This window comes from Chionomys nivalis, chromosome 5 (assembly GCF_950005125.1).
Source record: "Chionomys nivalis chromosome 5, mChiNiv1.1, whole genome shotgun sequence".
Classification (NCBI taxonomy): Eukaryota; Metazoa; Chordata; class Mammalia; order Rodentia; family Cricetidae; genus Chionomys; species Chionomys nivalis.
Genome location: NC_080090.1, coordinates 99,077,955 through 99,138,902, shown reverse-complemented (window position 1 = coordinate 99,138,902; position 60,948 = coordinate 99,077,955). Strand labels below are relative to the sequence as shown.

At 48.9% G+C, this 60,948-nt stretch overlaps 1 protein-coding gene across 1 annotated transcript; it reads right to left on the bottom strand.

Moving 5' to 3' along the window:
* Positions 1 to 7,920: 7,920 nt before the first annotated feature.
* Steap3 (STEAP3 metalloreductase) lies at positions 7,921 to 46,773 on the bottom strand. The gene is made up of 5 exons (XM_057770045.1): positions 46,720 to 46,773; positions 25,948 to 26,447; positions 23,117 to 23,644; positions 17,757 to 17,921; positions 7,921 to 9,464 (listed from the first exon to the last, which is right to left on the bottom strand). The coding sequence occupies exons 2-5, from the start codon at positions 26,437 to 26,439 to the stop codon at positions 9,183 to 9,185; spliced, it is 1,467 nt and encodes a 488-aa protein (XP_057626028.1). The 5' UTR covers positions 26,440 to 26,447; positions 46,720 to 46,773; the 3' UTR covers positions 7,921 to 9,182.
* Positions 46,774 to 60,948: the final 14,175 nt, after the last annotated feature.

The window sequence follows — 60,948 nt, the reverse complement described above, 5'->3', positions numbered from 1 at the left end:
TTCATTGATTCTTTGGATTGTTTTCTGTGTTTCTATTTTGTTGATTTCAGCCCTCAATTTGATTATTTCCAGTCTTCTACTTCTCCTAGGTGAGTCTGCTTCTTTTTTTTCTAAAGCTTTCAGGTGGGCTATTAAGTCTCCAATGTGTGCTTTCTCCGTTTTCTTTAAGTGGGCACTTAGTGCTATGAACTTTCCTCTTAGCACTGCTTTCATAGTGTCCCATAGGTTTGAGTATGTTGAGTCTTCGTTTTCATTGAATTCAAGAAAGACTTTAATTTCTTTCTTTATTTCTTCCTTGATCCAGGTGAGGTTCAGTAGTTGACTGTCCAGTTTCCATGAGTTCATAGGCTTTCTGGGGATAGCATTGTTGTTGAATTCTAACTTTAATCCATGGTGATCTGATAAGACACAGGTGGTTACCGATATTTTTTTGTAACTGTGTAAGTTTGCTTTGTTACCGAGTATGTGGTCTATTTTCGAGAAGGTTCCATGAGCTGCAGAGAAGAAGGTATATTCTTTCCTGTTTGGGTGGAATGTTCTATAGATGTCTGTTAAGTCCATTTGATTCATTACCTCCCTTAATCCTCTTATTTCTCTGTTAGGTTTCTGTCTGATTGACCTGTCCATTGGTGAGAGAGGAGTGTTGAAATCTCCTACTATTAGTGTGTGTGGTTTGATGACTGCCTTGAGTTTTAGTAACTTTTCTTTTACATAAGTGGGTGCTTTTATATTAGGGGCATATATATTCAGGATTGAGATTTCATCCTGGTGAATTGTTCCTTTTATGAGTAAAAAATGTCCATCTCCATCTCTTTTGATTGATTTTAGTTTGAAGTCAACTTTCTTAGAAATTAGTATGGCCACACCTGCTTGTTTCTTAGGTCCGTTTGCTTGATAAACCTTTTCCCAGCCCTTTACTCTGAGTAGATGTCTGTCTTTGTGGTTGAGGTGTGTTTCTTGTAAGCAGCAGAATGTTGGATCCTGTTTTCGTATCCAATCTCTTAGCCTGTGCCTCTTTATAGGTGAGTTGAGTCCATTGATATTAAGTGATATTAATGACCAGTGGTTGTTAATTCCGGTCATTTTTCCTTTCTTTCCTTCTTTCCTTTGGTAGTAGAGTTTGTGTGTTTCCCTTCTTCAAGTTGTGCTGGTGAAGGGTCATTAGATGTCTGAGTTATTGTGGGCATTGTTGGACTCCTTGGTTTGTGATTTTCCTTCAATTACTTTCTGAAGGGCTGGATTTGTGGCAACGTATTGTTTAAATTTGTTTTTATCCTGGAAAACTTTGTTTTCTCCATTTATAGTGAACGAAAGCTTGGCTGGGTATAGTAGTCTGGGCTTGCATCCATGGTCTCGTAGTTTCTGCAGTATATCTATCCAGGACCTTCTGGCTTTCATGGTTTCCATAGAGAAATCAGGTGTAAGTCTGATAGGTTTACCTTTATAGGTAACTTGACCTTTTTCCTTTGCAGCTCTTAATATTCTTTCTTTATTCTGTATGTTTTGTGTTTTGATTATTATATGACGAGGAGATGTTTTTTTTTGATCCAGTCGATTTGGTGTTCTGTATGCTTCTTGGACCTTCAAAGGAATATCTTTCTTAAGGTTGGGAAAGTTTTCTTCTATAATTTTATTAAATATATTTTCTGGACCATTGAGCTGTACTTCTTCTCCTTCTTCTATCCCTATTATTCTTAGGTTTGGTCTTTTTATTGTGTCCCAGATTTCCTGAATGTTTTGTGATGAGAATTTGTTGGTTATGCTGTTTTCTTTGATCAGAGAGTTTATTTTCTCTATGGTATCTTCAGTGTCTGAGATTCTTTCTTCTATCTCTTGTAATCTGTTGGTGGTACTTGTCTCTGTAGTTCCTGTTCGTTTATTCAAATTTTCCATCTCCATCCTTCCCTCGGTTTGTGTTTTCTTTATTACTTCCACTTCATTCTTCAAGTCTTGAACCGTTTCCCTTACCTGTTTGATTACTTTTTCTTGTTTCTCTTGGTTTTCTTGGGTATCTTTGAGAGATTTATTCATTTCCTCTACCTTTTTGTTTGTAATCTCTAATTGGTTGTGGCAGTTTTTCACCTCCTGTTTAAGGTCCTCTATTATTTTCATAAAATTCACTTTTGAGTCGAATTCTTCTAATTCTTCTGGATTAGGGTGTAGACTTCTCATTTCGGGATTCCTGGATCCTGGTGATGTCACGTTGCCTTTCAAGTTGTTGGGGGAATTCTTGCATTGGCGCCTGCCCATCTTTTCCTTCAAATGGAGCCAGGAGAGGCCTGACGTCTTGGACCAGTCTTTGCTGTGACTAACTCTCTAGGTGTATCTCCTCAGTGTAGGGGCAGGAACCGTTCCCTTCCAGATGAACTCCTCAACACCAAAACATGGATGCGTGGTATACCAATGACCCGCGTAAGGAAGGCCGAATGCAAGGGGTCGGTCGGGGTCCAGTAGAACACAGGCGGGGTCCAGTAGAACACAGGCGACACTGCAATACAAGCTGGAGGTGCCTGCGCTCCCTTTCGGGGGTTGCTGAGGCCTGCCCGCTAGGCAGGCACTCACCGCTCTGGTTGGGTAGCCTTAGTGTAGGGGTGTTTGTGCTCTCTACCGGGACCATCTGCCCCAGGATAGCACACACTCACCCGTCCCGATTAAACTTCTCGGCACCTACACAGGAACTCCTGGATGCCCCAATGAGCCAGGGACTAAGGGAAGTAGGGCGCAGGCAGAGCAGGTCCAGCAGATCACAGCAGAGACTGCAGCCCCAGCAGCGGGGGCCCGCTTTCCCTGGCGGGGACCTTGAGGCCTGCCCTCTAGTCAGGGACTCACTGCTCTGGGTTGGTAGCCTTAGTGAAATGGCAGGAAACTGTCCAGACAATCTCTTTTAAACTATATTTTTGTTTATTCTTTCAGAATAGCATTTTTATTTTATGCATGCATACAGTATGTTTTGATAAAATCTGCCCCATCCCTTCCCCTTTAATTGCTCTCAGACCTCCCCTGTCTTGTTTCTCTCACAACTTCATGGTATCTTTTGTTGGACCCACTGAGTCGAATTAGTGCTACTAGTATGTGCCTAGGTACGCTACCATCCATCGGAGCATGGGGATTTAGCAGGGGCCGACTCCCTAAAGAAAACAGATGATCCCTCCTGCATCAGCCATCCCCTGATAGTAGCTCCTCAGCCAGGGGTAAGGTCTCGTAGCCACGCCTCACAAGCTCTATCTTTTGAATGAAGAGTGCAGTCTATCTGTGTTCATTGCGGTGACTGCTCATTGGGCCTTGGCTAACACAGCCCCCTCTCTGTCTGTCTGTCTGTATTTCTTTCTCCCTTCTTCTCTCTCTCCCTCCTTCACTCTGTGAGTGTGTATGTGATTTTGCACACATTTTTGTGTGATGTGTGGGCTGGAGGTCAGCCTCAGGTGCTGGTCCTTACTTTCCACCTTGTTTTGATACAATCTTTTGCTCAGTGCTGTGTACTCTAGGTTAACTGGTCCTTGATCTCCTAGGGAGTCTCCTGTGTTCCCATCTCCCCGAGGCATCCCTGGGACTACATACTCTGATTTTTATGTGCAGCAAGTGTTTTCATCCACTGAGCCAGCCCCCCCACTTCTTCCCTAAAGTTCTAGGAAAGAATGTACACACGTGCAGCACCCCGACTTAGGAAGAGTTGTACAGACAGCTGAGCTTTCTTATCCTTGCTCCTCCCAGAACAGGGTGCCCTGCAGTGCCACAGCCCCGTGATCTCAATGACTCCTGGATAGAAAACCTAGCATGGATGCCTCCTGAGCTCCTCAGGTGTAGTGGGAAGGGGGCACACGGAGGCTGGTTTCTGTCCTGGTGGCATCCTTGTGCTGGAAGGCAGGCTCTCAGGGACTCGGGGCTCCTGTTCACTGACTGTGAGCAGGAAACCCTGGAGCCGGACTCCTGGCTCTGCCTCAGTAGACGCTGATGTCTAGGTTTATGCAAAAACTCAGGGCTGTGGATTTGTGTTGGAAAGACCCTGTCAGAACTGGGGATTCAGGGGGTTGAGAGAGTTTAGACATTGGTGAGTTCACCTCAGTGCACAATGACATCCTTATTGTTTTCTAGAAACATACTCATTTTGCCCTCATTTTTTTTTTTAACAAGATTGTTTGCATCCCAGATTGGTCTCAGACTTTCTACAGAGCCAAGGATGATCTGGAACTTCTGATTCTCCTCACAAGTGCTGGAGTTGAAGGTTTGTACCACCATGTCTGGTTTATATGGTGCTGGGGATCAAACCCAAGGGAGGCTTCATGTGTGTGTAAAATCCTAACTTGAGCATGGTGCATGCGTTTTCAATTCTAGCACTTGGGAGACAGAGGCAGGTGGGTCTCTATTAGTTCAAGACCAGCCTGGTCTACATAGTCACGGGCTGGCCAAGGCTACATAATAAGACTCTGTCTCAAAGCATAATACATACTTATATTTGTAAATGTTAAATATGCAAATAAATAAAGACGATCACTTCCTTTCTGTCTTTTAAGAGCTGTGATACTATTTTCTGTTTTCCGCCAACATGTCAGGAAATCTCTTATGGTTCCATGACTGTAGGTGACCCGTCTTTTTGTCTTTCCTGGCTGCTTCTCAGAGTTGCTCGCTGGGTCTGAATGTGGCTTACATTTAATTTGTTTCCCTGCCTGCTGGTGAACACTATGCTCTCTGCTTCAGTGAGATCCCAGTCTTACTGGCTTTAGCAAATCTTGGCTTTCCCCTCTTCACAATTTGCCTTCCCACAGTTCTTTCCGTGTCCAACTCCAGTAATTGGTGGTGTGTGAGTCTCCTTTTCTATCTTAAGTATTTTTATTCACTTTATACGTATGAATATTTGCCTGTGTGTATGGATGTGCCCCATGTGCAAACCTGTTGGAGCCCCTAGAATAGGGTTTGCAGATGTGTGTGAGCCACCATGTGGGTGCTGGGAATCTTATACAAGAGGATCAGGCGTTATTAACCTCTGAACCAGCTCTCCAGCCTCTCCCCCCTTTCACATATTTTTATTTGGAATGTGTGTGCATTTGTGTGTGTGTGCGCGTGCTCACGTGCATGTGTACACACCCAATTGTGAACCATGTGTACTCAGGTGCCTACTGAGACCAGATATGGGATCCCTGGGAGCTGGAATTACAGGTGCTTGTGAGCCACCTACTGTGAGTACTGGGCACTGATCTCCCGTCTTCTGCAAGAGCAGCAAATGCTCTTCACCTGTGCCACATCGCCTGCCCCAGGACCATTAGTATCTCTTTAGTTTTAACTGCTTTTCCTTTTGAAAAAATGTATTATTGTTTTATTTTATGTGTATGGATGTTTCACCTGCACGTTTGTCTCTGCATCACATGAATACCTGGTGCCTGCGGAGGCCAGAAGGTGTTAGGTCCCCTGGGACTGGAGTTGCTGAGGGTTGTGAGCCATCCTGTAGATGCTAGAGACTGAGTCCCAGTCTTCTGGAAGAGCAGCAAGTGCTCTTAACCAAAAACTCATCTCTCCATCTCTTTTAAAAATACTTTAATCAATTTCTTGAGAATTTCATACATGCACAACATGGATTTTGATCATATTTACCTTCAATTCATCCCCCTGCGTCTCCCAAATCCTCTCTTACTTGCTAACAACCTCATGACTTTGTTGTTGATGATTTAACATCCCACTGAGTTCAGTTTGTGCTGCCCATATATTCATGGGGCAGGGACCATCCACTGGAACGTGGTCAGTCTACCAGGACCACACCCTTGAAAAAGGGTCTCCCTACTCCAGAAGCCATCAACTGTCAGTAGCGCTCAGCTGGAGGCAGAATACCCTTGAGTGACTCCATCTTGTTCAGGCAGCCATGGCTGCCGGGGGTTCCGGGATGCAGTGGTTCGGTAATGTCTGGAAGACACCAGTTCTGCTCTCTGAGGTCCCTGGGGATGCTGCTATGCTCTCACCTGTGGTTTGTTGAAGGTGAGCTGGTGTGAGCAAAGTTGTTTTTCACCGGGAAGCACCCAATAGGCAGTAGCCCTTTGTTCGCCCCATTTATTTTCGGCCCCACTAATTTTTTTGCTTCCTGAGAGTTCAGTGGAACCTTAAAAAGAGTGTTTTCAAGGCCAGTGAGAAAAGCCATGTGCTCCTGAGACCTGAGCTCCGTCCCAGAGTCTACATGGTGGAAGCAGAAGACTGACTCATGTTTTCAGTCCAGAGACTGGATGTAGCAGGATGGATCTTGGAAGCGGAAGCCTGATGGGTAGGGAAACTTTTCGCTAATGACTAAGGCGGTGTTTTGAAAACTAGGTTCATCCTACATGGAGAACTTACAGAAACAAGCCAGGTTTCTGGTCCAATAAATGAAATCAGCTCTTGGTAAACAGGGCCACGTTACTCACCTCGTGGGCGGGGAGGTAGGGCTCACATGGCCAGCACATCCAAGTTTCTACTGTGTATGAAGCAGTGGGGTTTCTGAATGCTATCAGAGAGCTAATTCAGCAGAGATCAACTATGTTTGATTATAGAATTATAGAAATTTGTGAGGCAAAAAAAAAGTACTTTATATGCTTCCAGGAAATATACAGTTTTGTGTGTGTGTGTGTGTGTGTGTGTGTGTGTGTGCGCGTGTTCATGTGTGTGTAGGCTAGAGGACAACCCTGCCTTTCACTTCTCTGGCACTGTGGTTTTTACAGCCCCGATTGCGCCGTGGGGACCTTGCCTGCTCCATCACTGGCCTGTCACTCCTCAGTCGCCACGTCCAGCACAGATTAATGCTCAGCCTGGCGACCCCTCCACCTACCTGGCCGAGTGAGCACAGGCTCTGGAACTGGATGAATCCACAAAGGAGCCAATGCTCATGTGATCCAATTGCCAGAGAGGAAAGTCTGAAGTTTAAAAGGCAGCTGTGCCCTGTCACCGCTTCTGAGACAGCTCTGTACGATGAGACAGGGTGGCTGCGCCCACCACAGACTGCATGCCCACTTCAGGCTGTGCCGTTTAGTTCCTAGAGCACCGGGCTGGGGCACTCTGGAACCCAAACAATAAAGACATTACCAGGCTTAGGGAGTGGCCAGCCTCCTATAAGCTGCTGACTGCCAGGGATGTGAGAAGCAGGGACAGATGCAAGTTTGGGACCAAGTACACGGTCCACCTGCCATCCATGAGCTGATTGACAAGTACCCACTTCCCATCTGTAAGCAGTTGCAGCAGACGTAGGGCAAGGAAAGGGGGGAAGTTCCACTGCTCCCTTGGGAACATTTCTCCAGAGAGACGGAGAAGGCAGTATATCCCTACCAGATGGGACCACTCATGGCTTCCACTTTTGCTATTTCCATTGTTCCTCTTGCTTTTGGTCAGCAGGGAAGTCATCGGCCCCTGTTATGTTGAAATCTCTGCTTTGCCTCCAGTGGTCTTCTCTGTGGGCCATGTTCGGGTCCTAGGCCCTGTTCCTGGAACAGGATACCTGCTGCCCATACCTACAAGAAGCAGCCTGACTCTCCAGTGTGACACTTCTGCCCATCATGGGCCTAGTGAGAGGTTCTTGCACTGGACTTCTGTCCCTTTCTCACTTAAGGACCCTCATGATGCCTGCCTGGTGGGAAGAGGAGCATCTCATCCTGTGTACATTGGCGGGTCCTTCTTCCTTCCCTGCATCAAAAGATGCTTCCTGGCCCAGGGGAGCCCCATGGGATCACTGTTCTGTAATGGTGGCAGATCACTCCATCTCTGCAGGATTTGGGGGGACTGTGCTGAGTGTGGATGCCACAGGGCTGGGAGGATAGATGCCCTCTGCCCTGGGTATGTTCTGGCCTCCTGCCCCTCCCAGCTGTTTTGAATTATAATGTATGGTCTATTCAGGACTTCCGGGACTGCAGACAGACTGAAGCACACATGCACACACTCACACACATAAGTTACATTTCCCCTTATGGACCCATGGTTAGGACTAATTAATAAACCAAGCACAGGAAGACAGTAATACAAGCAATGACAACGAAGGAAATTGTAGCTATAATAAAATGAGAGTATGATCTCTTTAAGAATTCAAAAAACAATATCTGCAGACTTTTGTGGTTGAACATATCTGAGAGGCAAAAGCATGGACAATGGGGGCCGTGGAACCCCCATAGGAGGAGCATGGAGCCAATGTGGTTTCTGGGTGCTCAGAAGGTAGGCTGTCTGCACAAAAGCAACAGGGGTGCCTGTTACTCTCCTTGGGGACCAATTTTAATGAAGGTAGTCTCCCCCCAACCCCAGGGCGTATCCAAGAGGTTTGGCTGGTTATTTTCTGCAGGCTCTGATGCCCCCTACCCCACCCCCCACCTTGGGCTGCTCCGACAGGCGTCTGTTCCATCCAGGGAGATGTCCAAGTTAATGACGGGAAAGGCGAGAAGGCACAGCGGTTTAAAGGAGGGTCACCACCGACTTAATGGAGGAGAACAATTAGACTTCTGAAGACCACGTTCATTAATGGCTCCAGCGAGGAGGCGACTTCACACCTTCAGAGAAGGAGCAATTTGCAGGTTCCACGGTGACTCTGGACCTTCAGGGAGGAGGGACAGTCTCCTCAGCTCAGCTAGGATCAGATGCGGCAGCTTCAGATCCTTCCCTGGAGAAAGGACAGGCCTGCAAAAGCTCCTGCATGAATTCCAGGGCGCCTTGGTGAGCCCCACCCCCACATGCTCAGGACAGCAGGAGGGTCCGCACCTAGTCCCTCTGTACCCTCAGGCCTCCTTCTTAGCCCTGGGGGTGGGGTGGGGCAGGCTGCATCAGGGGCAGCTCTTGGCCCAGCTCTGCACCAACTTTAGGCTGTAGCTAACAGGGGATACAGAGAATAAGGACTAAAGACCCAACAAAATACAAATCTCTCCTATACCAAGTGTGCGTCTGCCTCTGCCAATGTTACAAGGGTGGGATCTGCTACTCAATGTGTGGCACTTGTTTTGAAATACATAAGTTGAAATATAGGGACCCAGCTTCTTAGTTAAGTAAGAATAATAGCAAATCCTATTATATATGTATTATATATGAATACATATCACACGCGTGGTGTGTCACTCTGAATACCATGGCGTAACCTGCATCCCAGGAATCCAGATCTCAATCACCTATCCGTATATCATCACTCCATCTGCAGCATCCAGAAAAGACTCAGCTCAGGGCCCCCACAAGCTGTGCCTGTCTCCATTTCCAGGGCCTCACACGTGGCTTGTTTTCTCCCCCCGCATGTGGTCGGCAGGCAGCATGAACTTGACAGCACCATCTTTCTCCCAGCCTCTGCGGATCTTGGTGAGTCTGCGGCTGAGGCAGGGAAGGAGGAAGAGGCCCTTGGCCAGGATGATCACACAGGGCAGGAGCAGCGTGAGTGTGAACGTAGGCGGCAGGTAGAACTTGTAGTGGTTTTCTTCAAAGGCACGGGTCCAGCCATAGGTGAGTGTGTGCAGCGTGCTCAGCATCAGGGCCACGAAGCCCAGCGTGGACTGTGGGAAGAAAGGAGGCGGAAATGAGAGAGGAGGACCACGGATGCGAGAGCTCTGCTGAATTCCAATCCCAGCCCCACTTCTTTCTCCTATATTTTTTTCTACTTTTTATTTGGTGTGTGGAGGTCAGAGGCCAGCTTGAGGAAGTGACTTTTCTCCCTCCCCATATGAGTCTCAGAGATGAAGCTTAGCTTGGCAGCCTTGGCAACCGCAACTACCTCAACTACCGAGCTATGTTGCTGGCCCTGGCCCTCCGCCCTCCTCTCTCTCCTTCACTTCTTCTGAACTGGGCTTCTCATCCAGTCTAGCCTCAAACTCAGTATCTAGCTGAGGATGGCCTTGACCTCCTGATCTCCCCTGTGGAGGAGAGAATCCAGGGCTTTTTTTTGCCCGCCACCTAAGCTACAACCCAAGCCCTCTGCTCTTCCTACGGGTGGCACAATGATTATTTCCTAAACCATCTGGGCGGACTCCAGTGTCCCTGGATGAAAACAGGAGCCATACTTCCAGACTAACGGCATTTAAGGATTGACAGACAACCATGCCTTTCGTCCTCTTTTGCATCTTCTTCCAACTATGACATTTGGACTTCTGATGATTCCCAGGAAACTTTTAGATAGAATTATACCGAAGGCGCTTTTAAAAAACATTCTATTGATTTCATATGTATTAGAATAGAAACAAAAGCCTGCTAGCATGTAATGCCTGGCTGAGGTAAGGCTGAATCAAGAAGGGAATTCATTATAAATTGTCTTAAAGAGAAACAGGTAGCTGGACATGGTGGAACGCTCCTTTAATGCCGTCACTCGAGAGGCAGAGGTTGGCAGATCTCTGTGAGTTCGAGGCCAGCCTGGTCTACACAGTGGCTAGGACAGCCAGAGCTTCATAGTGAGACCCCATCCCAGACAGACATTTAGATGATAGAGAAACACAAGGTAAAGAGTTTGCTGGTTTGCGTACAGGACTCAGCACCAGCAGTGACGGTGGCTCCAGGGGCCTGTAGTCTGGTGACCTGGCACTGTACAGAAAACCTCACATGACCACCAGGACGCACTGTGTTTGTTGACTTCATCTCCTACCCAGCACTAACTTAGAACCTCATCAGCCATATCTCTCACTTGGAAAAACTGAATGGTGTTGTAGTCTTATGAGCATTGCTGCCCCAGACGGAACTGTCTGAACATTCTTACAATAGTTTCCCACCCTTGCAGGTATAAGTGGCTTTTGCAAGTTATTTCCAGGCAAGAACAGCCAATGGACACTGGACTCTCACTTTCCCTTTCCTCCTCTACTTCCTTCTTTGTTTTTGTTTTTTATTTTTTTGAGACAGGGTTTTTCTGTGTAGTTCTGACTGTCCTGAAACTTTCTCTGTAGTTCAAGCTGGCCTCAAACTCAGAGACCCACCTGCTTCTGCCTCCCGAGTGCTGGGATTAAAGGTGCGCAACCTCCTGGCCCAGGCTGCATTCTCATGGATCACAGACAGGAGATGCTGATCTTGTCATGCCCTGCTGGGATTGACTGGCAGTGGTCCTGAGCACAGTGTGTCATCAACTTCAGTAACAAGCAGGAGATTACAGCAACAAGCCTAAGCAAGGTGTGGGTGTGAGTATCGTGAGCTTTGTGGGGCAAAAGGAGAGGTCTAGACAACTCTGGATGAATTCTGTGACCACTAGAACCACTGAGGATTTAGGCTGGAGGATTATGTGGTGGTCATCATCAAGCAAAAAGCACTGCTTTCTTCAAGAAGCTGTCACACTGGTATGACCTAAAGAGGCTGCACATTCATGGGGCTGAGCTCCATAGACATTGGTTTGGGGCTTTCTAGAAAAGCAACAACAACTGGCCTCCTAGATTTCTTCCTAGCCAGGCCTGTCAACATAGCGTTGGGGGCTTGTCTGTGATGCCTCCTTGTTTGAGCTCACCTCAGATTCCATTCTAAAAGGGACTGGGGTCTGGTGGGGCTGGGGGCTGGCTCAGTGGGAAAGCCTCTGCCTAGCCTAGCATGTAGAAAATCCCGGGGTCCATCCACAGCACAGCAAAACTGAAATAGTACAGATGAATAGATGGGGCTATCATGCGTTGCGCTTTATCCTTGCCACTTGCACCTGCTCTTGTATTAAACCAGGATGGTGAGTTCCAGCCAGAGAAAGAGCATCACTCAGAAGGATTTGCTTGTGATGTTCCAGTGAAGCATCACAACAAACATTTCCCAGTGGCTGCACACTGTATTCATGGGTAGCTGCCTGGATATATTTTTTTCCATTTTCCATTTGTGTGTGGGGAACACACATGTATGTGAATACACATGTGTGCATGCATATGTGTGTGTGTACGCACATAAGTGCATACATGTCATGTGGAGGTCTGAGATTAATGTTGGAATCATCTGTGATCGCTCTTCTACCTTATTAATTGAGGCAGGGTCTCTCAGTCAAACCCAGGGCTTGCTGATGAGCCTCGTTTCACTAGCTAGCTTGCTTAGGGTTCCCATCTCTATCTTCTGAGGTTGGAATTACAGGTGGGCCACCATGCCTACCCAGAATTCATGTGGGTTCTAGAAACTAAAACTCTGGTCCTCAAGTTGTGTGGCAAGCATTTTAACCACTGAGCCATCTTCCTCGCTCTGTTCCCGCTCTAAATAAGATACCCAAATGAAGTAAGAGCTCCCCTCCCCGTTCTCTCTCCACTGGATTTTATTTCTAAGTGTTGGTCAATTGGAGGCTGGCTCCAAACGGAAGCTGGATGTTAAAATCACCTGGGAAGCGCGTGGGGAAGCAGGAGTTGCACCACCCCAGCCCTGGGAAATTCAAATTCAACTAGTTTAGGGTGGAGCTCAGTCATCTGGTGTTTTTCAGAGTTCAGCAGATGATACAAATGTGTCACCAGGACTAAGCCACTAATTTTAGAAACCCTCTCACCCACACCCTTCTAGAACCCACGCAGGGCCCAGCACCCAGGCTGCTCTATTGGTGAGGGCCCAGCTCTAGTTCTTTAGAGAACCACGGACCCCATGTGTGCCACAGGCTTCCTGATACGCAAGCAGCAGTAAGACCCCACAGAGGCCAAGGACGGTGAGGGCCCAGCATCTCTTCTGTGATACGCCAGTGTTTGACCCATGTGGGCTCCTGTCTTCAGCACTCCATCTGAAGACTGAGAAGACCAGCATGCTGGTCCTATGGAGACCTTCCCGGGGTCCACCTGCCACCAGCCACAGGCAGCACCTCATAGCCCCTCTTTTCTTTGTTTTCTGCATCCCGTGATACACGTGCCAGGAATCCCAATTCTGGGCTAGTAGTTTCTAGCAGGGCTGATAGCCAGAAAGCCTTTAGATTTTCCAGGCCTGCTGGGAAGCCTCGATGTTTTCAGAGTTTGTTTTTCCTAAAATTCTCTCTGTCGTTGGGAACAATTTTTTTTTTAAAAAAAAAAAATTCTAGAATAACCAAAGGAAATGAGAAGAAAAAGAGCTGCCATGAAGCCATTAATAACCCCTCAAGACATACACACCAAGTCAGTGCCACTTCTGTTACACAGAAGCTGGTTAGCTGTGGCTACTGCTGGCACCCAAGTACCACAGCATGAAGGGTCTCGGCCATCTCTCATCAAGTGTGGGTCAGGCTAGTCCTTGTCATTATTTCAGACAGCGGCTGCATCAGGCAAGGTCAGAGGAAGTGCCTGTAACTCGGGGTCAGAACTAGGCTTTCAGGGCTGCACCAGGGTCATCTACGCAGGGGCTCTGCAGACCCCTGGACACCATAATGCTATGGAGTTTGACTGAATAGGGAAGGTTCAATACAGACTATGCTAAACAAAAACACCCAAACAAACACTAACCCAAACTGAAAACTTCTAACTCTATTGTGGGGGGGCTGGGGATACAGCTCAGGAGTGCACTGTTTGTCCAGCATGTTGAAGTCCCTGGGACCTACCCCCTGCCCCGCCCCCCCGCCATAAACAAGAACTGGTGTACACACACATAATCTCAGCATTTGGGAGGCAGAGGCAGGAGGGTCTATTCAAGGTCATCCTCAACTATGTAGCCAGTTTGAGGCTAGCCTGGGCTTCATGGGATCCTGTCTCCCAAAGGAAACAAATGAGTTAAGGGTATAAGTCAGCCCTGGATTTCATCACAGTCCCACAGAAACGGGTGTGATGGTACATGCCTGAGACCCCAGCACTTGGGAGGTTGAGGCAGAAGGATCAGGCAGGCATTCGATGTTTTCCGTGACTACACAGATTAAGTTTGAGGCCAGCCTGAACTAAATGGGACCCTGCCCCCAAAACTAAACAAAACAATACCCAAATCGCCTTGGAAACAAAAGGTTAAATGCAGGCATATGCAGTCTTTTAATGAGATCAGTATTTCGATGGCTCTCAGCTCAGCTAAATAGAGCATTCTAGGCCAAGGGTTGGCCCGGGCTCTTCGAAACACTAATAGGTTTCTAAATCCAATGGCTCTTCCCTGCTCCAGAAGGCCAGAGCTTCCCTCAAAACCCCCAGCTGAGCAGGGACTGTCTCTTTCGCTGACTTTGGGACCCTGCTTCTCATACTGGGTCGTCTTGCCCAGTCATAATACATGGGAGGTGCCCAGCCTAACTGCAGCTTGTTCGATGTGCCATGCTTTGTAGACACTTGCGGGAGACCTGCCCTTTCCTGGATGGAGAGGGAAGAGGAGGGGATTGGGGAAGTGGGAAGGAGCAATGAGGGAGAGGGACTGGGAGGGGAGGATGGTGGGGGAGGCTGTGGCCAGGATGTGAAATAAATAGATGAATTATAAAGAAAAAACCCAGCTGTTACTGGGCACAGAAAGCCTGCGCTTCCCATGGATCCTGCTCACATTCTTCCTTGTGGTCCTAGGTGGCTACAGGGAGGTGCTGAGTGGGAAGCTCCAAACCAAGGCGACAGGCGGCTGATGGAGCAGGAAGGCTCTGTTTCTGCCACTGGAGGGCAGCATGCACATTTAGGGTCACCCCGACTTCCAGGCTGTCCCTGAGCCCTTTGGTAGCAAGGCCCTATCTCTCTAGAAATGCTTTGTGCTTTAAAACCTGCTATGGACCTTTTTGATGGTGGCTGACAATAAGAAGTGCACTATGCATTACAAATGCCCAGAGCACAGCCAGGTATAACCCAGCATCGAGAAGGAGACACACAGAGATAGTAATAGTTGGGAGTTAGTCAACGCACATCCTCCCAGCTAGGCCAGCCTACGTAACACAGTCAGACACCGTTCCCCAAACCAAAACAAGCAGATAGTTGGTGCTTATCAGAGAGAGTAGGGCTGTGACCAGACACCCCAAGAAGAGTAGCCATGTGCTGTTTTCCTTTCACCCATAATTTTTCACGTTGTCTCACAAACATTTCTCTTATAGCATTAATTTCATTTTTCAGGAGTGCAAATTGAGAGTTGGGGGCAGGGGCATGGCCGGCCCACTTGCAGAGCAGGTGGTGCTGGCACTGAGGAGCCCCTGGCAGACCCTCCTCCACACTGGGTTCTCGGGAGAGAGAGCACGAGGTTTCTGGGGCTAGAGTGCAGACATCAGACCCCACTAAATGAATCCCTGCCGTTCCACCCACTCGCTTCAATATGTAAAGCAAAGCATGGCTTCTGGAGTCCCAGTCAGCTTTTGCTAACAAAACCAAATCCATAGGCTTCCTCCAGCAGCCAGAGCCGGAGCATGTAATCTACAGCTGCTTAAGGGAAGAACTTTCTGGAAAGGGAAGCGACCCACAGCCTGTTTTAATTGTGACCAAACCACATACCCAGGATCCTTGAGGCGGCAAGTGAGAAATCCGAGATTTGGGTGTGAGACAAACAGGGATTAGTGGCAGATCAAGAAAATTCCTTCCCTCCCCACCCTCTTAGGCCAGCCTGTGTCAGCCCTGAGCCCTCTCTTCTGGGAGAAGCACAGCCCTGGAGATTCACAGCCTTGCTTTAAAACTCAGCCACAACCGTTTGGTTCTAAGGTACGCTAAGGGTCTCAGTCACGAAGAATTAATTTGGATTATATAAGAGCAGTATTCTGTCACTGTCCCTCTGAGTCCTTGTTGAGCAGAGAAGCTGCCGATTGTGGTTGACAGTGGGGGTGGAGACGGCTGTTCTCTGCCCTGATACAATACGATTGGCAGGAGCCGAGATGAGTCAGCCTCCATCCACCACCAGAGGGATGAGTTGCTCTGCCAGCACTGACCCTCTTGTACTTTTTGAAGAACACTGGGGGGTGCCCAGGAAATTTGAGACATGTCCCCCATACGGGTTGTGTCCCTTACAATCTCTGCTCACCTTGCTCCCAGCTGTATCCTAGCCTATAGTGATGCCCGGTACAGTGTGTGTTCAGACTGGCCACTGCCTTGAAAACTGCAAGGAAACCCTTTCCCTGCAGCGTTGCGTCCCTGAGTGTTGGCAGCTGTGAGCTGAGAAACAGAATTGTGGTGGCGGTGTTCACAAATAGCCAGTTATCAGAAGTTTGTGTGTACAAACTGCACTAGAATCTCTGGTATGCCACGGTATACTGTGACTCTGTTACAGGAAGTAATCCATAATTTATGTATTGGAGAACTGCCACCTGTCTGTCTACCTATCATCATCGAGTCACGCATGCATTCATTCATCCATCTGTCTATCCATCTATCCATACACCTATACCAACATGAACCATCCTATCTATCTATCTATCTATCTATCTATCTATCTATCTATCTATCTATCTATCTATCTACTATCAATCTCTACAATCTCTATCATCTATCAGCATCTATCAATCAATATCTATGTCTGTCTGTCTGTCTATTTATCTATCTTTCTCTTACACATACTTAGCAAGTACTCTACCTCTAAGTGACACCCCAGTCTTCATACTTTTTTCTCTGAATTGGTCCAAGAAACATCATCATTTAGGAAACACTGCTTGATCTAATTACAGAGCCGTCCTCAAACCAGTTCCCACCTGTCCCACAGTGGAACCAGGCACCAGGTTGGGCTGAGGGTGTGTGTGTGTGTGTGTTGACGAAGGCTGAGCTGAGGGTGTGTGTGTGTCAGCAGAGGTTGAGCTGAGGGTGTGTGTGTGTGTGTGTCGATGGAGGTTGAGCTGAGGGTGTGTGTGTGTCAGCAGAGGTTGAGCTGAGGGTGTGTGTGTGTGTGTGTCGATGGAGGTTGAGCTGAGGGTGTGTGTGTGTGTTGATGGAGGTTGAGCTGAGGGTGTGTGTGTGTGTGTCGATGGAGGTTGAGCTGAGGGTGTGTGTGTGTGTCTGTGTGTTGATGGAGACTGGGCTGAGGGTGTGTGTGTGTCAGCAAAGGTTGAGCTGAGGGTGTGTGTGTGTGTGTGTTGACGAAGGCTGAGCTGAGGGTGTGTGTGTGTCAGCAGAGGCTGAGCTGAGGGTGTGTGTGTGTGTGTCGGTGGAGGTTGAGCTGAGGGTGTGTGTGTGTGTGTCGGTGGAGGTTGAGCTGAGGGTGTGTGTGTGTGTGTGTGTCGGTGGAGGTTGAGCTGAGGGTGTGTGTGTGTGTGTTGATGGAGACTGAGCTGAGGGTGTGTGTGTGTCAGCAGAGGCTGAGCTGAGGGTGTGTGTGTGTGAGTCGATGGAGGTTGAGCTGAGGGTGTGTGTGTGTGTCTGTGTGTTGATGGAGGCTGAGCTGAGGGTGTGTGTGTGTGTGTGTCGGTGGAGGCTGAGCTGAGGGTGTGTGTGTGTGTGTCGATGGAGGTTGAGCTGAGGGTGTGTGTGTGTGTATGTCTGTGTGTTGATAGAGGCTGAGCTGAGGGTGTGTGTGTGTGTCAGCAGAGGTTGAGCTGAGGGTGTGTGTGTGTCAGCAGAGGTTGAGCTGAGGGTGTGTGTGTGTCAGCAGAGGTTGAGCTGAGGGTGTGTGTGTGTCGTGTGTCGGTAGAGACTGAGCTGAGGGTGTGTGTGTGTGTCGGTAGAGACTGAGCTGAGGGTGTGTTTAATGTTGAGGAAGGAGTCTCTGAGAGCACTCATAGCTCACTGCCTCCCATGGACACCAGGCTCCTGCAATGATTAAGGAAGTACTCAGTCCCCTGAGGAAGTTCAGCCCAGGGTCCCAGGCTCTGTCCACCGTCCTTGTCAGATCTCTACATGACAGACTTCCCAGGATCAGGAAGTCTAACTTGCCCTGGGCAAGTTGAAGCAGGATCAGGAGGCTGGGAGACCCTACAAGATGGGGAGTCCTCAGCACCTGACCCAGTGTCCCATAACAACCGGGATCTAAGCTGAAATCGTTCAGAGAGCACAAAACTAGGCTGGCTCAGGACCAAGCTGCAGCTGGCGCTAAAGAGAAATCTGCTTTACCTGTACGAAGCTGAACTCTTTCCAGTTGAGTGAGTTGGCAATGGAGGGAAGTGAGGTGACAGCCAGCAGCGACAGCATACCCAGGGCCAGCACGCCCATGGAAAGGTATATCTCCATGCGCCAGACTTCTTCCTCAACCCAGAGGCGGCTCTTGTTGGCCAGGACCTGGCAGAAGGGAAACCATGACCACAATGAGCAAAAGCTGGTACCCGAGAGCACACGTCACCCTGGAGCGCGTCCGTCACCCTGGAGCACATGTGACTGAGCACCAAAAGACAAGAGTGAGAAAGCCACGGCTATGTTCACGCTTTGCTGAACAGCTAACGTGTGCCAGGCATATTCTAAGCACTCCCCAGGTATTTGAAAGCCACACTGGGTGGAGAGATGGCACAACAGTAAAAGCACTTGCTGCTCTTGCAGAGGACCCAGCTTTGGTTCTTGGCGCCCACGTCTGGCAGTTCACCACCTGTAACTCCCATTCCAGGGGCTCCGATACCTTTCTCTGGTCTTTAAGAGTTCTTGCACTCATATGCACATACCCATACATGGACATACAGGAGTTATTAAAAATAAATCTTTGAGCCAGGTAGCAGTGGCACAGGCCTTTAATCCTAGCACTTGGGAGGCAGAGGCAGTCAGATCTCTGAATTCAAGGCCAGCCTGGTCTACAGAGTGAGTTCCAGGACACCGAAAACCCCTATCTTGGAAAAACAATAACAGTAAATAAGTAAATAAATAAAATCTTTAAAAGGTAATTAATCTCATGATGTCTCCTCAAGACAGAGAGCTCTATACCCCCATTTTAGGGATTAAGGGAACAAGAGACAACGATTGAGCTGGTTTCTCAAAGTCCCAGCTCCCTTCCTGGCTGATGGCTGATCTCAGCTTGATTAAGAGACCAGAGAGTCCCAGGATATACAGACCCTCAGCTGGGCCTGGGAGTGCATGACTATAATTCCAGCACTTGGGAAGCTGAGTCAGGAGGATCATTGTGCAAATCTAGCCTGGGCTACTCATTGAGGCTCTGTCTCATATCTTACCCTCAGCCAACAAAAGAAGCCCATGTTCCTTAAGCATGGCTATACCACACTGTTTTCCAGCCCCAGTCAGGATAGTGGAAAGGCAGTGTTTCAGGGCTGTGTCCCCTCCATCTATGGACCCACAGCCCTCCCAGCTGCCTCCCCTCCCAGCTGCCTCCCCTCCCAGCTGCCTCCCCTCCCAGCTGCCTCCCCTCCCAGCTGCCTCCCCTCCCAGCTGCCTCCAGGACCGCCATCATTTCCCAGTCAGTCCTGAATGCTAGCCCTTTAATCTGCCATCAGAAAAGCAAGAAAGAAAGGAGGCTAAGCAGGCTGCTCTCTGCCTCTCCTACAAGGAGACTGACTCAGACGTGTGTGTGTGTGTGTGTGTGTGTGTGTGTGTAACTACTTCCGCAGGAAGAAAAAAAACCTCGTGTAAGCCTGTTACCGGAATAGAATATTAAAAATGAATCCAGGGACTAAGCAACAATGGCTGCAAAGTTTACAAAAGAAACTAAAGGAGTCAAGAAAATGCCATCTATGGCCACTGCCTGTACAGTGAGAAAAGATGGCCTGGTTTTTGTTTCTGTTTTGCGACAAGGTCTCCTGTAACACAAGCTGTCCTCCAGCTCACAAGGTAGCCAAGGATGACCTTCAATTCTGATCCTCCTACCTCCACTTCCCAAGTAAGTGCCATAATTTCAAGTTTGTGCCACACGGCTAGGCTGTGGGTGATGCTGGGATGGAACCCAGGGCTTTCTGCTTTCTAAACAAACTCTATGGGCTGAGCCCACCCAGTTTCCCATTCTTTATTATTGTAGGGCAGGCTGCTTCATCTTGCTGTTTGAAGGCCATGAAGGACCAGGAGTTGAAGGACCTGTTTCTTTCCTGACCACTGGCCTGTGGGTCTCTGAGACACCATCTCTGGACCTGTTTCTCTATCTGACAGATCCCAACGAGCTTAGATTTTGGCCGAGCTTAGATTTTGGCCGGTAATTGCACTGTGGTAAAACAAGCTGGAACAGCATTTGCTAGTGGGGAGAGACGGGTCTGACCCTGCAAAAGGCTCAGGTCCCTGCTGGAGCAGCCCCCCGAACAAGACTGACTCATGGTTGGTGGCGTTAGCGAAGCGAGTCATCTCCATGTGCTCTGCTGTTTGCGCATTACTCAGCGGCTCGCTGAGCTCAGGTGGCTCACATCACAAGTCCTGCTGTGCATGACTGCAGACTAGTCAACAGTGGCTTGCAACACTGGTGCTCCTCCCCGCTCCCTGCCTGCCTTGCTGAGGAGGGGGGGGGGGGAGCAGGAAAACACGCCTCGGGGACTGATCGTTATCACTTTTATGTTGTGAGTGCAGTGTGTTTGAGTTTGTGTTGCGGCCAGGGGTCAACACTGGGTGACACTCTTCAGGAGCTTGTCTACCTTGCTTATTAAGATGATTTCTTAATGAATGTGGAACTTGGCAAGTAAGCTAGGCGGCTGGCCAGAGAGCCCCAGGGATCTGCCTGTCTCTACCTCCCCAGCCTGGGATGGCAGGCATGTGCCATCACTCCCAGCAACTTTTCATGGCTTCTGGGGATTGATCAAACTCAGATCCTCATGCTTGCAAGGCAAGCTCTTTGTTGGATGATTCTCCCCAGGCCCACAGTCAGCTAAGTTTTATCTCTTCTCTGGTGGTCCCACGCTGGTTAGCTTTGGAGTGAGGAGGACAGGGGGAAGCTGCCTGTGGGCCAGCTGTTGCTTCTGAACTTGACTTCTAAGTAACCTGGAAATGCATCTCCAGGAGCAGCACCAGCAAGTCAGAAAGCCACACCAACACCAGTACAGGTAGTGATGATGCTGTTGGAAAAGGTGGTCTTGAAAGCCTCCAGGCCACACAGCGGGGTTCCCTGTGTCCATGTTATTGTGCTCCTGTTCCTACAAGGCCCTGAAACAGCCAGCGTGAGCACTAGCCACAGGGAGGTAGCCAAGAGCAGGCAAGGGGACTGCTTCCTGCAGGGACTTCCTTCAGGGACTGGATACAACATTTCTCAACAGTGTCCAGGCCTGGGACCCAAAGGTGCAGTCAATCAGTGGCCTACCAATCACCTGCCTAAACACATCCACGTTGAACTGGCTATCATTGCCAGGCTTTGGCATGTTAAACCCCAGACTTTCTCTGAGTGTCGCCTCAGACATGCTCCATCAGCCTGGGTCTCCCCTTGAGAATTTGGCAACACAGTTGAAGTCCCTTTAGGGCACAGACTGTCTTGTAGGAGTGAGACGATTCACTTGTGCCATGTGGGCCATGAAGTTGGCGTGATGGCAACAATGGGCTAATGACATCAAGGAGGGTCTGGGCCAGAGAATTTAGAGAATGGCATACATTAAGAGGGAGGGGAGCTGCTCAGTCAACGGCACAAGGACCTGCCTTGGATCACTAGAACCTAATCAGAAAGCTGGGTGTGATGGCACCTCCTTGTGACCCCAACACAAGGGAGGCAGAGACAGTGGATCCCTGAGGCTCACTGCCCAGACAGCAGAACCTACTCAGCAAGTTCCAGGCAACTGAGAGACATTGTCTTAAAAATAACAAAACAGATGAACAAAAAGTTCCCCAAACAATAAGTACAAAGCCCAAACTGCATAGTGCTTCAGGATTGACAGCTTAGGTGGTCTCTGCCTCCATGTAGACAGGCCAACACTTTTATGTGCCCCACATGCATGTACACCTGCACACAGGTGAGCATGCTTATACACACAGAAAAAGGGAATTAGTTAGGGCTGGGGTCGGGGAGGGCAGCCGCTTCCTACGCCCTGGGAGAGGGTGGGCCTTTTCTCAGCTCTGCCTGAACTCTTGCTGACTCAGCATAGAGGGCTGAACACGCAGGGCTCTGGCCCCTGAATTGCCCTTTCCGGGGCAGGACATGCTGCCTGGCGCCCCTTCAGTAGAACAGGGTTTCCACACCCGGGGGTTCACCTTTTGTAGAGGAAAATGTCACCCTGAACTTGCTGCAGGTCTGTACTCTTAATTCCCTAGGAAGCTGAGGCAGTAGGATCACAACTTCTGGGCTACAGAGAAGTTCAAGGATGCCCTGGGCAACTTAGTGAGAAAAAAAAATGAAATTTATACCCTGGCAATGCTGAAGGCAGCCCGTATATGGTGGTTCTGTCGAACTTGTCTGAGAAACCACCGGCAGGGAAGCAGGTGCCCGAGGTGGGCAGGGGTGGAGGCCTGTGGTCCAGCAGTGACGTGACCTCACCCCCATGTCCTGTGTCTCTAGGGGAACATGTCAGGCAGGGGACTGTCCCTGTACCCTGAGAGTGGATGAGATGAACTTCGCTAGCCCTGGGCTGAACCCTGCTGGGTGACTGATGTCCTACATGGGCAGCATGCAGTCACCAGCCTCGGGCCCAAGGTTGACATAGAAAAAGAAAAGCAGAGACGCCATAGTTCTGAACCAAGCAGGAAAGCAGGCGAGACAGGGGCCAAGCTGCTTCTGTATGCACTATTGCCTGCTGATGCCACCATCCCTGCTCCCTTGACTCAGAGACCCCCACTGTCCAAGAACCCACTGGGCAGAGTGGTGCCATATGGCTTTTTAAATGAGTAAATAAGACCATGCCTCAATTAAAAAGGAGAGGAGCCACTTCAGTTGGTAAAATGTTTGTCCTGCAACTGTGAGGATCTGAGTTTGAGTCCCAGAACCCACAAATAAGCTGGGCATAGCCTGGGGAGATGGCTCAGTGGGTAAAGTGCTTGCCACAAAAGCATGAGGTCACATGCACACATACTCATGTGCACACACATACACATGCACACACATAATGTTAATCCCAGGAATACAAAGGTGGGAGGTGGAGGCAGGTGGATCTGGAACTTGCTAGCAAGCCGTAAGATCTGACTTCAGATCCCCAAAACCCACATAATGCGGGGTGCTGTAGTGCATATCTACAATCCCAGCATGCCTGTGGAGAGACGGGATGCAAAGATAGGAGTCTCTAGAAACTTGAAGGACAGCTAGTCTAGGGTATGTAGAGTCAAACAACAGACCCTGCCTCAAACAATGCAGATGGTGAGGACCAACTCTGACTTCTACAAGAGCTCCATGGCAAGTATATGCCCACACTTATAGGCAGCAACACACACACACACACGGACACACTCATCCACACACACACACACACACACACACACACATGCACGCACACATATTGTCACTTTTTCCCTGCTGTGTCTTCTTCCACAATGCTCAAGAACTTCTAAGTACCTGCTCTCCCTTGACCTCGCCTCACTTAAGTCTGCATAGTGAAGATAGCCACAGTGGTACCCAGATAGCTCCCGGTGGAGGTGGTGGGTTGTACCTGCTTCACAGCCAGGTTGACCAGGTCGTAACGGTGGGAGCGGCACAGCGGCAGGCAGAAGCTGTAGAGAGCGTGCAGCACTCCGAAGAAGAAGCTGAGAAGTCCGATCTGCTTGCGATGCTGCAGCCAGTGGTCCAGCCAGTCCGGGAAACGCTGGTACTTTGTCCCCCTCCTCAGCTGAAGGGCGGCTGCCAGCACACCAGGCAGGTACACCAGGGACAGCAGCACATAAGCCACACAGGGCAGTGTGGTGTTGACCACAGACAAGGGCATCTTGTAGAATTTGTTCTCATGCTTCCGCACGTATGGCTGCAGTACATCCCGGATAAAGTTGTAGGCATAGAAGCACACGAAGAGCCCCAGTGCCAGAAGGATGGGCACCTTCCAGGAAGGAAAGAGGCGCAGGGGTATGGCCTCTATCTCCCGGGCTGAGGCCAGCGATCCCATGTCCAGGGGTGTGAAACCCATGGCGCGCGCCATCTCTGAGATGGTGTGCTTGGCTTCCAGCTGGTCACTGCAGATGAGCACCTGTAGGAAGAGAGCAGGGGGCAGTTGGCTGGAGTCACAGGTATGGGCATGGCTATGGTGAACCACCAGGGTCAAGCTCCTTAGTTGAGTTGGAGAAACTGAGGCATAGAGGGGCAGGTACCAGTGAGTGGCCAACTGATGGTACAATTGAGAGTGCAAGATGGCGCTGATGCTCAGCCAAGGATTTGGGAACAGAGGCCCTGCGGCCTCCCCTGGAGATGAAACAGTGCCGTCCCTGTGGTTGTTCTGCTGGCTCCGATCATGGTAGATGCTCAGTCAGGTGGCCCTGTTGCCTCTGGAACAGCTGTTTCTGAGGACTAACTGCTCAGGGACGGCCTCTTCTTGCATGTAGCCTCTGAACGTGAGGCAGCAGCCGCAGCTGCATCCTTCGGTACAGAGATGTTCTCTATGGTGCTGTCCCTCGGCTCCACAGAGACTTCAGTCCCCAGCCCTGCCTGCCCCATTGTCTCAGCCTGCAAGTCCGCTGTACCCCCTGAGCTCCATTGGAAGACACATTGGTGTCTTTGGGTCCCCAAGAATCCTGAGCGATCCTGTTGACACACCTGAGGTCTATCTAGTCTCCCACAGTAACTGAGCAATTAGTCGAGTAGTGATCTCAGCCTCCTGCCCAGCCTGCAGGTCTGTACTAATACACCCATCTGTCAGATGAACCTTAGTCTTAAGGTCTGAGAGCCTCAGTTTTTACTCCGGTACATTTGCAGGTTGTCCAATCAGCCTGGGATGCCCTCCCTACATTCTAAGGCCAGCTGAGGGTCTTCTCCAGCAAGTCCTCTGTCCTAATCAGCTTTAACTGTCAGCATGAGAAGAGTGCCTCAATTAAGGGATTGCCCAGATCAGATGAGCCTGTGGGCATGTCTATGGGGGATTGCCTTCATTGTTATTTGGTGCAGGAGGGCCCAGCTCACGGTGGGAGGCACCATTCCTAGGCAGGTGGTCCTGAGCTGTGTAAGAAAGCTAGTTAGTGTGAGCGGGAATGAAGCAGCGAGCAGCATTCCACGGTTTTAGTTGTACTTCCTCATGAGGTGTGAGTTCCCGGCACAGCAGTGATGCTGCACGGAATAGCACAGAGGCCTGGGCGCTTACTCTGACTTACTCCGTGATGGACTGTGACCTGTAAGCTGACGTACACCCTTTGCCCCCTGTGTTGCTTTCAGACAATTTTATCACAGAAATGGAAAGAAAATGAGTGCACCATATGAAAACCTGTCCCTGTCCTGAAAGTCCCATAGTGCAGTCACACATCTAGGTTACACAGTGATGGATAGCCAGGTACTTCGAGATTCTCTCAGAGCTGGGCCGTGGATAATTTACAGATGGACATTCTACCACATGTGTGGAGTCCTGCTTTCTTTTGGTCATGTGTGGTATTTGTGAGGATGTATGTATGTGTGTATATATTTTTCATGTGTGTGCATGTTGAGGGCAGAGGTGAAGTTAGGTGTCTTAATCTATCCCTTTCCATGTTCCTTCCTTGTTGAAACAGGGTCTCTCACTGAACCTGAAGCTTGCCTTTTTGGTTATACTGGTTGGCTACCAAGCCTTAGGGGTCCCCTATTCCTGCCCCAGTGTTGCTGGGATGACAACCACTACATAGTTTGTTTGTTTTTTTTTTTTTTTTTTTTTTTTGGTTTTTCGAGACAGGGTTTTTCTGTGGTTTTTGGAGCCTGTCCTGGAACTAGCTCTTGTAGACCAGGCTGGTCTCGAACTCACAGAGATCCGCCTGCCTCTGCCTCCCAAGTGCTGGGATTAAAGGCGTGCGCCACCACCGCCCGGCTCCACTACATAGTTTTTATGTGGATGTAAATCTAGGTTCTAATGGTCACACAGCATGCATCTTACCCACTGCACCAGCTCCCCAGCCCCAAGATATCTCCTCCTTGAATCCCAAGTCAACAGCCATCATCCTTTCCTTCATACTGAGGAAACCAAGCTCCCATCTCAAAAAGAACACAGATCCCATGTCCATATAAATAGGGTTCAAGCTGGGCGGTGGTGGCGCACGCCTTTAATCCCAGCACTGGGGAAGCAGAGGCAGGTGGATTTCTGTGAGTTCAAGACCAGCCTGGTCTACAGAGTGAGTTATAGAGCAGCCAGAGCTACATAGAGAAACCATGTCTTGAAAAACAATAAATAAATAAATAAATAAATAAATAGGGTTCAAATCCCAACTCACCAGGGTTGGGCTAACATCATTAATGTCTCCAAGCTTCGACTTCCTGCCGAGTAAGATGAGATTTTTATGGCGACATGAGGGATGCTGGCTGCCATTCCCTAGCACCTACCTGCCTGTTCCCATCCCTTGGGCCAGCCTGCAGGGCCCAAGCAGAGATGACATTGAAGGCCTTGACCACAGTGCAAGCAGGGAAGAGTGAGGCCAGGTACTCGGCGTTCGACTGGTGGCTCTGAAGATGCTCCTTCTCCGTGGGGTTGCTTACATCCACTAGGATCTTGCCAGCCAACTGGTCGCCCAGACTGCACAGCGAAGAATAGTGCTCCCGGAACACGGCTACAAAAACGACCTGCGGAGAGCTCACGGCCTCCTCCTGAAAGGTCACGTGGGCTGCGGAGGGGAAGAGCCCAGCTGTGCGTTTGGGGTTACGACTCCCCACTACCACGCTGAAGCCAGAGCTCACTAGGCGTGTGGCTAGGGAACGGGCAAAATCCCCACTGCCCAGTATGCCCACTTTGGGGGCCTTGTTGGGGACCTCAGCCAGACTGCCATCACTGTCCACCAGGCGGCGACTGATCAGCGGCTTGTCCATGTCCCCGGACATTGCGGTGGCTGTAAGAGAATGCAGAGACCTGGTCACTAGAGGCCTCCCAGGGCATCTGGCCCCCTACCTTCCACCTTGTGTCAAACATGGCTGGTTAGATCTTCATCCAGCAGACACCAAGTATTCCATTTGCAAACACAGGGGACAAGCTGAGCGAGAGCAGCCCCACCGGATGAGGACGTATATGCACAGAGTGGAAGGACTCCGACCTCCTGAGGAAGGCTGGGAAGACAGAAAATGAAGGCTGGGAAGGGGGCTCAGCAAGCATGGAGATTAGAGCTTGGATCTCTGTGCCCACATAAACACTGGGTAGGCATGGGACTCAGGAAGCAGCGAGAGGGGATGCCGGAGCAGGCTGGGGAAAGAAAGAAGACAACATGGGGAAAGAAAGAAGACAGAGACAATTAAGAGGACATGGGAGGGGCTGGAGAGATGGCTCAAAGGTTAAGAGCATTGGCTGCTCTTTCAGAGGTCCTGAGTTCAATTCCCAGCAACCACATGGTGGCTCACAACCATCTGTAATGGGATCTGGTGCCCTCTTCTGGCCTGCAAGCATACATGCAGATAGAACACTGTATGCAAAATAAATTTTTCTAAAAAAAGAGGACATAGGAAAGGGGAAAGGAATCTAGGCAAAGCCTCTCACCAGCCGAGAAGTGTAATTCCAGTACATGAGCAATGTTTGCCGTGACGCTGCTCACATGATTACACTCAGTATATGAGCAATGTTTGCCGTGACGCTGCTCACATGATCACATTTATACACAGAGAAAATGCTAAAATAGCAATGACCTGGGATGGGGAGATGGCTCAGAGGCCTAAGTGCTTGCCACACGAGGATCTGAGTTTGGATCTTTAGAATCAATGTACAAAAGTCAGGTGTGGCAGCATGTGCTCACATGTGCAGAGTCAGGCAGATCCCTTGGGAACCACGGGCCTGCTAGTCTAGCTAAATTGGTTTCAGGTCCCAGTGAGAAACCCTGTCTCAAAAAGTTAAGGTGGGGAGTAACTGAAAAAAAGACACCTGACATTGATCTCTGCCCCCCTCCACACACACACAAATAAAAAGGAGATAATAGCGCTTTCCTTACAAGGTTGCAGAAATAAGTCAAACAGGGCTGGGCACACCTACACCAGACCCAAGCCATAAGCACTGAGCAAGCACCAGCAGCAGGAGACCCCTCTGCACCAATGCCAAGTACCCGTTAGGCCCTAGAGATCAGAGATGAGTAGGGCGGGGCAGGGGGTGGGCAGTAGTCAGGGACAAGGGTTCTGCAGATTGGCAATGGAGACCCTTTGCCATCCCACCTGACCCCACAAGGCATCCAGGCTAGGGTGTCCACATTTGCTAACCATTTGTGTGACCTCAGAAACCTGGATGAACAGAAGTATGTCTTCCATCTCTACTCTCAAATTGCTGAGGCAGGAGAATAAGGAAGAAAATAAGGTTGGGGAGGCTTTGGGCAAAATCTTACAAAATAATTGGCAGGAGTGCTGGGTGGTGATGATGGCGCACGCCTTTAATCCTAGCACTTGGGAGGCAGAGGCAAGCAGATCTCTGTGAGTTCAAGGCCAGTCTGGTCTACAAAGTGAGTTCCAGGACAACCAGGGGTATGCAAAGAAACCCTGTCTTGGAAAACAAGAAAAAGAAAGAAAGAAAGAAAGAAAGAAAGAAAGAAAGAAAGAAAGAAAGAAAGAAAGAAAGAAAGGAGAGAAAAGAAAAACAGAAAAATGGCAGGAAGAAACTTTGAAAGCCCTTGGCCTTAGCAACTAAATCAAGACACTGGCACAGGTATGAGTATATGTATATATGTGTGATGTACATATGTGTGCACATTTGTGAGCTTGTGTATGTGTGGACATAAGCCTTATATGTTGGTTCTCACTCTCTGCTGTGTTTGACACAGGGTCTGTTGTTTCTCCTGTTTACACACCAGACTAGCTGGTCCAGGAGCTCTGCCTTCACTTCCCATCTCCCCACAGGATGCTGGAGTTACAGACACTCATATCGTATCCAACTTTTTCGTGGGTTCTGAGGATTCGAACTCAGATCCTCATGTCTGCACAGCAAATGCTTTTTACTTACTGAGGCACCTCCCCAACCCCTGCCCTCACAGTTTTTCATGGGTATGGCCACACCCAAGCACAAGACCTGCCACTGTTCTGATGGCTGTGGGGAGAGACAGAGTGGTTGGCACACATCCTGGAGTTTTGAGAGGCTCAGAAGTCACTGCTGCCTGTGTGTTTGGTAGAGGTAAGAGCCTGAGTCGTCTGGTCTCTAGATGTGCCTGGCCCTAATGTAGGATCTATTTATAGACTGAGGGCACAGAGGGAGAGGGGATCCAATTGCAGCTGATGGGCCTAGGTCTGTAGCCTGGATACAGATCTACTCACCTGCCTGCCAAGCTACAAAAGAGCACTGTGGCTGGGGTGACCCAGTCCCCTCGGGGTCTCTGCCAGGCTCCTTGTCCCCTCTCGATTCCCAGCAGAGCCAAAACATGGACTGCAATTTTGGCTCTGATACACAACCAACCTGCCAGCTCCTGCCTGCTCTTGGAGTGAGAATAGTCACGCAGAGAATGGCGCTAGTCTTTTCTCATGGGTCGTGCCACCCTTCGGATTCTAAGTGGTCATGGATGGCCACCAGGCATCCCTTGGGTGCAGTTATCCTCACAAACAACAATAGATCCTATAAGGAAAAGCAGACAGGCTCCCACTCAGAACCCAGGGTTACCTCAGACTGCCAGGATGCCCATATGTTATCTTTGGGTGTGTGTCCACACTCTAAGGATGAAGCCCAGGGCTTTGAACACACGAAGGTTTGAATTCATTCTGCCACCAAGCTACATCCTCTGCCCACTTATGGGTTTGATTCCTTTTAAACCTTCGTGTGTGTGTGTGTGTGTGTGAGACGATAGGTGTACAATACAATTGAACATATGCAAGCTGTATGCTGGAGCGATGGCTCAGTGGTCAGGAGCCTGCACCGCTTTTGAAGCTGTGTGAGTTCGGTTCCCAGCACACACGGTGTGTGGCTCACAACTACCTGTAAGTTCAGCTCAAGGAGAGTCTGATACCTCCGACCTCCACAGGCACTGCATTCATGTGCATGAATCCACACACCACACACAATTAAAAATGAAAAATAATAAAAAAAAATTTTAAAGTTTTTATATGCTTGCTCAGCATGTAGACTCTGGGTTTAAACTCAGGCATCACACACACAAGTTGTTTTTGTTTTTAAAGAAATTGAGTTTCCAAGGACTATTATTTCTGTGACTGAAAAGCCAACATGCTTTGGGGTTAAGTCTGAGTCTGTGATTCATTTGTCTCCGCATTCAAAGCTTCTTTCCTTGTTGTCTGCCTAGTTGAGCTCTTTGAGTCCCATGACCTGCAGATGTCAAACTTACACAACAGCCAAAGTTAACTGTTGGGGAGGAGCCATCGTCTCTGGGACTCGGCTTGCCCTTTCTACCAGCATTCCAGGGAGGTGTGGCTGAATCTGTGTACGAGTGCGGAGGTCTCGGGGCCGCTCCATGGCTCCCAGAGGTATCCTCCGCTATCCACTGAAAGGCCTGGAGTTTAAATGAGGCCATGCAGCAGGGTACGGCACACAGCAGCCAATCTTCCAGGAGGTGCACTGCCTCTCATTTCCCCACGGGTGTGAATCTGCTCTGTCTCTTCTGAAGCTCACACTGAAATGTAACCATTGCGGGCATGAAGGGGAAGGACGTCTAAGAGGTGGATTAAAGGGGCTGGAGAGACTGCTCAGTTGATGAAATATGGTGCTTTGCAAACACGAGGACCTAAGTTCATCCATGTAAAAAAGCCAGCATGGTGGTTGTCTTAGTTAGGGTTTACTATTGCAGTGAAGGGACACCATGGGCACGGCAATTCTTACAAAGAAAACATTTAATTGAGGGGCCTTGCTTACGGTTTCAGGGGTTCAGTCAGTTGTCGCCAAGGCAGGGATTATGGCAGCATTCAGGCAGAGGTGCTGCTGGAGCTGAGAAACAGGAAATCAACTGACTGTCACACTGAGTGAAGCTTGAGAAAGACCTCAAAGGCTGCCCCCACGGTGGCACACTTCCAACAGAAGGTGTGGTCCAGATTACAGGTGTGCCCTCCAGCCTCAAGGTCTGGATTAAAGGTGTGTGTCATCCATCCTTCTCCAACTAGACCACAATTCTTCCAACAAGGCCACAGCTATTAATAGTGCCACTCCCTATGAGTTTATGGGGACCAAATACATCCAAACTACTATAGAGTTGCTCACCACAGCTGGGGAGGAGGATCCCCGGGGCTCCTCGGGTCATCTAACATAGCCAAATCAGTAAATCCCACGCCAAGGAGACAGGATACGGGCCTCATGAGGTGGCTCAGTAGTGCAGAGCCCAGGTCGTCTATATATCTAGCAATGAGCTCAAGCTGGACTACAGGAGGATTTCTGGCAGTTAGATAAAAGCCAGAACTCTTCAGGAACTTGTTAAGTAGGTTCCTGTTCCCCCAAAAGGAGACATTCCAGCTCATGGGCTTCCCTGCCCTCAGCCACATATCCTCCTTATAACCCACAGGATTCTTCTTGCCCGTGCTCTCTTATCTCTCTCAAAGACAGCCTTGGTCATGTCTAGTCTACTTCTTTCTCTCTCTGTTCTGGACTCTTCCAGATGTCTCTGGCTATTCTCTCTCTTATTCATAATAAAAACCTTCTCCTTGCCAGGTGGTGGTGGCGCACGCCTTTAATCCCAGCACTTGGGAGGCAGAGGCAGGCGGATCTCTGTGAGTTCGAGACCAGCCTGGTCTACAAGAGCTAGTTCCAGGACAGGCTCCAAAACCACAGAGAAACCCTGTCTCGAAAAACAAAAACAAAACAAACAAACAAAAAAAAAAAACCTTCTCCTAGTTGAGCAGCCATTCCAGCAGTTTCCTTGCTGTGTCCCCTGCATGCTAGTGTATATAGTAGGTAAAGGCATGTGCCACCAAACTGGACCCCTGAGGTCTATTCCTAGGACCCACTGGTAGAAGGAGACATTCTACTGCAAGTTTCCTTTGTCAGAACCCGGCCTCTTCTCTACGCTAAGGACCATGGCGCTTCATGGTAAAAGATCTGCTCTGGGCTTTTTCTGTCTGTTTCTCTCTAAAACAGGGTCTTACTGTGTAGGTCTGGCTGACCTGGGTTAAAGGCTTGAGCCACCATGTCCAGACTTTTGAGGTTCTTAAATTAATGTTCTCATTTTACTCCTCTGTCTAGAATTTGAAAAATTTAACAAAAAACAAGAGAACCCTCTGTTTTGTCTGTTGTAAAGCAGAAACAGAATCATTCAAATCAATAGGTTGCATTTTCTAAAAGTGCTCTGAGATAATGGCCTGAAGGCACGCATGCATTTTACCTTCAGCCAGCTTAGTGGGGCAGAGGTAGGATGGGAATGTGGCTGAGTCAGTAGAGTGCCTGTCTAGCATGCCAGAAGCCCTGGGTTTGACCCCCATGCAATAATCTGGAAGTGATGGTGCATGCCTGGAATCCCAGAGGCAAGAAGATCAGAACTGTGAGGTAACCATCACCTACACAGTGAGTTTGAGGCCAGTCTGGGTGACATAAGAGCCTGTGTAAAGGAAAACAAACACAAAGACAGTCAAAAGGAAGAAGACATTGCTGCCCAACTCAGAAGAGAGCCAGATGGAGTCTGGGGTGAGGGTCCAGCAGGAAGATGGGCAGGGCACCAGCAAACTCTAGAGTATAGCCTTGGGGTGTCTGCTAGCAACAGTTCTTAAGCCACGGCATCCCCAGGTCACCCTTACATGCCAGGATCCCCAGTTCCCAAATTAAATCCACAGCTGTTTTGCCTGTGCCCCCCTGGCCCTGGAGCGCTGCCTCTGCTCTGTGAGATAGTCTTTCCAAGGTGGGAACGTAGTGCAATTTACTGTGGGGACTTCAGCTAAAGTCTCACTGGCATCTGCAGAGGTTACGGAACCCACTGCAGAGATCCTATGGGACCCACTGCAGAGCTGCTCTGGAACCCACTGCAGAGATCCTACAGGACCCACTGCAGAGATCCTATGGGACCACTGCAGAGCTGCTCTGGGACCCACTACAGAGGTGCTATGGGACCCACTACAGAGATGCTATGGGACCCACTACAGAGGTGCTATGGGACCCACTACAGAGGTGCCTTGGGATACACCAGAGATCCTCTCCCAGATCTTGGGCTCCTGAAAGTCCAGGGGACATACTCCGAATGCCACTGTGGTAGGTCTTCAGTGAAGAACTGGGGAAAGGGCTGGGTGTACTCAGTACTTGCCTAGGGTCTAAAGTACTTTCTGTCACCATGATGAACACCATAGCAACACGGGGAGGGAGGGCTACTTCAGCTTTATAGTTCCACAGCACATTCCATCACTGACAATCAGGGCAGGAGCATAAGGCAGGAACCTGGAGGCTGGAACCGAAGCAGAGGCCATAGAGGAACACTGCTTCCCGTATCGCTCTTCATGGCTTACTCAGCCTGTTTTTTTATAGCACCAGGACCACGAGCGCATGGGTGACACTGGCCCCATGGGGTGGGTCTTTTCATATCAATCAAGAAAATGCCCCACAGACTTGCCCACAGGCCAACCTGCTGGGGAGCATTTTATCAACTGAGGTTTCATCTTCCAAAACGACTCCAGCCTATCAGGTTGACTTAAAGCTAGCCAGCACAGCCAGCATGCACGACGTCCTATGTTTGCACAGCAGCACCACACAGGCTGGGCAAGGCAATCCCAGCACTCTGCAGGTGGAGGCAAGAGGATCTCAGAAGTTCTCGGCTACAGGGCATTCTCCCATACACGTCCATCTTCGAAAGACCTAACATCATTATCGTATCACTTGTATTGTGGTTTTGGACAACTACCCCGGCCCATGTTTATGAGAGTTCATTTATTTGTTTGTTTGTTTGTTTTGAGACAGGGTTTCTCTGTGTAGCCCTGGTTACTCTAGAACTCCCTCTGTAGTCCTAGCTGGCCATGAACTCACAGAGATCTGCCTGCCTCTGCCTCCCAAGTGCTGGCATTAAAGGCCTGTACCACCACCACCACATGATGGGATTTCTTAGAAGATGGATATATTCCTGAAAGGGATAACTGGTTTGACCTGACTGGGGAGGAAGATTCATCTCACTCCATGAATATGTTACCTACTCCATAAATATTCATAAACATCTCTTTAAAAATCCACAACAAGAACCTACTAGGCTTTTCCCTGCCTTGGGGCGGCCTACTCAAGTCTCTCTTCAGAGTGTTTGATTTACTTAACCTTAATAAACTTCCAATACTATCAACCTGACAGGACCTGGACTCTTTAGACAAAGCTCTGGCTATGTGTGAGGGAGTTTCTGGATTAGATGAACTGCAGGGAAAGACCCTTTTTAAATGTGAAGGGCAGCATCCCATGGGCTGGACCTGGAATAAATTAAAAGAAGAAAATGGGGTACACAACAGCATCCATCTCTTTCCTCTCCTGACTAGATGCTTTATGCTCCTGAGGCCATGCGTTCCCCACCTTTACACCATGTACCCCCAAACTGTGAGCCAAAATAAACCTTCCTTCCTGAGGCTGCTTCTCCAGGAGCTTTATCACAACGATGGGCAAGGTCACTAATATACCACTCTTAACAAATGTGGGGAGAGGAGGATGGGGGATATGGTGGCACTTCAGCCAAAGAAGCAGACTTGATGGTCTCCTTTTCTGCCACCAGCATGTCACCAGGCCCACAGCAGGCTGGGGAGAAGTGTGGTATTAGGAAGTCACAAAAATTGGAGAGCCAGGACAATAACAGACATCCTGAATGGGAGGATGTCCCCGAAGGACAGCTGAAGAACCTACATGGTCACCTCCCACTCATTCAATTTCACTTCTTCAACAGTGAGAGTCAGAACAGCTACTCATCAGGACAGCTCACTTCACCCCTCGGCCATTAGACTCAGTGTGATGGTCAGTGCTGGCCAGGAAAGGGAAGGGGGTAGGACTAAGGCCAGGGGCTCTAAGCTTCAAGATGAGCCAGCTCCTGCATCATCTGCACACAGTATCTTTACAGAGTAACCCATGTGCAGAGTAACCCATATGTACAGTGCCCCCTGTGGCCCATCAGTGCTCAACAGCACTCAGACCCGCCATGCCTTCTCAGAGGAATCCCCTCAGCCATTCCTTGAATCCCCACGGTGCACACAGGGGAAACAAGATACAATATCCACAGCGGAGATTTTAGGAGATGGGCAGGCTTTGCAATGCAGCTGAAAGCAGAAGACTCTGCCTTAGTTTCTTTCCCTGTTGCTGTGGTAAAATATCACGACAAAAGCCATCTTAGGGAAGACGGGGTTTATTGTGGCTCATGTCCAAGGGTGCATTCCATCGTGCCATGGAAGGGATGGTGGTGGCAAGAGAGGAGGGTGGTCACATGGTACCCAGTCAGAAGAGAGATGACTGCTGGTGCCCAGCCCACTTTCTCCTTTGTCAGGACTGGGTCCTCCTATCTCAACAGAATCTAGATAATCCCTCAAAGGCAGCAGAGGCAAATATAGGGAGTCTTCTAGGTGGTTCTAGATCCTACCATGTTCACAATCTGTGTTAACCGTCACGGATTTCAGTGAGAGCCTGCCTGGCCAGGCACCAGGACAGTCAGGGAGGACCAGTTTAGCTGTGCCCGGGGATCTCCAGGAGGGGGCCTGAGGATCAGCCAGCTCCTCCGGGCAGGCTGGAGGCCATGGAGAAGCAACACTGGACCTGCAGCCTCAGCTCCTGAGATGAAGTCTCCTGCTTCCCCGGGGAAACTGAATTGCAAAGACTTGAGCCCATGTGCCCCAAAGGCTGTGTCTGCCTCTGCCCTTGCCATGGGGAGGGATTTGCAAAATCAGAAAAAGAGGTTTAGTCCAGCTTTGATCCTGAGCTGGGAAGCGTGGGGGTAGAGAGAAGGCAGAGGCAGTCAAGACACACAAAGACAGCTGCAGGCCCTGCTCCTGGGGCTCAAGCTTGATGACTTCCTTCTGTTCCGTCTGGTTATGAGTTCCTTTCCTAGAAAGTCTTTGGGGGAAACTCCCCTGGCCCTGAAGAGCCACTCCTTCTGGACTCCAAAGGACACTGAACTTGGCTTTCACACTCTCCAGCTGTACCAGATGATACAGCCACTCCCCAGCTCTGTCATGGGCCAGAGGAGGCTTTCTCAGAGGACTAACAGCAGGACTGGCTCTTGGTTTCCTCTTGGGCCAGGGTAGAGGGGAGCCTTGGGGTCCTCTGTCTCCTTACTGACCGCCTCACCTTTTGGCTCACTCCTCTGTCCCTGCGCCAGGTGGAGGCTCCTCCTTACCCATACACGCACCTCTATCACTTAACCCACAGCCTGACACCCAGGAGGTGCTCAATTAGTATTTGCTTGAATAATGGGACTTCTGGATTCTGTGCCGTGGCCAGAGTGTACTTGTGGCTGTTAGCTATTCTCCCAGAACCTAGCTGGGGCTCTGCATCCCAGTGGTGATGAAGTAGCACAACTCTCTCTCTCCCTCCCTCCCTCCTTGCTCTCTCCCCACCCCACCCCCAGCCCTGTGCCTGTGGTTGCACAAGGAAGGCAGGGATCAACCTCAGATGTGGTTACCGAGGCTCCATGTACCTCCTTGAAAGTCCCTGACTGCTCTGGAGTTCACCAAGTTCCTATACCACAGCCACGTAGTGATGATTTTAGAACCTAACTGCCACCCAGGCACTGCACAAATGAGTTTAAATACTACAAATAAATATAAAGGCTGTGGCACCCATTCCTTGTTTCTAGTGCCTCCCGATAAGAACTCTGGGATCATGTTTGGTTTTCTGAATTAATCTTTTTTTTTTTGCCTGCGAATCTTCTTCTCTCCAACCAACAAAACTCGAGGTCTGTTCTAGTTTTGCTTTGGAGGTCGCATATTAGGTATTTCCATGACAGTTTACAACAGTAGCAAAATCACAGTTATAGAGTAGCAACAAAAATAGCCTTGTGGTGGTGGTGGTGGGGTCACCACAACAGGAGGAACTGCCTTGAAGGGTCGCAGCATTTGGAAGGTTGAGGACACTGATGTAGTCCTATCTAGCCTGAAATTCAGAGCTCCACCTCCCTCTGCCTCAAGAGCACTGGCACTAAAGCTGAGACTTGCCATGCTCAGCACTTTGTTTAATTGTACAAAGGTCCGTTTTAAACCTAGAATCTTTGCTTAACGAGCTCATACCCATGAACTCGGGTTGGTCCGCTTTTGTTGCTTCCACCATTATGCCACACCCTTAGAATCCACCCCTGCACAATCCCTCAGACTTCCGCTTGCACAAATTAGCACACTCATAGCACACCTCTTTATGGACCACACTTTGCTCCTCCTCTAGGAGCCTGTTTAGCCTGGAGTCCCATTATGCTCTAGAGACAATGGTTTATGGGAACTAAGGGATGTCAGCATTGTCTTGGCCAGCAAGGGTGAAGAGGGCAATTCTGCAGAAAAAGGAGGGGACACGTCTTCTAAGGGAGGAGAAGCTACTCCCTCAGATGAAGAAATCTGAAGATTCAATGCCCTCAGCCACCTTAGGGTCCTCCCCACATCTCCATCCCGAACCACAAGGTCCCCATTTTGTTCTCAATGTCCTCACTCCACTGTATTGCTTGACTGACACACTTCAGGGTTGGGGTCTGAGGTCTGGATGGAAGTCAGCCGATCTTATAATGAGGGCTTGGTCTGATTTCTGGCAACTTGAACTTTATTGCTTCTGGAGAGATTTGTTCCAGGACACACCTAAGAAACTTCAGCCTGTCTGTGTGTGTCTGGAGCTGGGGGATTTCAGTGTTGAGTTCCCTCTTTTCTTCTGTCACTTTATCTGGAGATTCTGGAAGTCTCCAGCCAGCATTGTTATTTTCTGCATTTTTCCCCTAAATGGCCAAAGGTTTTATGTACAATGTCACTAAACTACTTGTTCCTAACGAGAGATAAATCAGGATCATTTGGTAACCCAACAGTGGCTATCTCGTGCTAGAGAGACCAGGAGTTCCTCAGTCTGCCGGCTGGGTATCTCAGGAGTCCCAAATTGTCCCTAACAGTCAGGAGGACTCCCGGAGAGCACTGGTCTTTAGTCTATGATGGAAATTCAAAGACGCCGGAGGGTGCTGCACCAGAAAGATGAGTGAACATGCCAACGAGAGTGAGGGCAGCAGGCAACAAGTGTTCCCTTGTCTCACGTCCTCTTACATGGGATGCCACCAGAAGGTGCCACCCACATTTACGGTGAGTCTTCCCAACTCATATAATCTGATCAAGAGAGTCTCTCAGTCTAGCATGATGGCACACACCTTTAATCCCAGCACTTTAGAGACAGAGGCAGACAGATAACTTTGAGATTGAGGTCTACATTGTGAGTTCTTTGCTAACCATGACTACATAATGAGAACCTGTCTCAACAAACAAACAAGCAACGAAACCAGCCAAGACCAAACCAGAGTCCTTTGCAGTTCAGTCCAGAAGCTTTCAAAATTATCTGATTCCAAGTCTAGTCAAGTTTACAACTAAGATCGCCAATTACAAGGCCCAACAGAAGGCCTGGCTGCTGAGGCTGGGGAGATGGCTCAGTTGGTAAAGGGCTCACCCAGAAAGTGTGAAGCCCAGAACTTGATCTCCAGCACCCGCATACAAAGTGGATCGTGGTGGCAAGGACTTGTAATACCAGTGCTGGGGAGGCAGACAGGATTGTCTCTGGGTTAATTGGTGAGCTCCCGAAGGTGACACCTGATGTCTTCCTATGGTCTCCATATACAATCCCCAACACACACGTGAGCACACACACACTCGTTAGTGCAAACACACGAGCACACACACACACATACACACACACACACACATGCGTACCTGCATTTTTGAAGAGAAGGAAGAGGAGAAGCTTCCCAGTTCCTCTTTAAGACAAAAATCAATGCTTTTGTTCTCTGACCCCGTAGGCTTTCTGCCACAGGGGTGGAGCAAGTGTCCAGTGCCAGGTACCTTCCTTCCCTTAGAGCTGGGAAGCCCATAGCCTCCCACCATCCCTTCCCACAGATTTATGGCAATGTTAGACCTAACGCCCTCTGATCTGAATAATTCACATAGCAGGTGCCGAGTACTAATGTCTAGAAAGTCTTTCTGGGCTGGGGAGATGGCTCAGGAGTAAAGAACATGCCAGGAAAGCGGAAAGACCAGAGTTTAAATCCCTAGCACCCAGGTAACGCCAGACAGGAGTGGCAGCCTGCCTGTAATCCCAGAGACAGAGACAGGGATTCCTGTAAGATTAACAGAATTGGGAAGCAATTGGTTCAAGTCACAGGCTCTGCCTCAACCTCAATATATAGTGGAGGGTGAATGAGAAAGTTCTCTGACTTCCATGTGAATGTGATTACATATAATCTCACATGTGTGAACATATAGACACATACAAGTGACACACATAAATCTTGCTCATTTCAAAGCCCTGAAGACACAGATGTTCCTTGATTTTGGGTAGGGTTGCAGCCAGCAAATCCATCGTAAACTGATGATACTGTAAGTTTAAAATGCCTGGGACAAGTTCCTAATTGAAAATTTGAAGTACAGTTTCTACTGAATGTTGTTGTTTTTGTATCACCATGTCAGGCCATCATTAAACTAGGGTTTGCCTGTGCAGCCTGAGTGAAAATTACACCCTTGCTATACAGAGGAAGCCATTCCCAGGGACAACTCCTTCTCCCCATTTCTGCCACATGACTTCCCCACGTAGTGATCCAAGGTTTCCCTGGGGCATAAGCGACTGAGGGAGGCAGCCAGCACATCCCAGCACTCTGTATGTGTCTGGTACCCATACAGCCCAAATCCCCAGGGTCAAATGCTAAGAGATTAGAGGAGACCAGATTACACTGCAGCAACCACAACCTCAGATGCTGTGATATTATCTATAGACGACAGTCACTACTTCCACTTTGCGCATCCCAAAGCAAGGCTCAGACAGGTTAAGGGACTTTCTCCTGGATCCAGAGATGCTTTGCTCTAGTCTCCGCATCCAATTGATCTTTTGGCCGGTAAAGATGGTGGCTCTGTATGTGGGTATTACAGATGTCACCTGCCCAACACCGGTTCTAGATTCCTGTCTGTTTCCTTCCGGTGTCCTTTATCTTCTCTATGTGCTGCTGGGAACATTGCCCAGTCACTCCTCTGGCTGTTTCTGTAAAGTGGGGCTGTCCTCCATCCTAGTTCTTGAACTGGGGTTAGCTTAGACCCAGGATCTCACTCCTTCCTATTCTGTCAAGCTTGGGAGCTCTGGGCTCTCTCCTTGCCCAACCCCTATTTCTACTCCCCAAAGCAAGGGAAAAAAAAGAGAGACCACGAGTCTCAAATAAGCATTTAAAAGCTGGTAGTAGATCTGGAGCTGTAGGGCAGATGATAGAGCACCTATATAGCACACACGAAGCCCTGGGTTCGATCCCCAGCACCATACAAATGGCCTAGTGGTGTGTGCTTGCCATCCTCATGTAGGAGGAACAGAGGCAGGAGGGTGAGAAGTTCAAAGTCATCTCAGTTACACAAGGTAGAGACCGGCTCGAGCAACAGGGGCTCTGCTCCAAACAAAAGAAAACAAAACAGCTAATAACAGACAAACACATTCTAAGTGGCACACTTCTGCTTTCTCTGTGGGCATTCCTCCTATCTGATGGACTCTTACAAACACTTTGCTATTACATTTCTTGTAATACTACCTGGAATTGTTATTTAGACATCATAAAAATCATTATGGTTTTTTAAAGGAAAACAGGTTTTTTTCTACCGAATAGAAAGCGAAGTTCATGCACATAAACCAGTCTCCCATCCCCCCCCCCACACACACACGCACACTCATGCGCACAGGTTTGGACTGACACAAAACAAAATTTTCTCCCCACATCACTTTGCAAAATAAAAGTGGATGAATAATTGATAGGGCTTTTACAAACATCTAGCCTTTCAAATCCTTCTAGAAAAATCCAGTTCGATTACTTGCAGCCAGCATTTCTGTGATAAACCAAGGCAGAAATGGTTACCAATTAAGTAAAATTTATAATTCCCAGCAGGCCCACATTCCTCAGAAATACATCAAGAACATTAACTTTTTTTTTTTTTTTAAAGCAACACACACTAAAACCCACAAGGCTATTGCTTTGTGTGTGGAAACTGAAGCCTTACACTCTGAACAGACTCCTGTACTTGCTGCCTGAACGCTCTCGCTGAAAAGGGGTCTCGAGGTGTGCACAGCAGACAGTCTCCCACTTTTGTCAAGACCCCCTTCTCCTGTTCTCTTTGCCACCCGAGGCGGTGTAACCCTCAGGGAAACACTGCCCTCTCTGGACTCTGGAAAATCCACACATCAGAGGAACTCTCTCAAGTGGGCAAGGGGGCGGTGTACTAGTGAGTGAATGAGGTGGATACCTCAGAGCCTTGATCAAACTTACCGCTGGCAACGGGCAGCTGCGACATCGGGCCTTCAGGTGAGTCCCTAGACAGCCCCTCTGCAAGCCATAAAGCGTCCTCCTTCGGCAGCCTGACTGTGGTTTTCCAGAAGCGGGGCAGCCACAGGCCTTCTAGGGTGTGGGTGACTGGGACACCTCCCCTCTCAGCTTGCCCGCCTACAGCTGGCCACAGGACCGGCCTGGGAGGGGTGACTGATGCTCCCTTAGAGAGGGCCCTGAGAGAGCAATTCTGCTGGAGACTTCCTGTTTGGGGAGGAAACCTCACTGTAGTAATTAGTGGCTCAGACTCCAGTGCCTTTGCTACAGGAATTGAGGCAGGATGGCCAGCTGAAGCCAGGATGCATAAAATGAAGAAATGTCATCCAGCATAAAGGGGGGATGGTGGCAGAGGCAGAGCCATCGAGACCCTGCAAGGTACAAAGCAAGCATAATGGTTACAGAGAGTAGCAACTGATCAATTTCTCACAGGGTAATCCATTGCATTCACCACGGCTGTCACCAGCCTAGGGATGATTCTCTCAGCATTTTGTGCTGAGAGAGGAGGCTGCTCTGCCACCGCGTGCCAGACAATGCCCATAGCGGAAGGATGACAGACAGCTCTGCAATCAGAGGAGCATTTTATCCGAAATGGTAGATAAAGGCACCCTCCACCCGCTGCTGGTGGCTTACCACCGCTTTCCAAGGCTGCAAGGGCAGCCCAGAGTTCACGAAACTTCTATATTGTTGAAGGGAATCACACTATCTGGGCTTGTGGATGGACATATCTGATTTTCTTCAACCTGTCAGAGAACTAGCAATCTTGCAGTCTAGTGAAAGCTGTTGACACGCACACCACGTCCCAGACCAACCACCAGAGCAGGGACCATCCTGCTGTCTGTCCTGCAGTCCTCCGCACCTATCCCTAACGCTAAAGCCTCAGGAGGGCAGGGCTAGCTTCTGACAGCTCCCGGAGTCCAGCACAGGCCAATACAGAGACTGGTGTGTACTCTCGTTCTTCCATGTCCTGACCTGTGAGCCCCGCTTCACTTAGCCTATTACTTCCATCTGAGTTTTAACACGTTCCTGACCCACTCAAATCCTCCTTCTTTGGAGATCCAACCCATGCTGTTGGATAATATTTAAGGCACCTATCAGCTCCTGTAACTCTGGACAACATTTACCAACGCTGTTCTGACAAATAAGGCTGGGTTAGCAGTTGGCAGCCGCACTTAGACAGCCCTGAGTATGAACTTGAGTTCAACCACATGCTAACATGTGACCTTGGGCAGGCTTCTTTCCCACTCTACGTAGATCAGGTTGGCCTTAAATTCCCTGTGTTGTAAAGACTATGAATTCTTGATCCTCGAGGCCCTACCCCCCAAGTGCTTGGATTAAAGGCGTGCTCTACTGTGCCCGGTTCATGTGGTTCTCTGGTTGGAGCCCAAGGCTTCCCATGCTAAGTAAGCACTCTTCCAGCCGGGCTACATCACCAGTGTCGCCTCTGTGTTTTGAATGTTAAGTAAAACAGTGGCTACGGACACCCTTACAGACAGGAGTTACTCAGGTACTATAGTTTGTACATGTCTGGATCTGCTCGCTGCTGCTGGGAGGTACCACATGTTCCCTGGACAGCATCAGCTGAGGATGCGTTATCTCCCACAGTCCCTCACTCTGAGCTGTGCTTGTTTGCTGGAAGATGCCTGTGGGGTCAGTGGGGCTCAAGGAGAACTCTCCATCACCAGTGAGCCCCAGTATCACCCAGAGAGCTGGAGCAACAGGATTTGGTGCAGAATTCCCGACTCAGAACAGGGGCCGTTAGCATTCTGCATCCTTGTCAAGGTTCCCCTGGAGAAGCTGCTCTGAACGGAAGGGACATTTATTTCCCAGGAAAGAATACCTGCTGGGTGGAGGGGAAAGGAGCTGACTAACTCCCTCTCTGGTTTCTTAGGGTTCCACAGGTGCATTATGGTCCCCATCTCCAACCCCAGGAGGGCCTTGCTGTCTTCACATGGCCTGGGACCGCCCACTCCATCCCTCACTGGCCTCATATTCCTCTACGTTTGTGTCACTGGCTGGTGTGATGCTCTTGGGGCTATCTTCTTGTTTGTACAGATTCACCTCCTAAACTAAAGAGACTCGGAAACAAGCAATGGGAGCCAGGGAGCAGCTCAGTGGAAGAGCGCTTGCCTAGCAGGCTCTAGCCCTGTGTTAGTTTCCAGCATGGAAGGAATGCCTAAACACTGAGCTACTGGCACGGAGCAGAAGACAGACACCTGACTACTGAACGGTGATATTCACGGCTGCTCCTGTGGGTGACCAAGGTAACGGGTGGGGATGTGTGGTGGGAGGAATAACTCTCCAGCACAGCTGCAGGGGCAACTGGACAGAGGTCTAGTCCAAGAAGCACTCTGGAGAAGGAGGCACGGGGAAGAGAAGGCTTCCCCTTACTTGTATTCAGAATTATAGAGGACATGGGTGAGCCTGGGAGCGGAGCAAATGGCAGTCTCAAGTCTGCTGGTCTGAGGGCCTGACATCAAGTTAGTATCGCTAAATGTTGGGGGAATGAATAATTAATGAAGCAGGATTTGGACAGGCATAGAGCGAGCGGTAAGGAGCCTGGTTTGGGGTTAAAGAGGCTGGAGGCTGGTCTGCCCCCGGGGAAAAAAAATCGCGTGGTTGTGAGAATAACATCATCTCCTAAGAGTCTCAAGGTGCAGTGAACGTGTGTGTATATATACTGCTCGGTCCAGGCTCGGGTGTGTGGGAAGCTAAGTGCTCAGGAAAGAGGACTGACTGTCATTTTGGGTAGGATGGCATCAGAGCATGGCAGGCCAAGGATGGAAGGGTGATGAGCTGGAGAGGTGGAGAGGGACGGAGAGCAGGTCCAGTTTCCGGGGGCCAACCACTCATAACCTTCACAACCTGATTAGGATGGAGTTTCCTGGGTGGGGCGGGAGTTTCCTACAGGCATGTGGGTGGGTAGGATGGATCAGAGGGTAGAGGGCTTTCTGCACCAGCCCAGTGACCCCATGACCTTGTAAAGACAGAAGGGGACTCTGATCTCCACACGTGTACCATGCCACACACATGTCTCCACACATCACAAAATAGAGGAGCGCATCTATCCCTTCACAAAGGAGGAAAGGAGCAAACGTAGGTTCTAAAAGGACAAACTTCCTTCTTCGAAATCCAGGGGCCCATTCCTTGTCCAGAGACTCACGAGATTCCATAGAACACTTAGGTACTCAGCTCCTGCCTGCCCAACCCAGAAAGTCCTGAGCGCTCTGCAGGGAAGGGAAAGCACCCAGAGACAGATCCAGTTTCAACTGGAAGGCAGAGAATTCAAGTCCCAGAAGACCTACCACCCCTGCCCCGGCCTACTAAGGTTTCCGTCTGCAGCAGCAGGAAGCGCAGAGAAACCCTTCCTGTGCTGGAGGCAGGTGTCCAGACTCTCAGAAGGGTTCCTGGAGCCTGGAGCTAGGGTCAGGCCTGTCACAGAGAAGGGCATCTCGGAGTCCGCTCTGGGCCTCAATGGTCTACCAAATAGCAAAAGAACCCGGAAGGTCCGACCAGATTAACCCTCAAATCTATGTGGGGAAACAGCTCAGTTGATAGACTACTTGCTTTGCAAGCATGAGGACCTGAGTTCAATCCCAGAGCCCACATAAAGCCTGGCATGGTGCTACACACTTGTAATCACAGAGCTGGAGGAAGCGGATGAAATAGACAGATCTTGGGGTTCCCTGGCCAGTCGGCCTCCCCGAATTAGCAAGTCTCAGAGCAGTGAGAGAGCCAGTCTTGAAAAACAAGATGGTTTCTGAGGAATGACCGCTGAGGTCGACCCCTGGTCTTCATGCTCATGTGAGCACACACATGTACATGCACACACACATATACCCACACCTCAACACAGACATGAATAGAAATACAGAACATTAATATTCAAACCTCGGGAGCAGAGGAAGGGGTATGATACTTAAAGTCCTGCTGTTCTGAGTGATACAGAATTACTTCCCAGGGCCACCACTCCCTCTGCCTTCTGGGGATGTAGTGTCCAAAGCTCTGGGCAGGGCTCAACAACTGAAGAACCAAGTTCAGGGAGCCAGCCGACTTCAGTGTGGGCTGAGGTGCAGAATCCCGCTTGCTGATTGCAAAGCCAGACTCCCCTATCAGTGGTTACCTGCCTTTGTGCTGTGAAGGCTAGTGACTTTGGACTCCGCTCAAGAACTTTCACTTTATAACACCCTGAAACCCTGTCTCTGATAAGCCTGAGGAAGGAAGAGCCATAAAACAAGAACAGAAGACAGGACAGGCTGGGTCCTGACATCTGAAGTCTTTAGGATGGAGAGATACAAATTTATGCAGACCAGGCCTGGAAGACCTCAGCAGGCTTGGGGGAAATTAGTCAAACTTCACATGACCAGCTGGGCCAGCCTGAGCTCCCAGCAGGCCCTGAGGCCAATAGCCTCCCTTGACAATCCCATTCCAAGGCCTCTTGCAGAAAGCCTTTCTGTCCACCACTTCCCCCAGTGACATCGCCTGTCCCAGTCCATCTATGCATTCACCAGACACTGATTAATTATTTGCTTGCGGTCAACCCCTGTGCAAGCCTCTGGTGACACCCACAGCTGTGCCCTCCATGTGCTTCTGACTGATTCATTTGGTTGCCAGGGGGTGCTGGGCATCTGTGTTTTTGACATCCTTTGCAGGGGCCGGGGAGATGGTTCGATATGCATGCACAAAGAACTGAGTTCGAATGCCTAGAAGGCAGGTGAAAAGCTACTGCACTCATTCATTGTAATGGCAGTGTTGGGGGAGTGGAGACAGGGATTCCCAGGGCTTGCTGGCAGACAGCTTAGTCAGTTGGTGAGCTCTGAGTTCAGTGAGCGATCCCACCTTTTAAAATGTGCACACCAATAAAGGAAGACACCCATCCACCTCTGGCCTCAACACAGACACACTATGCCGGCCCAAGTGACTTGAGAGGGCACGCCTTTTGGTCTCAGGGGCATTGTGCCACCCAGCACTGCATTCATTGGGCTGTCCAGACGTTCTGAGGATCTGGCCTGCTTCTAGAAGACCTCTTTGTCCAGAAAACCTGCAGCTTCTACTACTTGCTACCTGTGTGTCCTTGTAAAACACTAGGGATCTAGAAGGCTCAGCACTCCCCAGGAGTGGCTGAACTAGCGCATGCAGAGCCCCTAGCAAGTGCCTGAGAAATGTTGGCTTCCGATTATGTCATGGCAGCACTCTGTCAGGCAGACACACCTCCCAAGGGAATCTCGCTAACCCCTACTTCTGGAGCCTGTGTCAGAAGTGACTCTGAACACGTGTTAGACTTCTAGGTGCCCTGTACCACCCTCACCCAACCCCTCCCTGCCCGCACCAGCACACGCTGCCTGTTGACCCAAACAGCATAAGACATAACATTCACTTTAGCTAACCATAGTGACCAAAGTTACCACTACACTCCTGCCGGCAACCGGCTCCCGGGTTTTTCAAGTCGGAGAACTTTCCAGACTAAGGCTCTGCGGGCAGAGGCGGGCACTGGGCAGACCTGCCAATTGGGTACTAGGTACTTCCTGCTGAACAAAAACCGAAGAGCACGTGGCACCCATGGTAGTCCCGGGCTGCCCTGAGGGTTGCTGACAAGTGCAACATGGACTCTGGAGCCTGCTTCCCCCTTGTCTGTGACTACCCCGCTGGGATCTTCTGCCACCAGGCTCGCGTGGCTTGGTCTAAGGGACGAGGTGGCCCGATCAGCAGGAGCGCGCCAGGGGTCTCGGGGACAGTGCACCCGAACGTGGAGAGGGTCACTCACCTCGGCGGCCCGCCGCTTGGAGGAGCCGTGGCAGCTGCAGGTCGCCCGCGGAGGCGGTGGCTCGGCCCTAGACTCCTCCTCTCTTCGCGCCCCGCCCGCCGGTGGGGCCGGACCTGGCCGGGTGGTGGCCACCCGCCCGCACTCTGCCGCTTATCCAGTAGTGCCACCCCTCCCGCCCTCAATCGCGAGCTCAAGGCTCTCGGTCCCCGCCCTGCACTGCAAGTGGAGGAAACCACCAGCCACCGTCCTCCTCCAATTCCCCTAGGGAGTCTCAGAGCCGGTCTTGTCACTTCCTGGTCTGCCCACAGTAACCTGAGCAGAACCGACCTCCCCCGACTAAGGGAAAGAGTGGGAAGACAGACATCGTGACCTCTGCCCGCCTCCCCCACTTGAAGAACACTTCAAGTCCCTGTGTAGTTTATGATCAAGGTCATGGGGGTAGTTTAGGCGGCAGACTAGGGCTGCCCAGGTGAGCAGAGCCCAAGGTGACAAGTGGTGGGTTTCTTCCCTTGTCTGCAGTGAAAGCAGGAACAACAAGTATGCACAGGTTTACAACCGGAAAGAAGTGTGGGGGTAGCGGTAGCTGGGTCACATTTCCATCCCTTACTCCCCTTAGAGATGACTTTTGACCTGCCCTCAGAAGTCTGCAGGTTTCAAGCCCCCTTGGTTTTGTGTTGGACGGTCATGGCTTCCTGGGAACTACTGGCTAAGCTAGAATCCTACACACACCTCTGAGTTCCAAGATGCCACCTTTCCCTGTCAAAGGTGTCCCCAGCCCTGGGACACTGCCTAATGCTACTCTCCCAACACACAATGTCCCCAGCTTTGTAGTACAGCATCACACTAGGGCACAACACAATGTTGTTGTTTCAGACTTCTGCTGGGGGGCGTTAACTTCACACTCAGTTTATGGAAGTGAGAGGGTAGCTTTCCTGACTTATGGGACATTCCTAGAGGTCAGAAGAAGGATTATCCCATCAACTCCTGATAAGGGGCTTTGACTTTTGCAGCACGTGGGCAGGCGGGTGAGGGACCTTAGAGGTATTTGTATATGGGGGAGGGGTGCATGCACAAACATGCTTGTGTGTGTGTGAGGACCACAGATTAAAGTGAGGTCTTTTCCTCAATTGCTTCTCCACTTTATTTTTGAACAGTGTCTCTTGAAGAACCTGGAGCTCTCGGCTGGGTTAAACAGACTGGGAAGACCTGGGAAGTCCTCCTGCCACCTTCCCCCATGCTAGGATTACAAGCATGCTGTGCTGGCTTTTTATACACGGGTGCTGATGACCAGAGTTTAGATCCTCAAGCTTGCTTAGCAATGCCTTATTAATTGAGCCACCACTGTTTTGGAAACCAGTGACTTCCTAAGTATTTCAGACTAGCCTTGAATTTGCAGCAACCTTCCGGTCACAGCAGGGATCACAGGTGCGAGGCATGAAGCCTCCATTGAAGTCACTTTGAGGAATTCAGAGAATCCTGTTTTCCAGGAAACCCCTGGGTATCAGGGAGACAAGATTTAGAGAGGTAGGAAGTACAACTGTCTGGGTCTCAAGTATGGCCCTAGACCAGCTGCTTAAAGGTATCAAGGGAGACCCAGTAAGATGGCTCCGTGGGTAAATGCAATTCCTGCTAACCCGAGTTCAGTCTGCGACCTACAGAGTGAAGAGAGCCGACTGCTAAGAGTTGTCCTCTGACCTCCATATGTGTACTGTTCAAGCTTGTGTACACACACAATAATTTTTTTTTCCTTAAAGGTACAGTGGGATAAAGAAGCAGAATTCTGTGCTCTCTGTGGAGGGAATGCTGCTCTTAAGGGGTTCCCAGGAGCCCAGAGCTCCCAAGAGCATATTGAACTTTTTCTTGGCTAGAGGGTCCCTTCTTTGTTCCGCAATCCCTCCCCCAACTCTCTCTATATTCTGTCTGCCCCAGGGCTTAGACCTTCTCTAATCTCATTCAAGGGTTCCAGGGTCGAAACATGCCCAGCAAACACATCTCAGAGTCCCTATGGTCCTTCTGAAATTTCTCTATCCATTCAGATTATAGCGCTGGCAAGGTGTCACAGAGTGTTCCGGAGGGCGAGGCCAAGTGCCAAGGCTGGCCCCTGTCCTGGGCAGACAAGAACCAGTGTCTGGAGCTCGCTGATGGCCCTGGGCACACTGCCCACACACAGCGCTGGATCTGGAAAGTCTGTCTAGGGAAGTTGAGGAGAGGATTCAGTCAGTAAAGTACTTGCTTTTCAAGCATGGGGACCTGAGATTGATCCCTAAGAATTTACATTAAAAAAAAAAGTCAGGCATAATGGCACAAATTCGTAATGTCAGCTCTAGGAGGCAGATTCCGGGGCTCCCAAGCCAGTCTCCTTGGTAAGATCTAGGCCAATGAGGTGAGAGACATTGCCTCAGAAAACAAGGAAGATGTCGTCCTGTGGGACACCTAAGGCTGACCTCATGCCTCCACATGTAAGCACATACATGTACAAACACCACCACACATTCTACTCCTATATAAAACAAAACATACAACCCAAGGCTTTAGAGTAGGCTCTAGCCTACTCCCTCCTTTACCACAAGGACAAGGAGTCGCGCTCCTAACAGTGCTGCCCTTATTATTGCTATTACTCCGTTGGTTAGCTTTTCACTGTAAGCCAGCCATGTTACTTTCGGGTCAAGCTCACTCCATAAGCAAACAATACACTGTCAGTTCCTTTCTTCTTGCCTGTAATCCACAGAGAACAGGGTGGGCTGGGGAGATAGCTGGGTGAATGAGTAACGTTTTTGATATGAAAGTATGAGGACCAGAATTTGTTTCCCAAAACTTCCCCCCATACACCACAAAGCCAGATTTAGAGGTGTACCCAGCTCCAGAGAAACAGAGACCCATAATCCTTGGGGCTCTCTGACCAGCTAAATCTAGTGATCTTCAGGCCAAGAGATTCTCTCAAAAAAGTTAGGCAGACGACACTTGAGGTTGATAGCTCTTGTATACACACACACACACACACACACACACTGGGCATGAATTCACACATGCACACAAATAAAGGGAAAGAGGGTGTGTACTTGCTTGGAGGAAGCCTGTCTAGATGGGCTTCTGGGGTTCCCGAGAAAGGAGCCGGAGCAGCTGGGCTGAGTCCCTGCTGGGAGAGATGTTTAGGACACCTACTCTGTTCTTCTGCCATGCCCTGCCTCCTCCCTGGCTCACAGACCCCAGCTCACCAGGTCTAGAGAAGGTTGTACCGCCCTCCTTCTCCGATGAGGGGATGGTGGAGCAAGCAGCCTGCTGACCATGGGCCTTGGCAGCCATGTCTTTGTATGTTGTTCTTCTGAAGCTGGATCCCCCAGACTGGGTGGTTGGAGCTCACCATGCCACTTGAGCAGTAGAGAACTGTACAAGCCAAGCTCCAGGCAAGCAGGTCCCAGCCCCGCCCAGGACCTGGTGGGATGTGGAGGGTGTTGGCCAATGGCCTCAGGTCATCTGCAACCGCATGGGGTTCAAAGGTGGACAGAGAGCCTCTAGAATGTAGGTTGTGACCCCCCCACCCCTCCCCCCACCCTGCTGTTCTCTGCTTCCTGGGACTTGGCCCAGCAAAAGGAGGGGAGAGAAGGGACCTGACATTTGAGCTGAGCTGGTAACTGCTACTTTGAGAACTCTGAGAAATGAATCGATCAGAGCTGGATGTGGAGGCGCTTGCCTTTAATCCTAGCCCTCAGAGGCTGGAGGTAGGCAGATCTCTGTGAGTTCAAGGCCAGCTTGGTCTACACAGTGAGACCTTGTCAAGATAAAACAAACAAAAAAGAATAGAGCAGGCCAATGAGAAAACTCAGGTGACTGCCATCAATCCTGGCAACTAGAGTTCCATCTCTGGGACCAACATGGTGGAAGGAAAGAACTGACTCCCCGAGGCTGTCCTCTGATTTCCACACATGTACCCCCACACACCCACACAATAAGTAAATAAAGGCAATGCAATATTAATGCAATAAAATTTGAAGACAACAGAATAGATCAGGCCTATCTTCAGATAACAGAGCGACACACCATCATAAAGTGAGATGTGGCACAGTTGAGATTTGAACCAGGTTCCTCTGAACCCAGGTTCACCTTTGCTCCTCCTTCCCAGGTGAAGGGCTCCAGCAGTCAGAGGCCTCCTCGCCTCTGGAGACTCCTTTAGCTCAAGGTCTAAAGTGGTGAGAGTGAGGCCTCTCAGGGTGGTGTACACTGACTGACTGGAAGGAGATAATGCTCTCCACAGGCCCCACCCTGCTTAGGGAGATCTCAGCAACTGTCCCCGGTCTCTTAACAAGGTCGCAGCTCACGCCTCAACTCACCTCTCCCACCTCCACCCCTCCAGCCCCTCCACCCCTACCCCTACCCGCCTTGGTGAAAGCTACTTGGACAAGGCTCCACCCTGTGACAACCTGGGGGACCTTAAAGGATCTATAACTTACCTCCAGGCAGGAATGAAGATATTCTAAAGAAACTCTCTTTAGCTATAAGACTATTGAAATAATGGACTCCTAGAAATTGGAATTTCCCCAGGAATCTTATACTGGGAGAAGAAAAAGCCTGAAGCCTGGTGGCCTTTGGGGGAACTAGTTTCCTAGAAAGAGTTGTCCCACAGATCTGACACCTGCCAGATCACCTTGACAGGAGAGCCGAAGGCCAGACGACCAAGATAAGCAGGCCCACGTGGCCAGGACTACCTAGCTATACACACCTCTTGCCCGCGTTTAAACCTAAACTGCCTGTCGGGACCTGGAAGAGGGACTTGAAGTGGACTGGACCCCTTTGTTTGTTCCTCTTTCCAATGTTCCTGCACGAATAAAGCGCCTTTCTCTGCTGTGCTGTCTGACAGGCTTTTCTTTTCCCCGGAGATGCTACACACAACCTCTAGTCCTCCCGTATCGGGAGCCCACCACAGACCAAAGTACGGACAACGCCAGAGTTCAGCTTGGTGAACCAATGCATTTTATTTGGCTAAAGTCTTAGACACTCTTCTGTTGCTGTGAAGAAACACCATGACTAAGCCTATTCTTATAAAAGAAGGCATTTAATTGGGGGCTTGCTTACAGTTTCAGAGGTTTAGTTCATTATCATGGAAAGGAGCATGGTGTGATAGGCAGATGCTGGAGCAGTAGCTAAGAGTACTACATCCTGATCTACAGGGAGAGGGAGAGAGAGAGAGAGAGAGAGAGAGAGAGAGAGAGAGAGAGAGAGAGAGAGAGAGAGAGCTGGCCTGGGTTTTGGAAACCTCAAAACCCACCCTCAGCAACATACTTTTCTCCAACAAGGCTACACCTGCTAATCCTTCTAATCCTATCAAAGAGACCCACTCCCTGGTGATTAAGTACTCAAATGTATGAGCCTATGAAGACTACTCTTATTCAAACCAGCACAGGTTACTTACAGGAATATGAGTGAGGGGTTACACAGAACAGCAGAGATGATCCAGATACAGCTGCATTACCAAAGTCCACTGTGCAGTAAAGCCGGAAACCTGAAACACACTGCAGAGCCTGTAGGCTGCTCAACAGGTTGGAGATGCTTTTCTTTCTTTCTTTCTTTCTTTCTTTCTTTCTTTCTTTCTTTCTTTCTTTCTTTCTTTCTTTCTTTTTTTCTTTCTTTTTTTTAATGATTTTATTGAGCTCTACATTTTTCTCTGCTCCCCTCCCTGCCTCTCCCCTCCCCTTCAACCCTCTCCCATGGTCCCTATGCTCCCGGTTTACTCAGGAGATCTTTTCCTTTTCTACTTCCCATGTAGATTAAATCTATGTAAGTCTCTCTTAGGGTCCTCATTGTTGTCTAGGTTCTCTAGGATTGTGATTTATAGGCTGTTTTTCTTTGCTTTATGTCTAAAAGCCACTTATGAGTGAGTACATACGATATCTGTCTTTCTGGATCTGGGTTACCTCGCTCAATATAATGTTTTCTAGATCCATCCATTTGCCTGCAAATTTCAAGATGTCATTATTTTTTTCTGCTGTTTAGTACTCCATTATGTAAATATACCACATTTTCCTTATCTATTCTCCAGCTAAGGGGCATTTAGGTTATTTCCAGGTTCTGGCTATGACAAACAACGCTACTATGAACGTAGCTGAGCACATGTCCTTGTGGTACGATTAAGCATCTTTTGGATATATACACAAAATGGTATTGCTGGGTCTTGAAAAATGTTGCTTTTTAATTTTCTGAGAAATCACCATACTGATATCCAAAGGGCTGTACCAGCTTGCACGTCCACCAGCAATGCAGGAATGCTCGCTTTACCCCACATCCTCTCCAGCATAAGTTGTCATCAGTGTTTTGATCTTGACCATTCTTACATGTGTAAGATGGAATCTCAGAGTTGTTTTGATTTGCATTTCTCTGATGATTAAGGATGTTGAGCATTTCCTTAAGTGTCTTTCAGCCATTTTAGATTCTTCTGTTGAGAGTTTTTTGCTTAGGTCTATACTCCATTTTTTGTTGTATTATTTCTTCTTTTGATGACCAATTTCTTGAGTTCTTTGTATATTTTGGAGATCAGAGATCTCTGTCTGATGTGGAGTTGGTGAAGATCTTTTCCCATTCTGTAGGCTGTCGTTTTGTCTTGTTGACTGTGTCTTTTGCTTTACAGAAGCTTTTCAGTTTCAGGGGTTCCATTAATTAATTGTTTCTTTCAGTGTCTGTGCTACTGGGGTTATATTTAGGAAGTAGTCTCCTATGTCAATGTGTTCAAGTATACTTCCCACTTTCGCTTCTATGAGGTTCAGTGTGGCTGGCTTTATGTTGAGGTTTTTGATCCATTTTGACTTGAGTTTTGTGCATGGTGATAGATACGGGTCTATTTTCATTCTTCTATATGTTGATATCCAGTTATGCTAGCACCATTTGTTAAATATGCTTTCTTTTTTCTATTTGGTATTTTTTTTTTTGCTTCTTTGTCAAAAATAGGATGTTCATAGGTGTGTGGATTAATATCCAGGTCTTTGAGTTGGTTCCATTGGGCCTCTTGTCTGTTCTTATGCCAATACCAGGCTGTTTTCAGTACTGTAGCTCTGCAGTAGAGTTTGAAGCCAGTGATTGTGATGCCTCCAGAAGTTCTTTTATTATACAGGATTGTTTTGGCTATCCTGGGTTTTTTTGCTTTTCCGTATGAAGTTAAATACCATTCTTTTGAGGTCTGTGAAGAATTTTGTTGGGCTTTTGATAGGCATTGAATTGAATCTGTAGATTGCTTTTGGTAAGATTGCCATTTTTACTATGTTAATTCTATCTACCCAAGAGCATGGGAGATCTTTCAACTTTCTGAAGTCTTCTTCAATTTCTTTCTTCAAAGATTTAAAGTTCTTGTCATTACAGGTCTTCTACTTGTTTGGTCAGAGTTACTTTGAGATATTTTATGCTATTTGTGGCTATTGTGAAGGGTGTTGATTCTCTGATTTCTTCTCCACCACTTTTATCATCTGTGTACAGGAGGACTAATGATTTTTTTTTTGAGTTAATCTTGTATCCTGCTACATTGCTGAAAGTGTTTATGAGTTGTAGAAGTTTCTTGGTAGATTATTTTGGGATCACGTATGTAAACTATCATATCATCAGCAAATATTGAGAGTTTGGCTTCTTTTCCAATTTGTATCCCCTTGATCTCCATTTGATTGGAAATTTTCCCAACCCTTTACTCTGAGGCAATGTCTGTCATTGAGGTTGAGGTAAGTTTCTTGTATGCAGCAGAAGGATGGATACTGTTTTCGTATCCAATCTGTTAGCCCATGTCTCTTTATTTGATTCCATTTATATTAAGAGATATTAATTATCAGTAATTGCTATCTCCTGTTATTTTAGTTTTCATTGTTGGTGATGTTATTTTGTTTTTTCCCCTTCTTTGTGTTTGCTGGTGTGAGATCATCTATTATCTGTGTTTTTGTTGATGTGGTCAATTTTTGGGGGTTGGAGTTTTCCTTCTAGTACTTGCTTTGTTCTTCTATGGTGATTGAAAGTTTTGCTGAGTATAGTAGTCTGGGCTGGCAACCATGGTCTCTTAATATCTGCATAAGATTTGACCATTGTTTCTAATAAGAAGTCTGGTGTATTCTGATAGATCTGCCTTTATATATTACTTGGTCTTTTTCCTTTGCAGCTCTTAATATTAATTCTTTATTCTCTGTGTTTAATGTTTTGATTATTTTGTGGTGAGGGAACTTTTTTTTCCAGTCTATTTGGTGTTCTGTAAGCTTCTTGTATCTTCATAGGCATATCTTTCTTTAGGTTGAGAAAGTTTTCTTCTATGATTTTGTTAAATATATTTTCTGTGCTTTTGAGTTGAACTTCTCTTCTATACCTATTATTCTTAGGTTTGGTCTTTTTATGGTGTCCCATATTTCCTGGATATTTTGGGTTAAGCTTTTGTTAGATTTAATGTTTTCTTTGACTGATGAGTCTATTTCCTCTATTGTATCTTCAGCACTTGAGATTCTCTCTTCCATTTCTTGTATTCTGCTGTTTATGCTTGCATTTGTGGTTCCTGATCATTTTCTCATGATTTCTGTTTCTATAATTCCCTCGGCTTGTGTTTTCTTTATTGTCTTTATTTCAGTTTTCAAGTCTTGAATAGTTTCTTTCATATGTTTGATTGATTTTTCTTGGTTTTCTTTAAGGGATTTGCTGATGTCTTCCAATTTTTTGTTTGTCTTTTCTTCCATCTCTTTTTGGGATTTTTTTTCATTTCCTCTTTAAGGGTCTCAAACATTCTCCTAAAGTTATTTTTAGGTCATTTTCTTCTACTTCATCTATATTTTGTTGTTCACATCTTCCTGTTGTAGGGTCATTAGTTTTTACCAGTGTCATGTTGCTCTTTGTGGTGTTGCATGCGTTCTTACCTTGTCTACCCATCTTTTCCTCTAATTGGTGTAGTTGGGGCTGTCTGTGACTCTGGTGATCGATCTTCCAGGTGCCAGTGGATACAAGGCTCAGATGATTGCTCCTTGTGGTGCAGTCAGGTCCACAGTTCCAGTCACCCTGTTGGCCACTCAGTGTTCCTGGGGGTTGCTTGGCACTTGCAAGGTTCCCTCTGCAATACCAGGAGTCGTTCAGGTCTGCTCCCACAGAGATTGCTTGCTTGGTGCTCTTTCTGCTGAAGTTTCTGCCTTGGGCCTGCTTTGGTAACAGTCCTGGCTCAGGCTTATTTCCTTGGAGGTTCCAGATTCGTGCCCTGACAGATCTCTGGTTCCAGGCCACTTTCTTGGAGGTCCCAGACTTGTGCCCAGATTTGTAGAGATCTGGTTCCTGCCTACTCCCTCAGCAGTTGCTCCCTTGTACCTGCTCCTGTGGAGTTTGCTGTCTCAGGCCTGCTCTGGCCGAGGTCACTGGCTCAGGCATGTTTCCGTAAATGTCCCTAGGCTGGGCCCTCTTACTCCAGCAGAGGTCCCTGGCTTGGACCTGGTCCCTTAAAGGTCTCTAGCTCCAGTCTACTCCCTTGGAGGTCCCATTCTCGTTCCCAGACCCACAGAGGTCCTGGCTCAGGCCTGTTCCCTTGGAGGTCCCAGACTCATGCCCATACCTGCAGAGGTCTTGGTTCCTGCCTACTCTCTCGAAGGTCTCAGACTCACGCCCAGACCCACAGAGGTCTCTGGTTCTGGCCTACTCCTTCAGTGGTTGCTCCCTTGAGATGTTCTTTCCAGGTGGTTTGTTGGTCTAAGCCCCTTCCAGGCAACTCAACTGGTTTCTGTTTCTTCCAGGTAGCTGGTCTGGTCTCAGTCTTCTTTGCAGCTTGTCTGAAGGTGACTCTCAGTAGTCTTTATTGTTTCCTCTTGGGAAGGAGAACCCTGGTGAATCTGGTCAGTTTTAGGCACTTCCTGAAGCTATTTTGAGTTGTCTGCCTTCTGTCATATGGAACTTCCTTGCAGGACAGTGTTTTGGTCTCAGAAGAAAACTTATGCAATAGGTTTTTACTTATGTGTTTACTTTACCTTTTGAAGACTGGTAGCCCAGCCTGGCTTGTGATATCTTCCAGGACCCCCATAACTCTGCAAGAAGGGACTGGGAAGAAAAGACATGTGCAAGGTAAGTCCTGGTTTGCCTTTGCTACCTTGTGCTAGCAGTGGGATTCAGGTGAAATTGCCTGGTGTGAGTGAGAAAGAAACATGGAACACACAACAAACCCGCTTAGGAGTTTATTAGAGGGGGCATGCACAGGCCTGGGAAGTCAGTGTGCAGAGAGAAGTAGGAAGATGGTACATCCAGCTTTTAAAAGCTGCCTAGCATATGCACACAGGGGGTTGACATGGCTACGTCATACTCAGATGACAGGGCTCATGCACGCACACAAGGGCTTAACGGAGCCATACGTGGATCATGTGGGCTCTTTAGCATCCCCAGGGGCCATTAGGCACTTCTGCCTGAGGGCTGGTCTGCACCTGCATGACCCCTAGAACCTGAAAGTATCAGCCTTATGTGGTTGAAATCATTACATCAAGGAAGGTTGAAGAGGGCCAGAATCTGTGACAGAATAGCTGGCATTGTTTTGTTTGCACTTTGCATTAAGTGTTAGAATTGTATTTACAACTTTAATCTTTCTAGGGCATTTTGCTCATTTTCAAACAAGGACATAGGAAGATTATATCGGCTGTCTGGTACACACAGTATGGCATCTATGGGGCATCTACCCATGCCTTACCCACCCCTGTGTTCTAGTTGTCTATGCTCACTCTGTTCCTCCCACTATGGGATACAGTGGATCCAAAATGGAAGTTTGGGCATGTGGCTCAGTGTTTGCTTAGTATCTTAGTTGAGGTTTCTATTACTGTGAAGAGTCACCATGACCAAGGCAACTCTTATAAAGGAAACCATTTAATTGGAGCTGGCTCACAGTTCAGAGGTTTCGTCCATTATAGTCATGGTGGGAAGCATGGCGGCACAGACAGACATGGGACTGGAGAAGGAGCTGAGAGTATTATGATCCGCAGGCACCAGAAGGAAACTGTGTGCCACACTGGGTGTAGCTTGAGCATATATGACCTCAAAACCTGCCTGCACAGAGACACACTTCTTCCACAAGGTCACATCTTCCAATAGTGCCACTCCCTATAGCCAAGTATTCAAACAAATGAGGCTATGGGAGCCATACCTATTCAAACCACCACGTCTAGCATGCACAAATCCCTGGTTCCATCCCCAGAACTGCATAAACCAGGCCTTGGGAAATGGAGGAAGGAGGCTCAGGAGTTCGAGGTCATCCTCGGCTAAATAACAAGTTCAAGGCCAACCTAGTGCTACAGGATACCAGGTTACAAAACAAAACAAAACAAAACAAAAGCAGAACAGGAAGCAATGAGGCAGGGTAATTAGCAACAGTCAGATGGGTGAGTCCTTGCATCTTGAAACTTTTCAGAAGACACAGTGGGTCTTATGTGTCAGCAACCTGTCCTCAAGGCTTACTGTGAGTGACACATTGAGCATTCCAAACAGCAGCAGCCCCTTGGCCCAGACCTAACAGGCAGTTCAGCCAAGGTCATATCTCTGTGATGCCTACAGGAGGGAGAGGCGAGGGCTGCCCACCCACCAGCTTCTTGCATGGATGCTCTCCTTCCAGCTCTTGCTTCTCTTGTCCATCGTCAGAAGAAAGGATTACAGAAGCTGCTCCTGGAGTACCAAAGCTCCATGAGGTCAAACAAGGTCTCACAGGAGCACATCAAAGAGGCAGAATTTGAGGATTTAGATTCTTTATTTTAAGTATACACTTGCACGGGCCCGAGTGTGTGGTCTGTGTGTGTGCGCATGCACACACACACACACACATGTGCCCATGCATACTGGTAAGCATGTGTGTAAAGGGCAGAGGGCACCATCAGGAATCATTCTTTAGGTGCTTGCAACCTTTCGTCTGTGACAGGGTCTCTTGTCAACTGGAACTCAGTAACTGCCCACCCCTCAGGTTTTCAGGGGTCACCTGTCTCCACCTTCCATCTTGCTACTTCTGGGATTACAAATGTGCCCAATTGTGCCTGGCTTTTTACGTGAGTTATGGAAATCAAACTCCTACCTTCACACTCATTAGGCAAGTGGTTTACTAACTGAGTCATCTCCTGGTCCCATGATGCCCCTTTATGGAAGGCAGAGCTGCCAGGATGAAATGCTAGGCTGTAAGACCCATGGGGAATAGGGAGCTTGTGCAGTTATGCAAATGACATGCAAATGAAACTGCCCTTAGGGTGGGTACTCAGGGATAGTGGCAGCTGGTTGGGGATGGGGTGCTTCCTCTCTTTTCCTATTGACTTTGCCTTGAGCCTCTGAGGACTTTACAGGGACAGGGCCACTGGCTTCCTTCTGCACAGCTCCTCTTCTCAGTGGGCGTCAGCAGGAGACAATGGCAACTGTCGGGTGTTTGCTGTAAGTAGGCTCCACAGAGCAAGGATTCTGAGAGACAACAGACAGGAAACCTCAAGTACACCCTTAGGCCCAGCACAGTGTGATTGAGGAGTGACCTCATTTAACAGGAAATGAAGCTGTGGTACTTAGGAAGATGGCTGCAGGTTTTCTTGTCCCATATCCGAAGGGCGCGATACTGCAATCCTGCCACACCTGCCTGCTTGGTGGCTTGCTGTCATTATAACATCACAATTGAAGGTACAGATGTGGTATGGTCATGGACACTTGTGCATGTGTGTGTGTCGGTGGTAGAGCTCTGGCCCAGCTCACATGAGGCCCTGGGTTCCACTCCCAGCACCAGAATGAGAGAGCTAGGGAGGGAGCGATGGAAGAGAAGGAAGGAATTAAATGTTGGAAGTAGCTGATATGCCTATACATGGCACATATATATGGGGTCACTATAGACCCCTTGGATACTCTTTCTTACCTTCAGAAGGCCCAGGCCTGCCAAAACACAGCAGTCTGAGATTCTCTTTATGCTAGCCCAGGGGATGTCTTTCTTCAAGTATGAACACTAGCTTGCCACCAGGGCCTTGAAGTCTGTTTTAAGTTTGCTTTTTTTTTTTTTTTTTTTTCATGGAGGGGAGAACCCCAGGTCTTGTGTGTGCTAAGTCAGAGATGTCATCCTATTCCCAGGTAAGCAGGCATTGTGGTCCTCATTGGAGAGACCTCGTCTCCTGGAGTCACCCACCTCATGAAGCACCAGTAGTAGGATCTGAGACTGAAGGAAGGCTCTTTCTTAGAAGGCAGTTCTTTGGGAGGAGATACTCCAATCACAGTGGAGAGGCAGGGTGGACATGTTATGTGGAAGGAGGTAAATCTCTAGGCAGGCAGTAGGCCTGCAACCCTCCTAACATAAATGAAGATTTTCTAAAGGGCCACTTTGGTTATCAGCCCATTGAAGAAAAGGACCCAGAGATTAGAAATTCCCTAGGAATCTCATGCTGGGGAAAGGCAGCGAGCCCTGTGGTACCAGCCGGGGAGCTTATCTCTTGGAGAGAGATTCCAGACAGTCCTGAAAACCTGTCAAACGGTTTGAGGGAGAGACTGGAGCTGAGGCAATGATGGGTCAAGAACAGGCAGGGCTCCTGTTGTTAGAGGTCGCTTGTTCGTTTCCCGGCCACCCAGACTCCCAAAATAATCGCTCAGAAAGGATATAATTTGCAATACTGTTTGGCCAATAGCTTATGCATATTTCTAGCTCACTCTTATCTCTTAAATTAACTCATTTCTATTATTTTATATTTTACCACGAGGCTCATGGCCTACTGATAATGTTCCAGCTGGCAGCTTGCATCTTTCTCCTCTGGTGGCTCCATGGCATCTTTGACTCTGCCTACTCTCTCTCTCTCTATATATATATATATCTCTTCCAGCCTGGCTATATTCTGTTAAGCCATTGGCCAAAAGCAGCTTCTTTATTCGTTAACCAATAAAAGCAACATATATACAGAAGGACTTCCCACACCAGGACCCCCCCCACTGCCTTGACCAGGTTCACTAAATCTCTCTCTCTCTCTCTCTCTCTCTCTCTCTCTCTCTCTCTCTCTCTCTCTCTCTCTCTCACACACACACACACACACACACACACCCACACCCCTCTTGCCCTTTTCTTAAACCTAAACTTCATATTGGGATGCTGACCATGGTCTCTGGACCTTCTTGCTGTTCTTCCCACTGTGGCCACAGTGAGTAAATCTCCTCCCTCCATTGTCCACTGTTACCTATCTAATTGGATGATCATGGACCAGAAGCCAAACCTGGTTTGTTAGGGCTGCTAAGGCCCAGGTTCTGACCATGACTACTCTAGTAACGGAAGGG

Bases quoted from the DNA above. Each gene is read 5' to 3' on its own strand.
- Steap3 (XM_057770045.1), bottom strand. From the start codon at position 26,439: ATGTCCGGGGACATGGACAAGCCGCTGATCAGTCGCCGCCTGGTGGAC. The intron at 23,645-25,947 runs GTAGGTGCTAGG...CTCTTCCTACAG, and splicing joins CAAGGGATGGGAACAGGCAG to GTGCTCATCTGCAGTGACCA. The intron at 9,465-17,756 runs GTAAAGCAGATT...TTCTTCCCACAG, and splicing joins AAGAGTTCAGCTTCGTACAG to TCCACGCTGGGCTTCGTGGC.